Source organism: Gigantopelta aegis, chromosome 6 (assembly GCF_016097555.1).
Source record: "Gigantopelta aegis isolate Gae_Host chromosome 6, Gae_host_genome, whole genome shotgun sequence".
Taxonomy (NCBI): Eukaryota; Metazoa; Mollusca; class Gastropoda; order Neomphalida; family Peltospiridae; genus Gigantopelta; species Gigantopelta aegis.
Window position 1 is genome coordinate 96,403,844 of NC_054704.1, and position 63,823 is coordinate 96,467,666.

Genomic DNA, 63,823 nt, shown 5'->3' on the forward strand with positions numbered 1-63,823 from the left:
TAATCAGTGTTACTACCAATCACAGCCAAAGCTGTTTTTAAACCGTAAATATTTCACTTTGTATGATACAGCCAATAGCCAAACGTGTTAGTAAAAACACAAAATAGTAGATAATACCGAGTTCAGGTTGAAATGGAGAATGCAGAATGTTAAACTCGGGATTTAAAAATATATAATGATAGCGAATTTCGAAAAAACAAACGGATATTTGTCATTAATTCCGGAATTCCGGATATGGGTTAGAAATTCCGGATTTTTCGGAAAATTCCGATAAGTTGGTCGACTGTTTATCTTGAACTTTAACACGGAACATTTGTCTTTGGTACAATGCAACCTGAACGAAGCTGACACACTAAGCGAGATAACTCTCTTTTCGTTACAGTCTTCAGGTTGCATAGTACCAAAAAGAGAGTTCCGTGTCAAAGTTCGACGTGCACCTCAATCTAATTAAAATTAGCTCCACTATTACATGTGGATCTAAAGACAGCCAGTTGGAGCTCATGTCCACCAATCAAAACCTTACTTGCAGAATCCTGCCAGTGATTTAAAAATAATTTGAAAACATTCCGAATTATCCTGAGGGTATACGACATGTTTCGTGTGAATTACGAATGCCTTAAAACATGTTTTATTTTATAAAATAAATAATTTGTAATGTAAAACTGAAGACTGATTTTTTTTTTTATAAATAAATAAATAATTTTTAATGTAAAATTGAAGACTGATAACCCACCCCGTACGTATTGGTATGGTTCGCTGTACTGCGGCCACTAAAATAGACTCGCCCGATATTTTTAGAATTTGTATGCTCCCAAATAACGTTATAAAAGGCGAAGTGTAATTGGTCAATATTTAAATTATTATTTACAGACGAAATGTTACCTGGACATTGGGGACTACGCAGTGTTGTTAGTTTTAAATCACTGGCAGGATTCTGCAAGTAAGGTTTTGATTGGTGGACATGAGCTCCAATTGGCTGTCAGTGTAATAGTGGAACTAATTTTACGGAGTAAAAGCAGCCGTGGGTGTGATTGGTAGTAATATGTGACATTGATTATTTGTGCAAATACTATTATCCATTGACAATAAATAAATACACTTTTATTTGTTATACAGTTGTTATGCAGTAGATACCAGAGGTTGAAACTAATGCGGGGTACCACCAACAATAGAACTGCAATTTTCAGCACAAATGACGGTTGCTATTAAAAAAATTAATTAAATCTCTTAAATGATACGTGACCCCCCCCCCCCCCCCCCCCCCCCCCCCCCCCCCCACACACACACACTTTTCTTGCAGGTAGATTAGATGTGAGGTGCCACACTTTCTATTGCTGTACCTCCTGGGTGTGTTGAAACGCTGCTTGTATCAGTTTTATTAGTAAACGTTAACATTAACAGCAATAGGAATTGATTTGGTCCATTAGAACCTTCACAATACCGTAAATTGCTATTTTATCATAAATTATGACATAATTATTGTTTCTTTACAAGTGATGATAGCTCTTTCAACCTAACATTTTATACTATTTAACTTTTATTTAATGTACTCTCACGGATACACTTCCGTATTTTACCCTTGTCTGTAAGTAGGAGGCTCCATTTGTTTGCAAACATATTTTATTGTACAAAGAACACAAAAATTGGGCACAAGTTTGACAACTTACGAGGCCCTCTTCTATATTCATACAATAATATACTTGGCGACCTATATTACATAGCTGTAAATATAAACTACATGTATACATTCAAAGAATGGTATAATATCCGCCCGGTCCCCTCCATTATTATTTTTAGTTAGGGTTTAGGGTTGGGGTTGGGGTTAGGGTTAGGGTTGGGGTTGGGGTTGGGGTTGGGGTTATGGCTGGGGTTAGGGCTAGGGTTGGGGTTAGGGTTGGAGTTAAGGTTAGGGTTAAGGGCAGGGGGGACCGGGCGGATATTTTTCCGCAGGACGTAGCCCAGTGGTAAAGCGCTCGCCTGATGCGTGGTCGGTCTAGGATCGATCACTGTCGGTTGGCCCATTGGGCTATTTCTCGTCCCAGCCACGACTGGTATATCAAAGGTCATGGTATGTGCTACCCTGTCTGTGAAATTGTGCATATAACAGACCCCTTGCTACAAATGGAAAGACTACGTGTCAGAATGACCAAATGTTTGACATCCAATAACTGATGATTAATAAATCAATGTGCTCTAGTGGTGTCGTTAAACAAAATAAACTTTAACTTTAGTGTCATGTTACCTATCTCATTTTGTCTGATACCATATCTAGGCTAACAGTAAATAATGTGATTAGTGTATAAAATAAACATTTCTTCCTTTTTTCAATGTGAGGTATCTACCAATTAAATGTTTAAATTAGATTTTTAACCCCCACCCCATCTTTAAAAAACCAAATTGGATGAAAATCTAGCATTTAATTTATTATGGCCTTACATACAAAGGCAGGAGCAGCATGTCGCTCAGTAGGTAGAGTGCTCGCCTGAGGTGCTTGGGTCGAAGGATCAAACCCTTAGTGGTCCCATTCTCTGATTGTTGTTATCACCAACTCAACCAGTGCTCTGCGCCTCGTATATCAAAGGCTGTGTTATGGTCTGTCCTGTCTATGGGAAAGTGCATGGAACGTGTAGCGGGTATCCTCTGAATTGCAGACTATGTGTCAGAATTGATTAATGTTTGACATCCAATAGACCAATTTTTCAGAAATCGGTGTGCTCTAGCCATATCAGTCCATAAACAAAACACACTTTAAACTTTACTTACAAAGGTTATTATTTTTATTAATTATTTAAAATTATATTTATACTTACTTTCTTACATTATTGTGATGAGTTACCAGATTGAATAATTTTTACAAGGGGTGTTTTTTGTTTTTGTTTTTTAAGTTTATTAACCCCAGAAACAAGTTTGGTAGTGTCAGTGTTGCAAGGGGTGGGGGTTTACATGAAACTACTTAAATGGAAGTTGTATATTAGCAGTAAATGTCAAGACCCCCTCGACCCCCACCCTGAATCTGCACCTGGTTATGTAATTATTATTTTTGTTTCAGAGAATGAAAACCCGACATGTTTGTGTGGTTGGTGCTGGAGTTGTTGGCCTTTCCTCTGCTGTATGTATCCAGGAGCAGCTGCCCGATGTCCACGTCACTCTGGTGGCAGACAAATTCTCCCCCCATACCACGTCAGATGGGTCAGGTGGGTTTTGGTGTCCTCATGACCTGGGAAATACACCTGAGGCACTGATACGGTGAGACATTTATTTATTACCCATATGATTAAAAATAGCTTGGTACATATCAAGGTGATACATCCCATTAGAACCCTAAGTAGGACATAACACTTGGACGTCACATGATGACGTCATCGATTGGCACACTACAACCTTACAGGAATGTCATCCAAACAAGTTGAGTGATATAAATTAAGATCGATTATGGGTAATAAATAGGATATTAAACTCGCTACCATTTCGTATCATGTTTATGTCCCTTATGAAATGATTTTCACTGTCGCTCACTAAAGCTAGTGACTACTGAAAATTATTTCACTCAGGACATAAACATGATACGAAATGGAAGCTCGTTTAATATCTTATATATACAAAATATGCCTGTTGATTTAAAACACTGATCTTTTGTTTTCCACATAATATCCTGATGTGTAGGAATTTATGCAATGGGGGTCTTGACTGTGGCAAGAGAATGTTTGGGGTAGGGGTTGGTGGAGAGTCAAGACATACTGCCCTAGAAAATAAATAAAAAGAAAAGAAAATTTGATTGTGCATGATGAGTTTTGGTCCCCGAACTGTCCCCACCCCCTGCACACACATGAGGCCCCCGAACTGTCCCCACCCCTTGCACACACATGGAAACCTAAAACTGTCTTTTACATTAATATTAAGGTGATGCCACACGATATGAGGCCCCCGAACTGTCCCCACCCCCTGCACACACATGGGAACCTAAAACTGTATTTTACATTAATATTAAGGAGATGCCACACGATATGAGGTCCCCGAACTGTCCCCACCCCCTGCACACACATGGGAACCTAAAACTGTATTTTACATTAATATTAAGGAGATGCCACATGATATGAGGTCCCCGAACTGTCCCCACCCCCTGCACACACATGGGAACCTAAAACTGTATTTTACATTAATATTATGGAGATGCCACATGATATGAGGCCCTCGAATTGTCCCCACCCCTTGCACACACGTTGGAACCTAAAACTGTATTTTACATTAACGTTAAGGTTAAGCCACATGATATGAGGCCCCCGAATTGTCCCCACCCCGTGCACACACGTTGGAACCTAAAACTGTATTTTACATTAACATTAAGGTTATGCCACACGATATGAGGCCCCTGAACTGTCCCCACCCCCTGCACACACGTTGGAACCTAAAACTGTCTTTTACATTAATATTAAGGAGATGCCACACTATATGAGGCCCCCGAATTGTCCCCACCCCTTGCACACACATTGGAACCTAAAACTGTATTTTACATTAATGTTAAGGTTATGCCACACGATATGAGGCCCCCGAACTGTCCCCACCCCCTGCACACACGCCGGAACCTAAAACTGTATTTTACATTAACGTTAAGGTGATGCCACACGATATGAGGCCCCCGAATTGTCCCCACCTCCTGCACACACGCCGGAACCTCAAACTGTATTTTACATTAACGTTAAGGTGATGCCACATGATATGAGGACCCCGAACTGTCCCCACCCCCTGCACACACGCCGGAACCTAAAACTGTATTTTACATTAACGTTAAGGTGATGCCACATGATATGAGTGCCTAATATGAGACTAGCCGATTTCATAGCCACTGATGAAATCGTAATGTTGTCTTGTCACAATCTGCTATTCTTATGCTGTTAAGTACGGTAAGGCCAAATTTATGAAGCCTGTTTTTCTTAAACACAGGTATTTAAATATTGTAAATGTATGTAATTAGATGTATGCACAGTGAAACCCGCTTAATTGCATACCCTAATTGCCCAAGAAAAATATGTTAATATCCAGGCTATGCTAAAAACCGGGATGTAATAAATTCAAGGGAAGTAACTCTTGTAAACAAACCCGACCATTTTATCACAAATTTACAAGTACATATGCATATACATGTAATACAAAAAAACAGTCTTTGAAAATTTGACTCATTTTGTTGATAACCCATAAAAAATCACACCAGATAAAAAAAAATTCTTTATAATATTTGTTCTGCTATTTCTATTGACCAGCTTTTAAGTATTGTGTGTGTGTATACCTAATGCTGGTGTCCACTGCAGGAAATGGGGCAAGGAGACACTTGATTACATCCTGTCACTAATCAAGTCTTCTGACGCTGCAGTTGTCCAAGCACAGATGTTATCTGGCTACATGATGTCATCTTCTGTCCAGGAGGTATAGCGTTTAAAGATTAAAGTCACTGACACTAGAGTTTCTTAGATTCGTACCTTTCCTCTTGCACATAAAAGGCCTCAGAGCTTTTTTAATACCGATTTGTCTGGCCTCGGTTCATCTCTCCATCTGTCCATCTGTCTGTCCATCAACTTTTTCTTTGAAGTCTATCTTCTCCTACAGTTTTGATTGAATTATTCTCATACTTTAGTACAATGATCTTCACGTTAATAGGTATTTGAGGAATTTTGAAATATACAAGTTTTTAGTTTTTTTAAAGATCGCTTGCTGCTAATGGAAAACTGAAGCAGGTTTCCTCTGAGACTATATGTCAAAATGACCAAATGTTATAAATTCAGTAACTGATGATTAGTAAATCAGTGTGCTCTTGTGGTGTGGTTAAACAAGGGCATCTTGCAGGAAAGAATTCAGAACATACTGACAATTGTATTGTCCATGACCAAGGTTTCACAGAAGGTATGACACAGAGAGGAGCTATCACTTAACATTGCTCCCCATTACTCTCCTGAGTCTAGTTCGAATTCTTAGCTCTCCGTAAGTTAACATGTAAATTAAAAAAGAAAACAACTGCAAAAGGATTACATATCAATTATGCTGAAAATCTATTGGCAGACATCTACGGATTCACCTCCAAGGGATCCTACATCACTTGAAAAGTAATGTGTAACAAGGCCAGTCTGTCCTAGTTAGTCAAAGGGCCAGTGCACTATGACTGGTATATCAAAGGCCATGGTATGTGCTATCCTGTCCCTTGCTACTAATGGAAAAATGTAGCGGGTTTCAGCTCAAAACACTTAGGCGAGTTAAAAATTGCACTCATCAAACTGCTAAGGCCAGTGAAAACCAAGCATTTATTAATTTATAAAGTAAAATTGGTACATGTAAATGCAGGAATGGAGTTACAGTTATAGTTTATTAAAGTTTCAGGAGTAATACTAAAGAAATATAATTATGGCATGTATACACTGATGCAGACCATTTAATTTTTTAATTACAATATGTACTATTCAGATAATTTGATGCACATAATTATATATATACCTTTTCAGTGTTAGATGGTTTGATGAACGTGCAGCTAAACATATATATAGGAATCAACTTGTCTTGAATTTCATTATTATGTACAACGAATGTGATTAGGATAGATGGAATGAGGAAAAAACACTGGTTCCCAGGAGATGGTGGTTCATGAACTACGACCCAAGCATCTCAGGTGTGCACTACTGATTCATATTATTAAAAATAACTTGTGAAACGTGGGCCTACAATTACTTCAATTTGGGACATTGATATTCACGTGGCATTTTTAATTCAACAATTATGCAACCAGTCCTCCCTCCCTCAACATTTTGTAACACGTCATTTGACCTACAGCTGCAAGTTACGAATGGCTCTGATGGCGTTATGTCATTGATCTAGAACGGCCCAATATTGTTTATAACAAAATATACAAATTCTAAAAAAATCTGTCATGTCAAAGGATTTTTTTCCAAACGCAGGATGCCATAATACATACATATAATAAAACCCCCATAATTTTAGACACCATCATCAATGCGTAATAAGTTGTCAAGTAGACCAGCGTGTGTGCAGAATTCCAAGAGTAAAAATAATCTGACCCTGATAGCTCTGGTTGGTCAATATGCCACAGAGTACTGTGCATCAAATCATGTTCCATTCTGTGACTTTCTAACGAAACGAAACAAAAATTAAATAATCGGAAATGACCATTGATTACTGTTACTATAGTGTGTACATGTATACATATCTAAATAACATGCATATTCATTAACCTCTGGCTGAAATACAAATATTTAAATGAAGTTTTATTTGATTTTTTTTTTAAAGATAAAAAAAGAGAAAAATAATAGACATACAAAAAATACCTAGGCTTATTCCTACATACCTATTATCATTTCTTTTCCTTCTTGTTATTATTCCGTCTAAATTTCAATTCTTTTTTTTCTTCTATTTTTAAAAACAAAGTATAAATTACACTATTGCCATTTCCGGGACCTCATGTAAGATTTGTAGGTTACTAGTAACAGTTATGAACTAATCGAGACAATTTTACCGACTTTGCTGATTGCTGTAACGAGTTCATTTGTGTAGGCTACAGAAGCCACTATTTAATTCAATCCCATTTCTCTTTTTGTCATAACTATATGAACAGTATAAATGAGTTATCCTTATCAGATGTTGTGACCTATTACCTTACAGAAGTGGACTGTTTCTAATTAATAATAAATTAAATAGGCAAAGAAGTTTTGATCGGATTGGTACGTCTTCGAAGATGTCTATTAAACCTGTGTTTTCCAATTTGTATAGCAAAGATAAGTACCAGTCATATATTAAAATCTTGCATGGATGCTTCCGTTCTCGTAACATTTTTTTCTGGTATTATTAGATGGATCTTTCTATCAGCTATATAAAGTAAATAGTAGCAATCAATATACAAAATTATTTTACGTGCGCTGTTCGTTAAGTGTAACATAGGTTATTTTTCACACTCGCCAGACTGAAATTATGTACGTTCTACGAGCATGATCACACCCGCGCACCTTAAAAGGCAAGGTCTGGGGTTTCCTCTCTATGACTGTCAAAAATCACCATATGTTTGACATCTGATAACCAATGATTAATAAATCAGTGTGCTCTAGTGGTGTCATTAAACAAAAACAAAACAACACAAAACTTTAGTTAGTCACAGGACTTTTCAGTCACTTCTCCTACTGTATATATTAAAATTTGAACTGTGTCGTTTTTATATGCCCGTCTTTAATGAATCATATTATGGTATTGCGTTGTCCGTCCGCTTGTCTGTCCATTGTACATCCGTACATCCATCCCTCTATCCATCCATCAGTCCATTCATCTGTACATCCATTAGTCCATGCACCCATCCGTCCATCTGTAAACCTTTCGTTTCCAGAGCATATCTTTGTTATCATGGTTATATCCAATTCATATAGGATCATCAGACCTCACAACTTGGGATGGCAGTATGTTGCATATTGTAAGTAGATCACAGTGACCTACTTTTGGTGGGTGTATCATGTATCTCACCGGTACTCTTGTTATTGTAGGAACCAGATTATAAAGATCTCTGTTTTGGTTACCGACTGATGACCAGTGAAGAATTGAAAGATTTTCCAAATATGAAGTATGTATATAATTAATTACCCCCCCCCCCCCTCCCCCCCTCCAAAAAAATCTTGGTTTATGAATAAGTGAGTATCGAGGAGTATTTTTTAACACCAGTGTCGTACAGGAATGGTTTTTGAAAGGAAAATTATTAGTATTTTACACAATTCATTAAAATGTACATGATCATTTACATGCAGTTTTTATCTGACTTCACATAAATGAAAGTTTGGTGTCATTTTAAAGGACACCTTTTCTTTGTACATAGAGCACACATGTAGATATAGACTTGCTGAAGTGCTTCAAAGATTGTTCCCAGTCCCTGTGGTTACTGCAGAAAGTAAATCTCTGAACATGACAACAATAAATAGATATTATTATTTGCGCTTATGTGTCGTACTGATTTTACGAAACGAGTGTCAGGGTTTTTGTATTGCCCAAGCGACACGAGGTTTTTCATAAAATCAGTATGACAGACATGCTAATGTAATAATTTATTTATTATCCATTTTATTATAATGATTGTTATATTTTTATAAATAAAAAGGGCTGTCTCAAAATGTTTCAACCACAACTAGAAGGAGATGATGAAATGACGTCATATTTCACATGCACAGTCTGAGCTGGGACTTAATTGGGAAGCGATTGCTTCTGTAAATTACTTCATTACACTTGTTATTACACATGTGCTTCAAATGATTTGTATTAACTATAGGTTACATTGAACCAGGTGGATATATAATAATTAGAGAATAACTAACGAGCTATGAGGAACTATGAATTATCTGTCCCAAGTGAATGAATGTTGTAAACCCGAGCCTTTGGCGAGGGTTTTACAACATTCATTCACGAGGGACAGATAATTTGTAACTCCTTGTAGCGAGTTGGTTATTCTCGTTATTACCCATTGTCAATTTTAACCGATTTTTAATGTAAAAATTCCTCTGCAGTCTACAACAAATCCATTAGCCATTACGTCATATAATCTTGCACGCATTACATGACATAATGTAAGTGACGTCATATCATAACGGCGTTCCTTTCACAGCCAAATGCTTACAGTACAAAATAATACAAGTGTATTTGCATTTGAAAATAACTATTTTTATATATTACTAAAGCCTCTGCTTATGAAAATATACCATTTCATGTTTACGAAACAAATGAGTCCATTTGTTTTTGTAAATCTTTGTAGATCGTATAATTTAAGTGCAATCTAACCAACCAAACACCGTGATTTTTAAGTTAGCCAATCAGTGGCTGCAGAAGCAATCTGCACACTGTGCAGAGATCCAAAAAATATTACCCCGTATATTTGAGCCCATATGGGTAATAATTATAATTACTGATCAGCAGAAAGACCTTTTGACAAAGCGGTTCTAATTTACTACAGAGAGCATAGCACTTGGAGTAGTAGCCTAATAGTATAATGGGCAGAAAAATGCTGGGTCTGTTACCATCTGTCTTCTGTCTTTCTGTATGTCCCACATATAGTTTTCTGGACTTTGTTTCCTGCACTGTTTCAATATATTGAGCTGAAATTTTGTGTATAACTTTATTATGTACTGTTACAGATCAAGTTTGACAGAGTTAAGGCCATTTAACTTAGGATATACTAAAATCTGTTGGGCCCAGTATAAGGGATATGTATTGTTTTTGTAGAACTCTCCGATATTCTTGTCAAGACACTTAGCCTAGAGTTTGGGATGGGGTGATAGACCCCATAATTATAGGTTTGTGGCTGATGGATCTGCAGCATAGTTTATTCAGTGTATAGATGGTTTAAATAATGTTCTGTTTTTAAGTGGTGGGTATATGTTTAAATATAAGGCAGGACGTAGACCAGTATTAAAGTGCTCTCCTGATGCATGGTCGGTCTAGATTCAATCCCCATCGGTGGGCCCATTGGGATATTTCTCATTTCAGCCAAAGGCTATGGTATATGCTATCTTATCTGTGGGATAGTGCATATAAAAGATCCCTTGCTACTAATGGAAAAATATATTGGGTTTCCTCTCTAAGACTATGTCAGAATTACCAAATGTTGGACATTCAGCTGCTGCTGATTAATGAATTGATGTGCTCTAGTGGTGTTGTTAACTACAAAACTACATGTATTATGGTTACTGGAATGGCTGTTTCTTTCTCCCATTTCTATTAGCAAAAGCAGAGTTTCTTGCTTATATATTTTTATCATATATTAAATATTACTGAAACTGATAATTTGTTTTCATTTCAGGTGGGGTTACTTTTACACAACAGTTCAGATTGATGTTAAGCCCTATATGCAGTGGCTAATGAGACGGTAATACACAGCATCATATTACATGGTGTAGTAATAATTACATAACATTATACTGTATAGAATATCTGGATATTAGAAGTAGTATGTAGATGAATCTTGACCCTTTTTGTCTTTATATTTTGCCACAGAATATGCAGCATACACAATACAATAGTTTCATCTTTATAAAAAAAGGATACAAGAATATATAATATTTTATAAACAAAAGATACAAGAATGTATCTTATAACTTACCCATGATATCCATGTCATAAACCCATGTGATAATTTAATGTATTAACCTGGCTAATAATTGTATGCAAATTTGCAAGGTCTCTAGGTAATGTGTTGCTGTGGATGGGTCATTTGCTTACAAGCCAACAAGACAACATTTTCAAACATTTAGTTAAAATGCATGATGTCAAACTAATTTGTGCTAATTGTGATGACATCATATTACTATCGATGGCAGTGACTTATTGTGATTTACTAAAAATTTAATTAAAATGTTATTTTAGAAGTGTTATAGTATAAATAGAATTCGTTACTCGTGGTTTTTAATATGTAAAATATCAACCTCGTCTAGTTAATCTGCATTTGTCTCGGCAGAGCCTCCACAAATACCGATTAACATAGACTTGGTTGATATTTTACATATTAAAAAAATACTCATGACGAATCCTCTATATATAATATTTTATAAAAAAAAGTCTTCTGCTTAACATATCAGATCTGCATCAGCTGATAGCTACATGTAGCTGGTGAATTAAAATATCCATGCAGAATTTTAGTAGAAGGAGGTCTAGACTGTGGTGACCAAAATTTGTAGGGGGGGAGTTGAGACATGGTCCCCTAAAAATATATATAGATAAAAATTAAAATTTGCTTGAGCAAGGAAGGGCTTTAACCTCCGAAACCCTCCCTTGCATTTCCTGTATGGAACACTGATATCTCTGTATCTATCTTTAATGATTTTGACTGCACCAGTAGTATAGGGGCCTGTATGGTGCCATGATTGACCTACTTTCCCGTGATCACGTGACCTTGGTAGGAGACAATGGGCTTGGTATAGACCATGAACTTGGTATATACAATGGCTTTTGTGTAGGAAACAATGGCCTTTGTATAGGGGGGTGCAGGTGTATGGCCTTGGTAGGAAACAATGGTCAAGGAAACAATGACACAATGGGCTTGGTATAGACAATGGGCTTTTGTGTAGGAAACAATGGCCTTTGTATAGGGGGGTGCAGGTATCTGACCTTGGTAGGAGACAATGGGCTTGGTATAGACAATGGCTTTTGTGTAGGAAACAATGGCTTTTGTGTAGGCAACAATGACACAATGGTATTTGTGTATGAGACAATGGCACAATGGCCTTTGTGTAGGAAACAATGGTCTTTGTGTATGAGACAATGGCCTGGGTACAGGTGTGCGTCCTTGGACTGAGCTGGGGGTGCCTCCCTCGGGTATAAAAAGGGTACTTTTGGTTTCATTGTCATTCGTTCGCCGAAAAGTCTGCAGATCTAGGTTCATGTTTGTTGAAAGAAAATAGGCTCGTATTTGGATATAAAAAGGGGTGTGTTGTTAGTAGCGTCATTTGCTTGCCGAAAGTTCTGTGAAGGAGATCTATTTCTGCTTTTGGAGTTTGAAGATATTCTGAAAGAAGACGATGGCATCGGGATATTCGAGCAGTGTTAGTAGCAGCAGCAGTAGCGACGAGGACGACGTCATGGTCTGCAAATGTTCAGAAAGACATACAATCAAATGTAAAAGAGTGACTACCAAACAAGATGAGAAGAAGAAGAGTATTCATTATACGGATCAAACGGATGCTACACGTGAAATTGGGGTTGGAACTGAAGATGGCGAACTCGTGGATGAACCCACAGATCAGATGGATGCTGCCTGTGAAACAGATGCTGCCTGTGAGGAAGACTGCTATTCGAGACGTTACTTGTTCTGTCATCGTCCCGAAATGAGACATTTCTATGCCCGGATGCTGACGTATGCTCGGTGGCCCATACAATTACGTCAAAAACCAAAAGAACTTGCCAAGGCCGGTTTCTACTACACGGGAGACCACGATGCCATCACCTGTTACTATTGCGGACTTCGCATCTACCGATGGAAGAAGACAGACGACCCAGTGATGGAACATTACAGACTCTCTCCAAGATGTCCCTATGTGAACAACATGTTCAGACATTAAATATTTCAGACACTTGTGTGCTATGTTTTCATGTTGTATGTTGTGAATAAAACCGTGAATAACATGTTTTGCTTTCTTAGTTATGTCCTGCGTCCATGAGTGTGTCTCTGGACGTGTCCCTATGGTAGTGACACTGGTAAAGGGTAATATGTTGGTAACGATGTTTTTTGGGGAGCTCGCACGACGAGATTCGTGTTTGGGAGAAGGGGCACTGGTCATACGTATCACACACATTCAAACATTCCTGTACCATATCTTTATGCGTCATAAGGTATATAAGTAAAATAGTTTTGGAAAACTCGTCATTTGAGGTAAAACCTTCAGAGGAGCAACATGTCAGACAAGTTATATGTACCCGACGTGGATAAGTGGACCCGTTTCTATAAACTGCAGGCAGAAGGTAAACTTCAACCTCATTTTCCAGTGCAACGTGGTGGGAAAAGTCAGATGATGTACAGTGTAGATCGATGTCTAGAACTGTATGACCCTACATGGAAAAAAGAAAAAGAGGAACAGAAGAAGCCCACGGCACCCAAAGTCGTCATGGTCTCCCCAACGCAGCAGGTGGTAGAGCAAGCCAAGGCCGAGCAGAAACGGAAACGTCAAGAGAGTGGCGTGGAACAGAAACGACGAGAGCAGACTGGGCAAAAACGGCACAAGCATTTTTGAGAAGACTATAAAAGGGGGCATGGCAGTTTCAACATCGTCAGTTCACGTCGAACACTTCAATAGTCAACATCATGAATCAGAATTGGTTTATTCCGGAACATGTCATGAACAAAAGATCGTGTCCCGTATGTCCAAAGACTTTTTCAAAACCATCAAATATGCTACGTCATTGGAAGACCTTCCATTCAGCTCAACTCCAGGCTCCTATGGCTCCTATAGCTCCTGCTCCGGCCCCTATAGCTCCTATGGCTCCTGCTCCTCTGGCTCCTATAGCTCTGGCTCCTATATCTCCTGCTCATCTGGCTCCTATAGCTCCGGCTCCTAGGGCTCCTATAGCTCCTGCTCCTCTGGCTCCTATAGCTCCTGCTCCTAGGGCTCCTATAGCTCCTGCTCCTCTGGCTCCTATAGCTCCTCTGGCTCCTGTAGCTCTGGCTCCTATAGCTCCAGCTCCTGCTCCTAGGGCTCCTATAGCTCCTAGGGCTCCTATAGCTCTGGCTCCTATAGCTCCGGCTCCTAGGGCTCTTCTGGCTCCTCTAGCTCATATAGCTCCTGCTCCTCTGGCTCCTATAGCTCCTGCTCCTATAGCTCATAGGGCTCCTATAGCTCCTGCTCCAGATTGTTACATCCGTTCACCATGATCGTGTCGGGACCCACGTCGTGTGGAAAAACGTTTTTGTTGTACAAACTGCTAAGGGATGGTAAAATCCACCCGCCTCCTCAGCGCATTATCTGGCTCTACAAACGATGGCAACCTCTCTATGATACGATCAAAATGGTTGCTCGAGTAAAATTTGTTCAAGGTATACCTGCGAATTTGGAAAAGGATTGTTATTTGGATCCAGGAGTCAGAAATCTTATCGTGTTGGACGACCTGATGTCTACAGCTGGAAAAGACCCTCGCATCACCGATCTGTTCACGGAAGGAAGTCACCACAGAAACCTCTCTGTGATTGCCATCAACCAGAACCTCTATAACAGCAAGGACCCGACACAAAGAAGAAACTGTCATTACCTGGCACTGTTCAACAACCCCATCGACAAGCAGCAAGTCCTAACCTTGGCACGGCAGATGTATCCTGGAAATACTCGTCATTTCATGCAGCGGTTTGAGGAAGCTACCCACAGGCTCTACGGACATCTCTTGGTGGACTTGAAACCGACCACGCCCGAACATTGGCGCCTTCGACCTAATGGTTTAGAGACGGGGCCGTCCGAATGGTATAAAAGCACGAGCGTAACGGCGAAGAGTTTCAACCACCGTCGGAGAAAGAGCTCTACGTGCAAATCATGCAAAGAAACGCATTCAAGAGAAAACTACCAGGCATACCCGCCTACGAAAGTGACGACGACGAAGAAGAAGATGAGGTAGAGCCCTATCTGAAAAAGGTCAAGAGGATGCAGTCTTGCGATACGTGCGGTCTGGTCTTTAAAGATGGGAGTGACTTGCAGTGACTCGTGAAAACGTGCGAGGAGGGAAATGAAGAGCCGTCGTCCGATCTGGAAAACGAAGGCGTACGTCTGATGATCGAGCGTGAATTCGACATCAATCGTGACTATTTCGAAAGCAAGAGGAAACGCTACGAAGAAAAAAACATGTCCCAAGATGCCATCAAAAGAAACATGAAGACACTGCAATGGAAGTTATTTAAAGACACGTACTCTCGCTTTCTGACGTATATGCATTACTTTGACAAAGGCCCCAACACGAGAAAAATTCTACAGTTTGTGAATCCAGACAGAGATCTCAGACCTCAGATTCGTTCTAAATTAAATCAGTATCGTTCATGGATTGGCGAATATTTGGACGAACAAGACGACGACGATACCGACGATGAGGAGGACGACGAAGATGAAGAGAAATGAACACTCATATTATTCACATGTCGCCCTTAAGGCCTCTCGATGTAACCCAATGTGTGTCCATTGCATGTGTAGTTGTCTATAGTGATTTTACTTTAGAAATAAAAAAATTAAAAACCAAACCATTGCGTTTTTGTGTGTTTTTTTACTCTATGACTAGATTTGTGATTGGATATGTCTACCCCGCTACTTTATAGTAGCAAGAGTTGTATGTACAGGACAGCACATACCACGGCCTTTGATATACCAGACATAATGCACTGGTTGGCTATAGCCTATTTGGCCATCGACGGGGATCGATCCTAGATCGATCACTGTATTTACCCATTTGGTAATTAAAAAGCCCTGTACGAAGGCTAGTACTCTAGAGAAATTTTCTGTTTAAAAATGCAGCTATTTCCCTTTAGTTAACACGTATTACTTGTTAAACCCATGGCGGCACGCGTGTCGCCGACTTACACTAATGGATTAATCACGTGTGACCTCTCTCTCTCTCTCTCTCTCTCTCTCTCTCTCTCTCTCTCTCTCTCTCTCTCTCTCTCTCTCTCTCTCTCTCTCTCTCTCTCTTTCTAGCTGTCTCTTTCTCCGTCTATCTGTCTCTCTGTCTCTCTCTCTCTCTCAACCATTGCGTTTGTTTTTTGTGTATTCTACTCTATAACTAGATTTGTGATTGAATATTTCTGCCGCTACTTTATAGTAGCAAGAGTTGTGTGTACAGGACAGCACATACCACAGCCTTTGATATACCAGACATAATACACTGGTTGTCTATAAAGGCTTGTACTCTTGGGAAATACTCGTGTTTAAAATGTAGTTAAAAGAGCATAGGTTAGGTTGGAGCGTCGAGTTGCAGTCACACGTTCTTTCTTCATAGGAATGGGCTGTAGTGTTTCACACACACACGCACGCACGCACATGCACACGCACGCACACACGCACAAAACGTTTGTGTTTAATTATGAAATACTGGCCCCATAAGGAGTATGAGATTGTGTATATAAAAGATCCCTTGCTACTCATGGAAAAAATGTAGTGGGTTTCCTCTCTAAAACTGTCAAAATTATGTTTTTTCATCCAATAACCGATGATTCATAAATCAATGTCCTCTAGTGATGTCGCTAAACACAAACAAACTTTGACGGTCAGTGTGCATACCATAACAAATTTATTCTGCTACTTAAGACGGGCACGCGTCGGTATGTCTTTTGCAGTTCACCTGGTTTCATAAACACTCGGACAGGCCTAATAAAATGCCTTTGTATGAGGGCTGATGAAGAGGTCTGATAAAGTACTCCTCTATTATAAAGCGAATGAATGGCTCAATGATCCTCCGAGTACAAAAGAAAACGTCGACAATGTGCTAAAGAAATACAAATGAATGAAAATCATCACACACGCATTTTGTCTGGCGACATGAAAGCCTCACTTTAAACCAAACAGTCAGCAAACAGTTACAGTCCTTCCCCACGAGACATATTTTAACGGCTATTATTTTGGGTGTCTAGAATAAAACACTGTGAAAAAACATCCACGTGTATGTCCACTGTCGATACAAAAAAAACAAAACACAATAGACGTTATACAATGAAGCCAAAACCAACGTCAGACTTACACCTGGCCTGTACATATTGTTATTATTAATTGTTGTTGTTTCTTTGCTTTTATTTGTTTGCTGACACCAGTTTGTTTGGTAATATGCAATACATTGAATTGAATACACCATGATCGCACACCTGCACAGAGGCCATTGTATCTTACCATGATCGCACACCTACACAGAGGCCATTGTCTCTTACCATGATCGCATACCTTTCCAAAGCCATTGTTTTCTACCGAGACCATACACCTGCACCCACCTATACAAAGGCCATTGTTTCCTACACAAAGGCCATTGTTTCCTACCAAGGTCAGACACCTGCACCCCCCTATACAAAGGCCATTGTTTCCTACACAAAAGACCATTGCCTATACCAAGCCCATTGTCTCCTACCAAGGTCAGACACCTGCACCCCCCTATACAAAGGCCATTGTTTCCTACACAAAAGCCCATTGTCTCCTACCAAGGTCACGTGATCACGGGAAAGTAGGTCAATCATGGCACCATACAGGCCCCTATACTACTTGCACCTTCTTTGGCTTGTGTGTTCCATATTTCTATTGCAGTATGATGCACTTTAATCTGCCTCATTTAATTGTTATTCATTATTTCAGATTTAAAGAGCGCGGAGGGCGTGTTGAAGTTCAGACTGTATCATCCATAGATCAGGTGTGTGTGCATGTATATACCATTTCTTTTGTACTTAACCTGACCTCAAACAGTGGAATATTCACCTTGGAATATTAGTCTTAACCTGGCCTCAAACAATGGCATATTCACCTTGGGATATTAGTCTTAACCTGACCTCAAACAATGGCATATTCACCTTGGGATATTAGTCTTAACCTGACCTCAAACAATGGCATTTTCACCTTGGGATATTAGTCTTAACCTGACCTCAAACAATGGCATATTCATGTTGGGATATTAGTCTGGTCCGAACATCTCAACAACTAAAATCTCCCAATCAGTCTTCTGCTCCTTGTTCTGGGTCACGTGACTAGCACTTCTCCCTCGCTGGTTTTGTTTGGATGTTGTTTTTTTTACTCCAGTCAAATCTAAGACATCATTTTTTTCTGTTGGTTTAGTCTAGAGTTTTGGAGCTTTTCAGTCATCTTCAAAGACAGAGTTGTAGGGCAGATGATCTACTAAAAGAAGATATGCACATGTTATCTAACTTGATTTTAAATGGGTAAAAATCAACAAAGTTATTATTTTCTGATTTATGGCAACACACCTATAATGTAGTTGCATAAATATAGGTGCAAGAAACGCTGAAGATAATAATTTACCTTCCCCCTCCAAAGTAATATAAAGTGTCCCCTATCTTCCAATGACTATGATAACAAAATATTAATAACTGGTGGGATATGATGACTGTGTAAATGGTTGAATAAAGTACATTTAAATCAGTTAAGGTAAATGTATATACCAGTATTTTCAGACAATAATTTTTCGATCATTTAGTAAGTAATGTTCTGCACAGTGACTGTATAAGATTGTACCACAATGTTGTCTTCTGTCAGTTTTTATTAGGTGATTTAGGTGACTAAAGTGTTTGAATGTTGAGTGAAATGTGAACTAGGGAAATGCAGCATAGTGACAGAGTGCTCACGTTAGGCCTTGTGGTTATGGTAACAAAATCGGTTCTCCATCCTGCACAGGGCATGCAGTATTTGTTTTTCTCATTCCTAACAGCCTTTCTTTGATTGAGCTGTATTAGACAGAATGTGTTGAAGCTACATAATAAAGACCCTTTGCTAATTGTGGGAGCAGAACATAGCGCAGTGTCTCTGTGAGTTACTTTCAGACAGGGCACCTTCACCAGTCATAAAGAAACATACTCCATGCTGTTGGTAATAGGGTGGAACATAGCGCAGTGTCTCTGTGAGTTACTTTCAGATAGGGCACCTTCACCAGTCATAAAGAAACATACTCCATGCTGTTGGTAATAGGGTGGAACATAGCGCAGTGTCTCTGTGAGTTACTTTCAGACAGGGCACCTTCACCAGTCATAAAGAAACATACTCCATGCTGTTGGTAGTGGGGTGGAACATAGCGCGATGTCTCTGTGAGTTACTTTCAGACAGGGCACCTTCACCAGTCATAAAGAAACATACTCCATGCTGTTGGTAATATGGTGGAACATAGCGCAGTGTCTCTGTGAGTTACTTTCAGACAGGGCACCTTCACCAGTCATAAAGAAACATACTCCATGCTGTTGGTAATAGGGTGGAACATAACGCAGTGTCTCTGTGAGTTACTTTCAGACAGGGCACCTTCACCAGTCATAAAGAAACATACTCCATGCTGTTGGTAATATGGTGGAACATAGCGCAGTGTCTCTGTGAGTTACTTTCAGACAGGGCACCTTCACCAGTCATAAAGAAACATACTCCATGCTGTTGGTAATATGGTGGAACATAGCGCAGTGTCTCTGTGAGTTACTTTCAGACAGGGCACCTTCACCAGTCATAAAGAAACATACTCCATGCTGTTGGTAGTAGGGTGGAACATAGCGCAATGTCTCTGTGAGTTACTTTCAGACAGGGCACCTCACCAGTTATAAAGAAACATACTCCATGCTGTTGGTAATATGGTGGAACACAGCGCAGTGTCTCTGTGAGTTACTTTCAGACAGGGCACCTTCACCAGTCATAAAGAAACATACTCCATGCTGTTGGTAGTGGGGTGGAACATAGCGCAGTGTCTCTGTGAGTTACTTTCAGACAGGGCACCTTCACCAGTCATAAAGAAACATACTCCATGCTGTTGGTAGTGGGGTGGAACATAGCACGGTGTCTCTGTGAGTTACTTTCAGACAGGGCACCTTCACCAGTCATAAAGAAACATACTCAATGCTGTTGGTAGTGGGGTGGAACATACATGTAGCCCAGTGTCTCTGTGAGTTACTTTCAGACAGGGCACCTTCACCAGTCATAAAGAAACATACTCCATGCTGTTGGTAGTGGGGTGGAACATACATGTAGCCCAGTGTCTCTGTGAGTTACTTTCAGACAGGGCACCTTCACCAGTCATAAAGAAACATACTCCATGCTGTTGGTAGTGGGGTGGAACATACATGTAGCCCAGTGTCTCTGTGAGTTACTTTCAGATAGGGCACCTTCACCAGTCATAAAGAAACATACTCCATGCTGTTGGTAGTGGGGTGGAACATAGCGCAGTGTCTCTGTGAGTTACTTTCAGACAGGGCACCTTCACCAGTCATAAAGAAACATACTCCATGCTGTTGGTAATAGGGTGGAACATAGCGCAGTGTCTCTGTGAGTTACTTTCAGACAGGGCACCTTCACCAGTCATAAAGAAACATACTCCATGCTGTTGGTAGTGGGAGTTACTTTCAGATAGGGCAACAGTCATAAAGGAACATACTCCATGCTGTTGGTAGCATAGTGTCTCTGTGAGTTACTTTCAGATAGGGCACCTTCACCAGTCATAAAGGAACATACTCCATGCTGTTGGTAGTGGGGTGGAACATAGCGCAGTGTCTCTGTGAGTTACTTTCAGATAGGGCACCTTCACCAGTCATAAAGAAACATACTCCAAGCTGTTGGTAGTGGGGTGGAACATAGCGCAGTGTCTCTGTGAGTTACTTTCAGACAGGGCACCTTCACCAGTCATAAAGAAACATACTCCATGCTGTTGGTAGTGGGGTGGAACATACATGTAGCCCAGTGTCTCTGTGAGTTACTTTCAGATAGGGCACCTTCACCAGTCATAAAGAAACATACTCCATGCTGTTGGTAGTGGGGTGGAACATACATGTAGCCCAGTGTCTCTGTGAGTTACTTTCAGACAGGGCACCTTCACCAGTCATAAAGAAACATACTCCATGCTGTTGGTAGTGGGGTGGAACATACATGTAGCCCAGTGTCTCTGTGAGTTACTTTCAGACAGGGCACCTTCACCAGTCATAAAGAAACATACTCCATGCTGTTGGTAGTGGGGTGGAACATACATGTAGCCCAGTGTCTCTGTGAGTTACTTTCAGACAGGGCACCTTCACCAGTCATAAAGAAACATACTCCATGCTGTTGGTAGTGGGGTGGAACATACATGTAGCCCAGTGTCTCTGTGAGTTACTTTCAGACAGGGCACCTTCACCAGTCATAAAGAAACATACTCCATGCTGTTGGTAATAGGGTGGAACATAGCGCAGTGTCTCTGTGAGTTACTTTCAGACAGGGCACCTTCACCAGTCATAAAGAAACATACTCCATGCTGTTGGTAATATGGTGGAACATAGCGCAGTGTCTCTGTGAGTTACTTTCAGATAGGGCACCTTCACCAGTCATAAAGGAACATACTCCATGCTGTTGGTAGTGGGGTGGAACATAGCGCAGTGTCTCTGTGAGTTACTTTCAGATAGGGCACCTTCACCAGTCATAAAGGAACATACTCCATGCTGTTGGTAGTGGGGTGGAACATAGCGCAGTGTCTCTGTGAGTTACTTTCAGATAGGGCACCTTCACCAGTCATAAAGAAACATACTCCAAGCTGTTGGTAGTGGGGTGGAACATAGCGCAGTGTCTCTGTGAGTTACTTTCAGACAGGGCACCTTCACCAGTCATAAAGAAACATACTCCATGCTGTTGGTAGTGGGGTGGAACATACATGTAGCCCAGTGTCTCTGTGAGTTACTTTCAGATAGGGCACCTTCACCAGTCATAAAGAAACATACTCCATGCTGTTGGTAGTGGGGTGGAACATACATGTAGCCCAGTGTCTCTGTGAGTTACTTTCAGACAGGGCACCTTCACCAGTCATAAAGAAACATACTCCATGCTGTTGGTAGTGGGGTGGAACATACATGTAGCCCAGTGTCTCTGTGAGTTACTTTCAGACAGGGCACCTTCACCAGTCATAAAGAAACATACTCCATGCTGTTGGTAGTGGGGTGGAACATACATGTAGCCCAGTGTCTCTGTGAGTTACTTTCAGACAGGGCACCTTCACCAGTCATAAAGAAACATACTCCATGCTGTTGGTAGTGGGGTGGAACATACATGTAGCCCAGTGTCTCTGTGAGTTACTTTCAGACAGGGCACCTTCACCAGTCATAAAGAAACATACTCCATGCTGTTGGTAGTAGGGTGGAACATAGCGCAATGTCTCTGTGAGTTACTTTCAGACAGGGCACCTTCACCAGTCATAAAGAAACATACTCCATGCTGTTGGTAATATGGTGGAACATAGCGCAGTGTCTCTGTGAGTTACTTTCAGACAGGGCACCTTCACCAGTCATAAAGAAACATACTCCATGCTGTTGGTAATATGGTGGAACATAGCGCAGTGTCTCTGTGAGTTACTTTCAGACAGGGCACCTTCACCAGTCATAAAGAAACATACTCCATGCTGTTGGTAGTAGGGTGGAACATAGCGTAATGTCTCTGTGAGTTACTTTCAGACAGGGCACCTTCACCAGTCATAAAGAAACATACTCCATGCTGTTGGTAATATGGTGGAACACAGCGCAGTGTCTCTGTGAGTTACTTTCAGACAGGGCACCTTCACCAGTCATAAAGAAACATACTCCATGCTGTTGGTAGTGGGGTGGAACACAGCGCAGTGTCTCTGTGAGTTACTTTCAGATAGGGCACCTTCACCAGTCATAAAGAAACATACTCCATGCTGTTGGTAGTGGGGTGGAACATAGCGCAGTGTCTCTGTGAGTTACTTTCAGACAGGGCACCTTCACCAGTCATAAAGAAACATACTCCATGCTGTTGGTAGTGGGGTGGAACATAGCGCAGTGTCTCTGTGAGTTACTTTCAGACAGGGCACCTTCACCAGTCATAAAGAAACATACTCCATGCTGTTGGTTTATCCTCCAGAGGACACAGATCCATATTTTGTTTCACAATTTCTCCAGATAACATAATATAAAGTATCTGCGTGTGATAGTATTAATCATGCAAGGTTTGGGGTTTGTAAATCATAGCAACAAAACCATTAAAATATCTAAAGTTATATTTACACAAAACCATATATGTACATAGAAGGTGAATATGGAGGTTAATAAAGGACATTTAGAATTTAATTTTGATATTTACAAGTAGGGCTTTGCAGATTATAGAAATTGATTATTTTGATGTAGTCATAATTTTTTTATTCCTAGAAAAAAAGCTATTACTTGAATTTTCTTGGTATTATAATACAAGATGTAAAGTTGAATTGTTTTGAAATATAGTTCTTGTTTTCAGCTGTCGAAGCACTGTGATGTTATAGTGAACTGCTGTGGATTGCGGGGTGGCATTCTGGGCTGTGATAAAGAGGTGTATCCAATCCGAGGACAGGTGATGCGGGTATGTTACGAGATGACAGGTGATGCGGGTATGTTACGAGATGACAGGTGATCCGGGTATGTTACGAGATGACAGGTGATGCGGGTATGTTACGAGATGACAGGTGATGCGGGTATGTTACGAGATGACAGGTGATGCGGGTATGTTACGAGATGACAGGTGATGCGGGTAAGTTACGAGATGACAGGTGATGAGGGTATGTTATGAGATGATAGGTGATGTGGGTATGTTACGAGATGACAGGTGATGCGGGTGTGTTACGAGATGACAGGTGATGCGGGTATGTTACGAGATGACAGGTGATGCGAGTATGTTACGAGATGACAGGTGATGCGGGTATGGGTATGTTACGAGATGACAGGTGATGCGGGTATGTTACGAGATGACAGATGATGCGGGTTTGTTACGAGATGACAGGTAATCTGGGTATGTTACGAGATGACAGTTGATGCGGGTTTGTTACGAGATGACAGGTAATCTGGGTATGTTACGAGAGGACAGGTGATGCGGGTATGTTACGAGATGACAGGTGATGCGGGTATGTTAAGAGATGACAGGTAATGAGGGTATGTTACGAGATGACAGGTGATGAGGGTATGTTACGAGATGACAGGTGATGAGGGTATGTTATGAGATGACAGGTGATCCGGATATGTTACGAGATGACTGGTGATGCGGGTATGTTACGAGATGACAGGTGATGCGGGTATGTTACGAGATGACAGGTGATGCGGGTATGTTATGAGATGACAGGTGATGCGGGTATGTTACGAGATGACAGGTGATGCGGGTATGTTAAGAGATGACAGGTGATGCGGGTATATTAAGAGATGACAGGTGATGAGGGTATGTTACGAGATGACAGGTGATGAGGGTATGTTACGAGATGACAGGTGATCCGGGTATGTTACGAGATGACAGGTGATGCGGGTATGTTACGAGATGACAGGTGATGCGCGTATGTTACGAGATGACAGGTGATGCGGGTATGTTAAGAGATGACAGGTGATGAGGGTATGTTACGAGATGACAGGTGATGAGGGTATGTTACGAGATGACAGGTGATGCGGGTATGTTATGAGATCACACTAACATACATGTAGTAGTCAAAGGCCATAGTATGTACTGTCCTGTTTGTGGGATAGTGCATATAAAAGATCCCTTGCTACTAATGGAAAAATGTAGCAGGTTACCTCTCTAAGACTATATGTCAGAATTACTAAATGTTTGACATCCAATAGCCGGTGGTTAATAAATCAATGTGCTCTAGTGGTGTCGTTAAACAAAACAAACTTTAACCTTACTTTTTACATGTAGAAGTGGATAATGGAATACTATTGGTTGAGAGAATACTTCATGAGAGGCCAGTGTTGGACAAGCTGCCAGGCCAGTGCAGCATGTCTGAAACCTGGTTGGATCATAGGCATGACAATAGGTTATAATAACATAGATGGAAGATGACAGCAACTTGGGATGGAGCTGTATAATATTAATCTGATGTTCAACTGAGAGGCCAATGCATTATCTTCAGAGCTGGGGGGGGGGACATCATCATCATCATCATTATCAGCAGCACTATCAACACCACTATCACCATCTTTGTCATCGTCATCACATCATCATCATCATCATCATCATCATTCTAATCATTATTAGCAGCACTATCAACACCACTACCACCATCTTTGTCATCATCATCACCGTCATCATCATCCTGATCATTCTAATCATTATTAGCAGCACTATCAACACCACTACCACCATCTTTGTCATCATCATCACCCTGATCATTCTAATCATTATTAGCAGCACTATCAACACCACTACCACCATCTTTGTCATCATCATCACCGTCATCATCATCCTGATCATTCTAATCATTATTAGCAGCACTATCAACACCACTACCACCATCTTTGTCATCATCAGAAGCAGCAGTACAAGCACCATCATCATCCTGATCATCATCAGCAGCACTATCAAGAACACCACTACCACTATGTTCATCATCACCATCACCGTCATCATCACCATCATCTTCACCATCATCTTCATCAACATTCATCATCATCACAGAGGCTAGTGTCAGAGAGAGAAGGTTAATAGCACTCACTGCCTTTAGATATTTATTTGAAATTTGTTCTCTGCATTTTTATTTCACATGCCAGATTTGTCTAATTATTCTGGAGTGTTGTTAACCAATCATTTGTTCGTTCATTTGTTTGTTCATACACACCGGCAGACAGCCACCCACAAAACCACAAAACTCATTTATTCATTAAATATGAGGGGGGAGGTGGAGAGGGGAGGACATAGCTCAGTAATGCGCTGTTGGTCTAGGATCGATCCCTGTCAGTGGGCCCATTACAGGGTTTCTGCCAGAATGTAAAATGGGTATAGTGCCATACCCAAATTTTTTGATGATTTTTTTCTTTTTAAGTTAACCTTTTGACAAAATTAATTAGTCTTATCATTACTGTATTATTTTCTTAACCCTAACCCTAAACTGAACCCATTTTCTTTCTGGGGGACGCCCCCCCATACCTCCTGTTGACTGTGGTTGCATTCAATTCCATAGAGCCATACCCAAAAATATCTTTCTGGCAGAAACACTGCATTGGGCTATTTCTCATTCCAGTCAATGCTCCACAACTGGGGTAACAAAGGCCATGGTATGTACTATCTTGTCTATGGGATGCTGTATATAAAAGATCCATTGCTCCCAGTTGCCCCTTTCGTGGTGGCAGTGGGTTTCCTTTCGTACCATATAACCATAATTAAAATGTGTTCTCTGTGTCTGCCTGTAAAGATGGAATATAGCATATTGTTAGAGCTTTCGACTGATGCTGTAAGCTATAGATGAACATTGCACATTTTTTCCACATAACCCAATAACTGGCACATCAAGGGTTGTGATATGTGCTGCCCTATTTATGAGAAGGTGCATAAAAGAGTTCAGTGGAAATAGTCCATGTCGTGGGAGTGAGAGTGAGTTTTTTTTAAATCTCTGATGTCTGTGAGAAAACCTACCAAAGTATAAAAAATAACATTTAGAATTTTTATGATCCTTCACACCTGTATGATGTTATATGTGTACAGGTCAAAGGCTTTCTACCATTTAAAATAAATAATTATATTTTCTTTACGTCTATATCCTGTACGTCCACCCCAGACTATAGCACTACTTTTCTGCAACTAGCCGGATTATACGGGAAATAACATTTAAATATTTTGAAGAAAACACACATGGAAGATACAGAAATTAATAAAATTATGACACAAATACAACTTAGCAGTACATTGTGTTATACGGTAAATAATAAAAAATGCTATGACAAAATATACATACATGTTTGCATGGAAAGAAAGAAAGAAAGAAATGTTTTATTTAACGACGCACATATGGTTAAAGACCAGTCAGATAATGAGAGAGGAAACCCGCTGTTGCCACTTTATGGGCTACTCTTTTTGATTAGCAGCAAGGGATCTTTTCTATGCATCATCCCACAGACAGGGAAGTACATACCAGTCGTGGTGCACTCGTTGGCCAAAGAAATGTTGCTATTATGGAAAATGTCTCTTAAAAAATATACAAAACATTGTTTTCAGTTGATAAAGATTAAACAGACTGTATAAATGTCTGACATGTTCCCGTTAGGTGCCATTGAGAATGAATTTTACAACAGCTTTTAAAAGTGTCACTGCTGATTGCCGTCATGAATTGTAGGGCTGTATGTTGAGACCCAAATAGCTGTAGTTTAAAACATACACTGAGTTGTTATTAAACAACAAACGTTCTTGTCTTTTCATTCTTTTGGAACATAAAAAAGCAACATTTTGAGAAATATAGACATTTTCGTGTCTAACTTCTAACGACAAAACCTACTGTAGTGTTAAAAAATTCAAATTACCATCTGTTCCATTTTCTGCATGAGCTAAACACATTTATGTATGTGTAATGTCTTAAATGTTTTTGTTCTTCCCAGGTGGTGGCACCATGGATAAAACACTTTTATATTTGTCTGGATGAAGGAAGTGAAACCTATTTCATTCCTGGGTCAGTATGATGTCCAGCGCAGTGAAACCCTTTGAAACAGGGCACCCATGAGCCAAGTAAAAATATCACTTTTAAGGAGTATCTGATTTTAAGAAGTTCTGTTCTGTACTGATATTTGAAAAGGGCCTGTGAAAAATGTCCTGTTTTGAAGGGTTTTGCTGTATTTATTATAGTCACTGACTATTGGAGAGTGATGTGATTCTAAATCGGGAATTGATATAATTGAGAATCGAGAAGTGATGCGATTGTCATTAGTTTGTGATGTCACTGAGATTAAAATATTTCACATATATCTTTTTGGTTATTATTGTAGTACGACAAACATTGTTATTGGTGGAACAGAGCAAGTAAACCGGTGGGATGAGGAAGTGGATGAAAATGATCACCAGAGAATCTGGAAACGTGCCGTTCGCTGCATACCCAGTATCCAAGTAACTCTTTTCTTACCTAGAGGAAATTTTTGTTTGTTTAGCGACATCTTACCAGTGTTTAATCAATATATATATGGCTCACTTTTGTATATATCCATTGAGTAACTCTTGTATGCTTATTGGGATGAATTATTTCCCTTGTCTATTAATCCTGAGGCACGTAGATGGTGACATGGTTAAGCCATCGGACATATGGCTGGTAGGTACAGGGTTCACAGCCCGGTATCGGCTCCCACCCAGAGTGAGTGTTTAACGACTCGGTGGGTAGGTGTAAGACCAACACACCCTCTTCTCTCTCACTAACAACTAACAATTAACCCTCTGTCCTGGACAGCCCAAATAGCTGAGGTGTGTGGCCAGGACAGCGTGCTTGAACCTTAATTGGATATAAGCACGGAAATTAGTTGAAATGGAAATGGAAATTAGATAATGTGATAAGATAGGAGATGATGGTTCCAGTCCTATTGTCTGTGAGTGCTATTGCCTCCTGAACATGCCAGTTTAATTATAGCATCATCTGACTTTTTGTTTTCATCTTTTTGTTATTGTTGACTCTAAATATATGGAACTAACCAATTGAAGAGTTTAGGTGCAAAACGTGATATATCCAATTTTCATTTTCAGTAAAAGTGATTGTTTTAATTGGCGTATATCGCGTTTTGATAAGAAAAACAGGATTTACCGAATACAAGTTCATAAGGATCACTCGCGTTTTGCGGAAAATCAGCGGGCCTACGATTAGCCCTTACTGACATACAATAATCGCTTTAACTAAAAACAAGAAAGAAAATGGTTTATATTGCGTTTTGCGCCTGAACTCTTCAATTGGTCTTGTATATATGCAGAAATCAACTTCGAATACCATACATGGACAATTTCAAGCAAATGAATTACTGGGACAATTTACATTTTGAAAAATCAGTCCATTTATTAAGGAGGACTGAACAAAATGTAAATAATTTCCATGAATGCTGCAGTTATATCTGTTATGTAACATACAATGTATAATATGTAGTGTATAATGGATGTACAGTAAAACCTATGTTAAGCAGCCTCCACAGGAGTTTCAAAAAGTGGCCCTTTAAGTCAGGTGGCTCCTTAATACAGGTACGTTTGTACTATATTAGATGATTTGGGAGAATAAAAATGTATGCTAGTTCTTAACACAGGTGGTTGTATAGTACAGGTGGCCATGGGAGCAGGTTCCACTGTATTTGTAAAATGTATTGAAATGCCTTAATATACCCGGTAGGCTGTTTTGCCTTTTGGACAGTCCCGATATTGATTATCTAACATCCTGTATTTGATGAGAAAGAATCCTGTTTAAACCAACATCAGTGTAAACCAGATTTCTGTGTAAACCAACACCATCTCAAAGTCCCATCCAGTGATAATATCTTGGTAACACCTGTCTAATCCCACACTGTGTATACTGACATATTTCATATGGTCCCCTTGCATTCATTTTAGACAGAGTCCACTGTACATGTGTGTGACTGATATCAATAATACTGTCAGCATTAAAGTATTTTTTAAAGTAATCTCGTAATATGAGATTATCTTGTTGTTTGTTCATTTAGTGATATCTAATCCATAGAGAATACTAAACGAATTCCTGTGTGAGACTGTTTATATTACAACGACTATGTTTTTAATCGCACATCATGAGCTAAAGCAAGTGGTGTACGATTAAAAACACACACGGTGTAATGTAAACGGTCTAGTGTAGTATTGTATTTTATTTATTACACATCACATCAATGAACAAACATCGCATGTAATTACTTCCAAAATAACTAAACAAGACATGAAAATGCACAGATTAAAGACCGGGAATATTATGTCGCTTACCAAATGGCGTCATTTAGCAAAATTAAGTCATGTTGTGGGCATTTACGAACCAGTTTGTTGCCTCCATGTATAAGCCAACTCTCTTCTTTTGGAAAGTATTTCTAGACTTGAAAAGTCAGCTAATACACGGCAATATACAGTAGCTATTTTTCAATAAAACTTTGCATTCCTATGCCACACATCTAAAGACTAAACAAAATTATTAAAATAAATATTTTGTTAAATTATGCTGCTAACATTAATTATTAGAATTGACAGCAAGTATTTTTCTGATTAAAAAATATGAATTGAAAGAACCATGGGCACACTTTTTTCATGAAGATCTATGAAAACTGATACTGTGTGACACAGTTGATCACCTGATCAGAGGTCATGACCTCTCTAAAAAGCATATTCCACATTGAGAGAGATGACTTATATCACATGGGGTATCTCTTCACCTGCAGTGTAATAAAAGTTGTTTTGTTTCAGCATGCAAAAATCGTCACCAGGTGGGTTGGTCTGAGACCTGCACGATCCACAGTTCGTCTGGAAGCAGAGCGAAAGAATAATTCTGTCTGGGTATGTTTAAACCAGCAGGCCCACTTGCAGAGAATTTTTAGTTGCTTTTAGCCCTGTGGGGCTGTTTAAATTTCTAAATGTCCCATATGTAAAACAATATTAAAACTTGATATTAATATAATTACTATCTTTCTGCTGTTAAATGATTGACTCAAATCTGATTAGATTATGTAAAAACTGAATATTATTTTTCAATAAACTACAGAATGTAATGCCATAATTACAAAAAATGGGACACCATTACGTAAAACAGATCATGGAAAGGACCAAAGAAACTGATTTTGTGAATTTTAAATTAAATATTGTTTGTAATTATAAGAATTGTTTTAGTGAATTTATCAATGAATAACAGACACAAATTTAATATAAAATCACTTTGCTATGCTCTGCTGTTTTATACAATTTGTGACTTTTTTTATGATGATAAAAAATAGTAAACAATTCTTATATAATATGTAACATTCATTGCATATTCTTTGATAAGTAACATATCTTGATAAAGAGAAATAAGAGAACACTTGGTATTATAGATTACCGTAAATTTAATTTATTATCAGCATAGTAATACAGTCAAAGATTTAAGTTGGTATTGATCAGGGCTTCTAGATTATGGTAGCCCCACTCCCATGGCTAGTGACATTCAATGTTGGGCTAGTAAATAACTACTATTGCCATGCCTGATGGCTAGTGAATTTTTTTGGTCAAAAGTTGCAGTTAAGTCTATTTTATAAATATACTCTTCAAAAAAAGTAGGGGAACTCTAATAAGAATTTACAATTGTCAAAATTGTAAGGTATATTAGCTGTGGGGAATGGTTATATGATAATAGTGAATTAATTGGGCAAACATAACAACTGGTTGTTCAGTATTACAGTAGGTTTTATGATCAAGATCTTTATCTTGAAGGACGATTGGGGTTAGAAGTGAAATTTGAAAGTTGACGTTTTTCATCAGTAAATCACAAATTCAAACAATAAAAATGACTAAAAACAAAACAATAACAACTGTATGATCAACAGAATGAAAAAGATTGACAGAAATAATGTTCCACAGTGATTAATTGACCTTCCTGTAAATTGTCAAAATCGAGAATGACACCCCACACATGTGTACGGGGCAACTGCATGATGCACATGCAAACTATGGAATGTGTTTCGGTGTTTTGATAAACAGACCTGAACGTTCTTTACTAGGATGTCTGTGGTCAAAACGTATGTTTGGTCTAATAGCTAATATTAACATTAATATTTCAGATTCCCCTACTTTTTTTGAAAAGTATATGAATATCCTGCCCCAACCCCATTGTTAGTGTTTTTTAAGCTCTATCTCCCTCTTTAGGTGACATATCTGATTATTACTATTATTTAATAAACTTTTATAAACTTAAAGAAAAGTAGGTTAGTGAATTTTTAATCGTGGCTAGTAAATGTATAAAATCACTGATGCAATGGCTAGTGGATTTTATAAAGATTCTAAAAGCCTTGATCGAATGTCAGTAGTGTGGGACTGAATGCCGGTAACACCGATAACTTCCTGACACTATGGATGATGTTTTATTTGGAGTCATGCTTTGATGTTACTATTCACGTGATCCCTTATTTCTTTCCATCAGTATAGATTTTTTTGTTTCAGATTGTGCACAACTATGGCCATGGTGGATCTGGTGTCACTCTACACTGGGGATGTGCCCAACACGCAGCCAGTCTAGTTGGTGACTGCCTGAGAAAACTGGAATCCACTTCCAGACTTTAGACAGACAGTCTCACAGTTGCAGTAACATCACAGTTTAAATTTGGATGATGTCTGCTCATTGACAAATTACTGGCTGCTATTTCGGTGGTGGAGATTTTCTATGCACTTCATATTTTTCGCCAAGGATTCCTGAGAAAATCACTGTTTTAATTACCCTGAGTGGCAGCACATTACAATTTCGATATGTTCAAGTTAATTTTTTCACCCAACACGGAACCATTTGCCCTTATAACACTTCCGGTTAATTGCACAGACTACAGGCTATATATCGGTTATTTGCACATATAAATAACGATTTTTTGGTGCTAAATATGAGAATGTCTATCAAACTTTGGCAAAAAAACTCAAATAAATCACCGATTAATCTGTTTTGTTTGAGCTCACTGGTGTGGTAAGCCGACTGTAAGTGTAATCGCTGTTTACAGAGTCGACGTGTGACATGCAAATGAGATGGTGTGCACGTTACTACTGGCGAATCACAATACCCGATACAAGATATAATTAAGTTGAATAAACCTAAGACCTAATGTTTTTGTTTGCAATATATTGCTGTTAATTCTCAATAAACAAGTAACTCTCCGACTTTATTTTTAGAAGTACCGCCTGTGCGCTTGTACGCATGCGCACTCAACTATAGGCCCTATTCGATTGACAAATTTGTTCTGTATCAATTATTACGTTATGTTGAGAAGCCTTGTTAATAATTAAAAGATTACAGATCAATCGTCCTAGGCGGTTATGTTTTTAATAAATGTGACCGAGAAAGGGTTGTTGTTCACTTATTCATTAGATGTGTACGCTAATCTGTTAAACGCAAAAGAAACGATTTATCACTTGCTTCCCGGGAAAATGTAGCGGAAAAAAAAAAAGACTGGTGGGGGATTCAAAAAAACAAACATATCATTTATGGATCGTCCCTAAGTTTCTGCTATATTGTTAGACACCAATCAGTACCTCACCATGAAGGTCAGTCATTGTGTTAGACCGGTCATGCATGCAATGCAGACTGCTGGAACTGATAACGACTCACTAGCCGATTAACTTTAATTGCTTAACTATAGCAAAGTCATTATTTGTTTAATACCAAAGCTTGCCGTACTTTTGGGATGGAAAGAACACCATACCAAAATGCATACAAGTTCACGTAATTCTATTCGGTCAATCAACAGCCCGGTAATTCCGGAAACTGACGTCATTTGGTAAAACGTGCACCGATGAAACGTGAACTTTTTGATGGTTCTGTTGTTTCAAGTTTATCTCATTAATACATGGCTAAATACACTTTGTTTACACTAGTGGATGTCAGTGGGTTTTTTTTTAATGCACAAAGTTGTTTTTAGATTTGAGGGAAACGACGCCCAACGGATTTGATTCTCATGGGCAGATAAAACAAAAAAACGCCATGCTAATTATATATATCGATAGATATATTTTTTTACATTTATTAACAACATAAAATAGTTCCGGTATGAAGTACTGCATTATGCTAGACTGTCTCCCAGCCACTTTGTAGTTGGATGGCTTTACAAAGTGAAAGTTTCTATAATTGCACAAAATCGATTGCATTTTGACTGTATATGCAAAGATTATGTGTGGTATATAGGTTAAATGGTAATTATTTATCAACAAATAAATAAAAAAACTTGCATATTTCATTATTGTTTTTTGTTTAGCAATAAACAGAATATTTATTCTCATAATTATAACGAATTAAAAAAAAAAATTGATTGACAAAATATTTATTCTCATATACCCAAAGTAAAATAATGTTTTCAATAAACAGAGTATTTTGTTTCAATACCCAAAACATGATTTATCAGTAAATAATTATCATACTCAGGATAAAAGCTTTTTAAATAAAAAACAGAATATTTATTCTCATGCATACCCAGAACATTTTCATTTACCAATATTTATCCTACTCAAACAAAAGCTTTCTGGTGGAGGTTAAGGGAAAATGCTAATTTCTTGTTTTTATTTTAAAAGGATATTAAATATCATTCTTTGAACCAAAAGTCTCAGTCTTTCCATTGTTCAATAAACAAAATACATGTAATAATCTTCCATTAATTCCTAAATAAATTTTTTGTCTGGTGGAGATACAAAGTAGATACTGTCTTCCATTTTCCAATCAACAGAATGTTAAATTCCTAACAAAACCTTTTTGATTAAGTTTCAAAGAAGTTCCCATTTTCCATATTCCTGTAAACCCAGTATTCCCTATTCTTTCCTTTGTTTGATAAACATTCTTTCATGTAATTTCAAACCCTAAGCAAGACTTTATTTCTATTCCTAAGAGCAAGTCATTAAATTCATAGAATCATCTTTTTTTTTTAAAGGTCTGTTCATTAAACTTCTTTCATTAATTTCAACCAAAGCAAGACTTTTTGTAATGAGGTTCATAATGCTGTTTTCCAAGAGTTTCATCTAGATTAAACCTTTTGTAATTTCTTTTGTAATTCCCACTGTTATGTTTGATTCAACCATGATGGCAATAATGGCATTTTGTATCTTTTGGGGATGGAGGCAAATGCATACATTCAAATTCTATTCGGTCAATCAACAGCCCGGTAATTCCGGAAACTGACCATTTTGTAAACACGTGCACCGATGAACAAACTTTTGATGGTTCTGTTGTTTCAATTTATCTCATTAACTACATGGCTAATACACTTTGTTTACACTAGTGTGGTCAGTGGGTTTTTTTTTTAATGCACAAAGTTTGTGTTTTTAGAAAACGACGCCAGTTTGTGTTTTTAGAAAACGACGCCCAGTGACGGACGTTTTTAGAAAATGATTTCTGGTCTGGCAGATTAAAACAAAAACGCCATGCTAATTATATATATCGATAGATATATTTTTTTACATTTATATATATCTAACTGCATGTGACATGTGTTAACTGTAATAGTTCCGGTATGAAGTACTGCATTATGCTAGACTGTCTCCCATGCCACTTTGTAGTTGGATGGCTGTTACAAAGTGAAAGTCGGTACTCTATCGGTTAATCGACTAACCCGGTTAATTGCACAAAATCGAGCAGCACCGAGGGTATGCAAATAAGCGGGTTTGACTGTATATGCAAAGATTATGTGTGGTATATAGGTTAAATGGTAATTATTTATCACAAATAAATATAAAAACTTGCAACTTTAAGAATTTACCTTTATGATTATTGTTTTTTGTTTAGCAATAAACAGAATATTTATTCTCATAATTATAACGAATTAAAAAAAAAATTGATTGACAAAATATTTATTCTCATATACCCAAAGTAAATAATGTTTTCAATAAACAGAGTATTTGTTTCAATACCCAAAACATGATTTATCAGTAAATAATTATCATACTCAGGATAAAAGCTTTTTAAATAAACAGAATATTTATTCTCATGCATACCCAGAACATTTTCATTTACCAATATTTATCCTACTCAAACAAAAGCTTTCTGGTGGAGGTTAAGGGAAAATGCTAATTTCTTGTTTTTATTTTAAAAGGATATTAAATATCATTCTTTGAACCAAAAGTCTCAGTCTTTCCATTGTTCAATAAACAAAATACATGTAATAATCTTCCATTAATTCCTAAATAAATTTTTTGTCTGGTGGAGATACAAAGTAGATACTGTCTTCCATTTTCCAATCAACAGAATGTTAAATTCCTAACAAAACCTTTTTGATTAAGTTTCAAAGAAGTTCCCATTTTCCATATTCCTGTAAACCCAGTATTCTATTCCTAAACAAGCATTCTTTCATAGAATCATCTTTGTTTGACATCTGTCATTAAACATTCTTTCATTAATTTCAAACCACTAAGCAAGACTTTTGTAATGGAGGTTCATAATGCTGTTTTCCAAAGAGCAAAGTCTTTAATAGATTACGGTTGATGATCAATCCACCTTTTGTAATATCCCACTGTTATGTTTGATTCAAACCATGATGGCATCATAATGGCATCATTATGACATCATAATCGACTTGTCCAGTCATCACATTCAGTGCTTTGGTTGAAAATTCTCACTTTTGTCTGTCATGTATCGCTTTTCCATTTTCTGTCATTAAACCACCTCATATGAGTTTACTGGTGGTGGTTGGGTGTTGAAGGAATTTGCCCTGAAATTGGTCAAGATAAATGCCCTGAAAAATGCAGTTTTTGTCCAAACTGTTTAATTTCTAGTTTGGGGTTGGCAGTAGATGTTCAGACCCCCATCTCTTACACCTGAGTAACCGAGGACAGTGCAATGTCCAAATGAAATGCTAGTCACATAACCATGTTAATAATACTAATGCTCATGCAATGTCATTGCTAAAACAACCTGAATCTTGTCATGGAATTCATAAAGAAAGATGTGGGACGCTGCTCAGTGTTAGAGTGCTCGTCTGAGGAGCAATGTGTTTCAGGATCCTTCGCCCTCAATTGATTTGTTGTTTTTTCACATCCCAACCAGTGCCCCATGATTGGCCATGATATGTGCTATTCTTTCTATGGGAAAGTGTATATAAAAGATCCCTTGTTATCGTACTTTATTGGTAGGTGTATCCTGTGTTGTGGATTTCTACTATTGCTTTCGATGAAGCTAGATGTTAGTCCATGTGGTCCCACCTGGGAGGAAGTCTTGGTAAGCTATGGGAAATTACTTGAATATCATGTCGCGTACACCGGGTCAAGGGCAACAGTGACCTTGGTGTATGGCGATGTGGTAGTACAGAAAAGAAGGTGGAGGAGGAGGAAACGTGCACCAGGGGCAGCACAGGGGGGACCAAACATGGCGGCTCTACTACCAGCAGCGGTCCCTTCTGTGGCGTCGCCCCCAACCTGACCTAAGTCGACAGAACCAGCAGAGCCAGACCCACTGACCATCCTGATGGACGATTTGAACACTGCGGTGTGCGAGACGCCCTGTGATGGCCACCATCACCCTCTACTCCACCGCCTGCTTGCAACTGGCCACTTTCACCAGTCTTGCCAGTTTGCAATGTGGCGGTCCAGACAGGAGCCGTTGGAAAGAGGAAGGCCGTCACTCAGCCGAGTGACCAGCCTGACGAGGCCCGGCCTACTCCAACACCTACAACAGCAACGTCCCCCTCTTGCTCGAATGCCGTATGGGAGTTACAGATTGGGAAGATCAGGTCTGGCTTCCTGAAGTTTGTGCAGAGGGACATGACAGACCAGACGACGCTGGTGGGCAGAGTGGTTGAAGAGGAATTTAGACCTCTCCCTGATGGAAGTGCCTTTGAGCTTCATGCCATCAAGTCACCAGCCAGCAAGTCAGGACTAGTCCTAAGTAAACGCTGAGGAGATGTCTACCGCCAAGTGATCCTGATCAGCGAAATTGATAGCCAGATCATTCATTGGATTGTCATGGCTCTCTTCGGCAGCAACTACGGAAGTGTCATAACTTTTCTTCAAGGCCAGAAATAGAAGTGCTTCTTCCCCTGATTTGCTGTGTCTCCACTCATCAGCTCGCTGTAGTGAATTACGAATGCCTTAAAACATGTTTTATTTTATAAAATAAATAATTTGTAATGTAAAACTGAAGACTGATTTATTTATTTTTATTTTTATAAATAAATAAATAATTTTTAATGTAAAATTGAAGACTGATAACCCATCTCGTACGTATTGGTATGGTTCGCTGTACTGCGGCCACTAAAATAGACTTGCCCGATATTTTTAGAATTTGTATGCTCCCAAATAACGTTATAAAAGGCGAAGTGTGATTGGTCAATATTTAAATTATTATTTACAGACGAAATGTTACCTGGACATTGGAGACTACGCAGTGTTGTAATCTGATTAAAATTAGTTCTACTGGTCTAAAACTATCGGGCGAGTCTATTTTAGTGGCTGCAGTACAGCGAACCATACCAATACGTACGGGGTGGGTTATCAGTCTTCAATTTTATATTAAAAATTATTTATTTATTTATTGAAAAAAACCTAAATCAGTCTTCAGTTTTACATTAAAAATTATTTATTTGATAAAATAAAACATGTTTTAAGGCATTCGTAATTCACATGAAACATATCGTATACCCTCAGGATAATTCGGAATGTTTTCAAATTATTTTCAAATCACTGCCATGATTCTGCAAGTAAGGTTTTGATTGGTGGACATGAGCTCCAACTGGCTGCTGTTAGATCCACATGTAATAGTGGAGCCAATTTTAATTAGATTGCAGTGTACCATGACTGGTACATCAAAGGCCATGGTATGTGCTATCCTGTTGGATGATTCATATAAATGATCCCTATCTACCAATGGAGAAATGTAGTGGGTTTCCTCTCTATGACTATAAGTCAGTATTATCAAATGTTTGACATCCAGTAGCTCTAGTGGTGTCATTAAACAAACTTTAACTGTCGACCAATGTCAAAGTACCCATGTTAGACACTAAAGAGCTGAGGTGTCATCTAGCAAACAATCCTCCAGACTGTTACTTTGCCTTTAATTTTAAAAATGATTTGGAAATGGTTTATTTGAGTCAAATCTTGTGCACAAACGTTGATGTGTATTTATTTAATAAATTACAAGTTATATTAAATTTATTGCTTTTTAACTGAACAGAAATAGGTCATGTATCTTGTAACTAACTATTTGCTTACAATTTAATGATTAAAAATGTTTTTTTATTTAATTATCTATTATTTATGGAAACTTAAAATTGTCCTTAAAATACTTTCGATAATGTCTTTTGCTAAATAAACCTATATGTTGACATATAATGATATAACTGTGTTGCTTTGTTACTTAAAGGTCCACGTTTATCAAAAACGTAATTCACTATTGTTTGGTTATCTACGTATACCTTTTACAATATATATGAAGTATCAATAATATATATATATATATATTTATTTTTTTACCTGTTTTTAATATATTTGCAATAAAAAGTCACGTTTTCCCCATCACTTGCCAAAACGCCTGTCGACCCCAAGAGCTAAGTCATGTGACCTCGTGATGTGCTAACCGGCATAACATGAAAGTGTGATTCGCAGCCTTTCAGACATTTTACTGGGAAGATGGAACACATGTATTTTTAAAAAGCAAAAATTTTATTCTATTGAATTCAATTGTATGGATGGAATATTCTTCTGGAGATAGTTTCCAAAGTAAAATATGGTGAACCATTGTTTAGTGTTTGGATGTATTAAAGCAGCAGTTTTTCCAAACTTTAAACAAACTGACAATCACAGGGTTTGCATGGAAGTGGTTCTTAAACAGAACCCGTGCATCATGGAAAGGACCATCATGATGGGATAGGATCTGCAGTGACCACTTCATCCCTGGGGATTACGACAATTATTTAAGGTTGTTGATAAATATGACATCTTTTTTAAAACACAAAAACATATCTGTTCCAAGCCTGTATCCCCACCGGCACATGTTCTACGATTGCGCATAATACAGCAAACAAGAAACCACGATGAGCACGAGCTAAACTAGAGCTCAAAAGGGTGAGGAGGCGGGGAGGGTACCAGAGCAGGGGCGGCAGTGTAAAACATAGTGGTACGTCTCGAGGTTGCCAGACTCTTCTTTCAAATTCAGTGAGGACATTTTCACAGATACAACAAATATAACCCACAAAAGTGTCTCTTTGAAAAGTGTTACAGCCATGCTCCATCCCAGCAATGGCGTAGGGAGGGTGCCCACGGGAACACGCCCCCACCCCCACCCAATTTTATATACATAGTATGGGTTGATGCATTTGTTTTATATACAGTGTATTAATAATGTACCATAAGCGTGGACCTTTAAATTATTTGTGTGAATGCTGGTCAACTTGCCCCAGTCTGTCTAGTCACCTGCACTCAAATTTACTGTCACCTCAGTGCTTGGTCCACTTGTCCCATTGATTGGTCAGCTATCCTCAATAATTGGTCAGTTCGCTCCTTTCCACTTTACGGTCTTGACAAGTTTTCACGAATGAATTAATGAATTCATGGCTGTGAAAATAAGATGTTTTATGAAAATGTCATGACATTTATTTAATTTGTGGATTAGAAATAAATTATTGAAGTTGCCTATAAATTCAATCCTGCTTTGTAATGTCTATTCTAGCTGCTAATGAAAAAATGTAGCAGGTTTCCTATAAAACTGTCGGGATTATCAAATGTTTGACATCCATTAGCCAATAATTAATAAATCAAAGTGCTCTAGTGGTGTCATTAAATAAAACAAATGCTTTGATGACTGATCATATTTGGGGCAAGTTGACTACAGACTGTGGTGAGCTAACCAAAAACGGAGTGGGGGGTGGGGGGGATCAGTTTTGCAATACATTGAACTGCTACCTTTGCTTGTTATCACCAGACTAAGTGATTTAACATAACTAACAAAGAAATTAAAAAACAAAACAAGCTATGCCGCATCAAATATTTTTATTTCATCTTCATATAAATTTATCAAGAGATGGATATTTTCACTCTTGATATGGATATACGGATATTTTGATATAAACAGTAAATGTACCATGCTTGCAAGCCACTGAACGGATGAAAATAACACTTCATTGCAACAACTACAGTGCAACACCATCTAACTGTGTCAGACACTGAGCAGCTAGACTAGAGTTAATGACCGGGAGTGTACTACCAGCCCGTATCTCACACCATCATCGGTTGTGACATTATAATTAGTTGTGGTAAAAACACAAACACTTCATTCTAAAAATCAAGTACAGCAATCTCATAGTGGAAAATGTAGACAATGACATTTTTTTTTGTTGTATTTTTGACTGTTCAGACTTAAAATGGTTGTAATGTATCACAACAAATGAAGTGAAATCTTGTTGGTTATACATGTATGTGTACATGTAACAATCCTCTTAAGTATGCCATAATCTGTAAGTGAATGACATCATCTATGTATCATAAATTTAAAATAAAATTTCCACTGTTCTGTATTGAGTGATTGGTAAACATAAAATGGTGAATTAAATGTCGAACAAAATATTTAAGAACCCCCGAAAACAAAAGTAAAAGCCACATACCAAAAACAAAATTGGTTAATGGTGCAGATGATGTTTGGTGAACATGGATATCTAATATAATGTATGTGACTTATTGTGTAAGTTTTGTCTGTACAGAGATAATTATAATTAACATTTCCCACAACATATTTCTCTACTTTGAAAGAGTACTATGTATTGAGTTACCTTTTGGCCAGAGGTTCTAACCACTGGAACCGTGTTTGTCAGAAAAAAATATAGGGCATCTATTAGGACCGACACCAATTTCCACTTAATTGTTAGAATCGGAGGTCTGCAATCACAATGTCTGAACATGACGAGGTCCAAAACCCAGACCCGACTTGGGCATGTGGACTCAGCATGGTTCAAACTCTAGACTCACACTTGTACAGAATTAACCACTGATTTTATAGGGCACAACTTAGTCTAAATTCCAAACCATAATGAAGTTCATAACACAGATCTAAAATTTTATTTGCTCGACATTCTAAAATGAATGTCTGGCCAATAAAAAATGAAAGTCCCATAAAGTTGTTTTAAACACTTTCACAGTTGTTTGACATTTGGTAGAAAACAAGTTTATTAAAACTTTTTTTTTGTATGCAGAAGAAAACCCATTTAATTAAATTCGTATGAGCAAATTTACATTTTACTGCAATATTGAAAATGTGAGTGTTGAAAATAATACCAGCAACATGTGATAATGACAGTATTCGTTGATAATGGTAATTGATAGCTATCGATTGACATTTCGTTCAGTATTGATAATGCGATATTACACTGCCATGAATTGGCTACGCAATGAGCTGTATTCAAAACCAGAACTGTTAAATGAACAGGCGTGCCTTTCTATCTGCTAAACTTTCTACTTCACTGTGACAAGTTTAAAAGCAATTGCTACAGATGGTTTTTAGAAAAACAACAATAGGATTCAGATCTGATGATTGTGCTCATGTCGGAGACACAAAGCAAAATGGTGCATTACTTGTTGCAGAAGTGACTCCTATACCTTGAGTGCAATCTCCAAACGACTATTAATTTGGAACTGATAAACAAACACACATGACAAACATTTATAAATTATACCCATTTAAACTGCAAATGTACTCACAGCTAACCTTAGACCACATTTCAAGAAAATTATAGTAAAATAGGCACACAGACCTGTCACAAAGTATTTATAAAATGCTGTTGGCAAACTTAATAAAATGAAGACTACTGAAAATATCAATTCGAGCACCACATCTGGTGATGTCTAACAGGTAATAAATGAAAAGCAATGTACATGGTGATAATCAACAATAAATAAATGACATGTACAATGTGGAGTAAATAAATGAAATGTACAATATGAAGATAATACCTCAAGTAATAAAATAAATAAAAGGAATATACAACTTGTGATACCTAACGAGCACAGTCAAATCTTTCACAAACATCCGTGTTTTAATAAGTCACTTCCTGATACTTACACAGGTGGCTGCTTACTACAGGTCTGAGTGGAGGAAATAAAAAGAATACTCAAATGTGATATGTAGAAAGTGAATATCTATATATATATATATATATATATATATATTTTTTAACATACAACTGCACCAAATGTTCAACTAAAAACATTACAACATAAACATACAAAAACTAACAGTCAACCAGATATAAGTGACAATGCCACAAAAAATTAAAGCAAAGTACATGAAATTGTGTTTGCCTGCCCTATGTTGATAACCGTTATATCTACATTGCGTGAAATACATAACAATGATATTGTAATCTTTGGAACATGTATTGTGATTCTAAAAGCAATGTTTCTAGTACATGTAGTTTATTATTATTATAGACAGACAAGATACAAGATTATTATTGTGTGAATAAAAACAACATTAAAATTAACAAAAGTAATAATAAATCTGAAGGCATTCTATAAATAATTAAAACAGAAAATAACAATCCTTAAATAACACATAAATTATATATTCACATAATAATGTAAATCTTACACATAATAAATGAACACATTTGATATAAATAATAAAGTAAAATAAAATCTTTAAATTTGGTCAAAATTAAACAAATCTGTAACAAAATAATAGCCAAAAGTTAGAACCTGACAAACTTTATATTACAGGCTAAACAACAACTAACCACATAATGAAGCACAACAATGGTCTGAACACGAATGCCAGACTCTTCTGCTCTAGATATTAGATATCACATTTATGCTGCCAATGTAACAATAATATATACACCACAACCTTGTAACATTAATGTGACATGTCCAGGTGGTAAAACAAACACGGATGTAGATATAATATGCAAATACCAAGCACATGCCTCAAAAGTAACAAACACAAAGTGGGTAACAAAGTAATCAACATGATTAAGAATACATTCTTAAGATGTTTTTTTCAAGAGAAGAAGAATGTAATTTTGTTTTCAAGAGAAGAAAATGTATTGTCAATATCTATTTGCTAGATTCACTTACATGTAAATGTCAAACAACTGCAACAGAATGTAATAACATAGTAGTAAACTCAGCTGTAGTTAGGTTATGGCAAGTTTCATGGAACCTTGTAACGGTTCAATCTTTATCACAATCACACAATGTACTGTCTACAGATACATATTTCTTTACTCATAATTAAACTCACAGACCTTAGTTTTTAAACATTATGTGATAGTTTTCATCATTAGAGGCATTTTTAATAACTGAAATCGGACATAGTTTTCATCATTAGAGGCAGTTTTAATAACTGAAATCGGACATAGTTTTCATCATTAGAGGCATTTTTAATAACTGAAATCAGACATAGTTTTCATCATTAGAGGCATTTTTAATAACTGAAATCAGACATAGTTTTCATCATTAGAGGCATTTTTAATAACTGAAATCGGACATAGTTTTCATCATTAGAGGCATTTTTAATAACTGAAATCGGACATTACTTAAGTTTTTATTATTTAGATTATCCGTTTCCGAACATGTGATGAGTTTTTAGTCATGCGATGTTACTAATACATTGTACCACAAAAATATTCTTTCATATTTTTAAAAATGCACAACCTTGTAAAAAATAATAGTTATAGAGAAGAGCTCTATCTATTTGTTAAGGTTATCTTCCCATTTGAACATCACAGACTCCTTGTTTCACTCTATTGTAACTTTATCTGAACATGTTACACATTTGTAGATTAACCAAATTTTGTGTCAACTTACACAGGGTGAAACTAGGGACTGCAACTTCACGTTTTGGTAAAATATCACACAGTGAACATGTATCTTGACTGCTATTCTTCCTAAGCTCAAACCATGAAATTCACAATATAATTCTACATTGTATATCATGTTTTATATGTGTGTGTGTATATATATATTGTTCTTTGCCAATATGCCAAAAATAGCAATACTTTATGCTTCACACATTCATAAACGTACTTATGTCAACATATAATACTTATCTACATAATAATGTAAACAAGTATCATACTTTGACTTAAAAGTATATTTATTAACATGGAGCCAAGTATTAAAGATAATAAATAATTAGATAAATAAATAAAACATAAAAAACAAGACTTTTTAACAAGTAAATAACTGACCAGTAAATTCATAGCATGATTGTCTTTGTGAAAACAAGAATAATAATGATTTTTAGCCACAGCTGCATGTCTAAATCAATACCGTATGGATATCTAGAGTAAGCAACAAGCAAAAAAAGGCAAGCCAACATTGCACGTAATGTCAGTAAAAAACTTCGTCCATCCTGTCACATGTCAGGTGTTCATACTCATGACACACACATGGATACGAGAACAATTAAACAAATTAACAATCTCTATACATAATCACACTCAACATGGCTAGAAGAAAATAGATATTTTTTCTCCACTTCCAATACTTTATATATACAATTTTCACAACCATCATATTTCTTGTCTTGTTGTGCATACTAAAGTTTTTAGAATCTCAATATCGACTTAACATTTGAGTATCTTACACGCCGGTTACTAGTTATTTGATCACAACAATGTAACATGATTATGCATACACAAATTTACTAATTAAAGTACATGTATGTGCAAGCATTCAGTAATGACAAGTTTATTGCACAGATAAATGACTAGCTTTCAATACAAATTCAAACAGAAAGAATGTATATATCAAAATGTACAGTCGAACATGACATCCTCATTTTATATATGAAGAGATCCATACATAACTGCCTCTTGTCTATAAATGACACCTTATACAGCAGCCACCTTTCTTTAAAGAACACCTACCAATCACTTGTCTAGAAAGGGCTCCCTGTATAGTAGACATATAACAGCTATAGATCCAGTGCTTTAGATTGCACCAAATATAAAGTGAAATGCATTGTGCTCAAAATGTATATACCCATCATAATAATTAATGCCAAAATTAAGGATTAACTTTGTAATAAAAGTGATAATTATGAGTTACATTGTTTCAATCTGTTTTGTTGTATACTTTGTATTCCCAATAATGAGTAAAACATTTTACTTTTGTTTTCATGTAAGCACCACAATGTGGCTTATAAAATACCTAGGCTAAACATTTGACATTTTATCCAAAAATAAGGATATGACATCAGGGATATATTCAGGATATTTTGCCTAGGACCCATGTCTGATGGGATTGGACAAAATGAGTGCGAGTAAATCATACTTGGGATATATTTTCAGGCCACTAAGCCACTGTTAAATTGATTTATTAGAACAGACATAATTAAATAATTTATATATATGTGTTAAGAATTTTTAGTACAGAAATTGTGAATTTTCAGTGCCACTTTCTTTTGGGAAGGGGCCTATATTTGAACCCACAGCCTGCCTGCTTAAATCCCTGGACACAATTCTAGATAATTTTCAATACACTACACAGCAGATGGGGAAAAAGAAATTGCACAAATTATATCACTGGGAGTTAACTCTGGGTCATTTTCCCTTTTAGCAAAAAAACAATCTTGAAGCAGGATTTTCAACATTGTTTCTTAAACTTGAAATTCTAGCCTTTATTAAAATTGAAAACATACATAATGTCATCTCGTGATATTTATCTATAATTTAGCAAAACATTTGTTTTGTCTTTACTTTATTATAAAGTTAACCTTTAAGTTAAAACATGATGACGTCAAAACCATGGAAATGTTAAACTTTAATTCGATTTTTAAAACAACTGGAAATACATTTCTGAATATCCACAATTCTTCAATAGCTGTTAATAACATTACTTTGGGTTTTTTTCTCTCATCTGCATCCACTTCCACAAAATTTGATTGCACTGCACATGGGTTTAAACCTGCTGGGGTCGGGACAGATAGGTCGGTCAGCACCTACTAATTTCAGTACAATCGAATTTGATGGACAATGGACGTGTGCGGAAGCGAAAAAACAAGCAGCTGGATAAATCTGATTGTGGCCGTAACACACATTCTGAGAGTACTGCTAAAGCAATAGACATCCCCTACTGTGCCTGACAAATTTTCATATCTCCCAAGTTGAAGGACCATAATTCTGTGAAAAAAATGGGTAAAAATCTCCTAAGGACTATACATTTGTAACTGCCAAAATTGGGTAAATTGCAATGAAAATCACACTTGATCTGTAACAGTACATGATAAAGCCATAGACAAAATTTCAGTTCAATATCTCAAGGCATTGTGAAAAAACCCATCCAGAAACTATATGTGGGACAAACAGACAGACAGAAGTAAGGAAGGCGATGAGACCGGTACGGGACTAAAAGAGACCTTGCTGTGCTCAGAACAGACACAAAACCTGTTTCGCCCAAACTAATGAGATCTAATGCCCTGCTGTATATATGCTACATGAGGTATTTACACATTTTACACCAAGACATCATTCACCGCTCTATAAAGGCCATCTTCTCATAACAGCCATATTTCGTACAACCTTTAGGTGACCTGTATACACAATGAAATGTATAAATAAAAGTTATGTAATATTTTTAAATACTTTTTTTGTTTGTAAATTGACTAAATAGCAGTTTTATTAAGAGTGAGAATATTTCTATAATTATAATATCACAACCATGGTTACAACATTTACATCATACTCTGTACAAACCTACAGTGGCAACTTTTATAACAGTGTTACAAAAATATGAATATATAATCAGCTCTATACAACATGGTCTATACAAGTGTGTTATATTTTATATTACTAACTAATAAAAATAATGTTTAGTGTGTCCTTGTTGGTACTCATTACAAATGTTCTGTACAGCTAATGAATCACTGAACTGTGTGGATCGGAAACAAAACCTGCATAAACAGAGAATAACTAGATAACCGAAATTCTCTCCAAACCAGATGTTACTCATGGTCCCAGTTTAACTATAAGTACAGAAAATAATCTCTCTAAGATTGATACCGTTTAAAAACAGACTTTTTGCTTGGTCCCTTGGGTGTCTGGTTTACAGGGGTTTCACAGTATATTTGTTTTGCAATTAATGTTTAATTTTTAATGACTCAAATACAAATGTACACATGCCAGGACTACACACTTCTAAAGCTGGATTTGTTATTGTACCTTATTAAATATCTATATCTGAAATTAAATACCTGCTTTGTGCAATGTTAAAATATCGGTTGTGCCATGCGTAGGTTGAATAACCGATTCAAAATGTTAATAATAATTTTCACCCTTAGGCGATCAATCATTCAGTATCACAATCTTTCACCATACATTTCTCTTAATCCTCCCAACAATGGCTTGTTCAAAAGACTTGATCATAAATTATGTCTAAATCAATATAGCAATAACACATTACTGTTCTGTACTATAATGCACTAAACTAAGGCCTGATTCTTCTTAAAATTCAATTTGAGAGGGGTTCAACTTACTTTGCATTTTACGTTAACAAATCAGTTTTATATACCGTAATGTTGTGGCTGTCTTCTTATAGACAAGACACTGGATAAAGATTCATGGAATAGTAAACTAGTCTGGGAGTGGCAGTCCTCTTTGTGGCAATGCATCAAAAGATCTCAAGAGTGGCTGTCCTAAAGACCAGACACTAGACAGATTCATGGAATAGTAATCTAGTCTGAGAGTGGCAGTCCTCTTTGTGACAATACAGTAAAGGATCTCCTCATGAGTTGCTGTCCTCCTGTAGACGAGGCACTAGATAGATTCATGGAATCATCCACTATTTTGCCAAATACCCATTGTGCAGAGATATGGCCCTGATCATGTGTTATGGTTCTGTCGTTCACATTTATCTCCAATCAAAATCAGTTTGAAATCAATGATTTTTCCTGTGACCTTGTTTCTGACCTGATAAGACAGTTCATTATATCAACTGTGTTCAGGCTTCCGAGAATTGAAATTTAGTTAAAACCATTTACAAATGCACGTAACCCATTTGGTTTTCGCAGAACCTAATGTGAGCATGTAAATGATATCCTAAATGTAATTATGAATGAAATTCGCAATCTTCAAAGGCCTGGTATTTATTCAAACATATATATGAAGTTTTAAGCTTTTAATGGTAACAGTACATCAAACATTGTCACCAGGTGAACATTCAAAGTTCAAAGTACACCTACGTGTAACTTTGAGGTCACATGAAATAAGGCCACACCTATCTTTGGTGAGATACCTAACAGGACTGGTTGTCGTGTTTTATCTTGTAAAAGAGGGTCGGGGGGATTTGTAAATCCTCCCTGGCCACAAGGAGGCACTACCGACTTGGGTCTATATCTGAAAATGTTTGTAATGGGTCAAGGTACCATATATAATTATGTGCCAAGTTTGATGCTTTTAACCAAAAGTGCACACTTTTTTTTGTTAGCCTCCCCACTATGGCTGGTAAATTCCTGTAATTTGATATGAACTAGTATCATTGTTCAGCTACTATTATTGTGCTTGAAATATGAGCAGGGTCTTACTAAAAATACGAGGGGAACTATGGCTTATGGTAGTCAAAGATGCTTCACATGGTCTCCGAAACTAGCAGATAACCCCTCCATTTGTCTGCTTTACTTTAAGGATGAAGGTATTTAATATTACATCCATGGTGTATATGTTGATTCAAACGTTGCATGTAGCAGTTTTAGCCACAAGTTACTATTGTTGTCTATGGGAACTGATTTGGTGGTATATACCTAGGCTAATATCTGAACCACTGATGAGAAACCCGGGCTTAGTTTTACTTTGAGTTGTGGTGATAGGCTTATATATGCTAAGTACTGTACTATAATTCAGTAATACAGGTGTGTTTATCATCATCTTTGTGCAGGTCCTAACAGCTGTGTTCTATGTCACCAGTAATAAGGTTCTCACTTAATTGAATTAAAATAAGAATTAATTCATTATAATTCAATTCAAATATCCACAGTAAACAAATTTATATATGGCATCACATTCATGCTTTTTGCTTTAAAGAAACAACCTTTTCTGTTTTGTCTGTTCATTTACAGAGCAGGGGTGTGGAAATATGTTAAAATGCCAACCCGCCCCATTCCTGGGCTACAAATGTCTTTTAGGAAATTGGGATTTTTAACAGAAAATTACAGTCCCAGATTAATGTTTGCATTATTTCTCTCTGTAATGAGCTTACAGTGGTTGTCTAATTAAAAATCTGTTTCAGACCAACAGAGTATTCCAACAAGAAAAAACAACCACCCTGTAATGTTACCCCAATTATGAATAGTTTTAAAAATCTGTGACCATGTTTTAAATTTCAGTAATAGGGGGGGGGGGGGGGGGAAGAGAGAGAGAGAGAGAGAGAGAGAGAGAGAGAGAGAGAGAGAGAGAGAGAGAGAGAGAGAGAGAGAGAGGAGAGAGAGAGAGAGGAAAGGAGAGAAGGAAAGAAAGGACATATACATGTAGCATGACTATTCATTAATATGTCAAAAGACATTAAAAAAATACTTTAATATTTTAGTTACTTACAAGTCCATGTATATATATATATATATATATCCAGACATAGCAATGGGAGTTTGTTCATTTCTCGATGAATGTCATCAGGGAATGTCATATTTGATGATGTCATTTTTTGGGTAAAGTTGTCTTATTGAACGTTATTGTTTATGGACTAAAAATAATTCAAAATAAAGTACAAATGTTTTGTGTTATTATTAGCAAGCATGATTAAAATTTAATTATAAGTATTGTCTGTTGTTTCTTTTATGTTCATCTGTGGATGATTTTTTGGGGGTTCATACCCCAATAAACATAAAAGAAATAACAGACAATCCTTAAATATACATATAAAATGCAAAAATCTACTATGTTTACTATGTACAATAATTTGTTGATTGATTGTATTTTCACACCCCTGCAGTATCATTACATTCCACAGACTACTGTTTGACTGACCGACATTTAAATAAAACTAAACGAAACTAATTTTAAACAAAATATATACATTCGTTGAGAGTTGACCCATTGATACACAGAAATACACTGGCAACACAAAACTGTGGACTGATACCGACTCCACTGAATGAGAACTGTAACAGATGTACGTGTTAATTTTGATTATGTTCACAACCAAGGTATTACAGAGAATCTTGAGCTTTCTTCTATGCCATCAGCAGCGGGTTACTCCAAGAGACCGATCGACAGAAATGGAGAAGGGAATGCTAGTATTATAGCGAGATCTGCCGTAAGACTGTTCAATCACCATCCATTGCAATTCTCTCAACTCTCGGCTGCTGTTCGTCGCCTGTTGCTGATTGTGTTTCAACAGAGACTACAGTGTCCCCTGTTGATGACTTGGAGGTGGCTGGAAAGAGAAAGAAGTATTATGATTTATTAAAGTTGACACAGTATAAAATCAGACACGTATGTCACGGGAGGCAGTTGTTCCTCGAAAAATAGCAAGATCTGCTTGTTTTTAGTTCAGAAGCACACTTTTACGTTTAGATGGAGAAGACCTTATTATTGTGCTCTGATAATTGTTTTACTACCCTCCACCCCCAATGGTGTAGCCAGGATTTTATATGGTGTGTGTGTGTGTGTGTATGTGTCACCCACATTGTACTAGTCCAATCTTCGAAAACTTTAAAAAAATTGTTTTCACTAAAACCACCTTAAAATTAAATATATTATATAAAAATATTTAAAATATTCTTGTGGGCATACAAACCAGTAAGGATGAAATAGAGGAGGCTAACTTGCAAAAGGCAAATAAAGGGATTGAATTAAGGCCTGTTCAGAAAGGTGTGCAAATTCAATTGCCTGCTACACTGCGTTTCTAGACTGGTTTTTGTGCCTGTTTGATGCCACTGGCTTCATAAAACAAAAGCATGTAAAGGGAAGTAACTCCTATACTAACTAATGTTTCTTGAAAATAGGTTGTGTGCACTTGAACAGCACATGCTAACCAGGGACAGAGGATGTGTACCAAACATGGCACTGAAGAGGCTAATATTACAACTGACTATTAATTGATAATTAAGCCTTATAGGTATATGTTCACTGATTTTCTCCTCCATTCTAATGTACGTACAGTTGGTACTGTTGTCGTCCCAGATCTGCAGCAGGTACAGTAGGACCTCGATGTGTTTCTTGAAGTCGAGAGCAGCATCGGTGGAGGTGGAAGGTGAAGGACACAGGAGGACAGGACCAAAACAGATAGCCAGGTTTTCAAGAGTCATCTTGTTCTTGTCGCTGTGAGACGCTACCAACCGCAGGTGGTTCAACAGTCGAGTCATTGTATCCTGCAACAAATAAGAAACTGTGAACAGCTTTTCACTTTAACATTTTACACAACATGGTCAAAGGTTTAATGTTCACATTCAGAGCAAGCTGTTGTACCGCACATCTGTCGAGGGTTCAAGTCGACAGTTTGAGGTGTGTGTGTGTGTGTGGGGGGGGGGGGGGGGGGTCGCCCGAGCTGGCAAGTGCAAGGGAGCACCAGCAGCCTGACCAGGGTCAGTAGCAGGAGAGGGTTCCACAACAATTGATTATGGCTTTTTATAATTATCATCACATCGTTAAAAGCCACCTGACCAATTTTCAGTTATAATCAATTACTAAAACATCATTTGAAGTAGATTATAAAATTTGATTTCTAATCGCACTGTGCTTACAGGTATCTATATATACATGTGTAAGGGTATCTCAACTCATGTCTTAATTATTGTTCTTAATGGGTGAACTCTAGCAGTCAGTAGAGCACATGCCTGAGGTATTTTAGTCCTAGAATCAAACCCCTCTATAGGTGGAACCATCTCTAAATGTCTTTTTCATCATCCCCCGTCAGTGCCTTATGACTGGCATATCAAATGGTATGTGCTGTCATGTCTATGGGAAACTGCATATATAAAAGATGCCATGCTACTAATAGAAAACATCTAGGTTTCCTTTAAGACTGTATACCATAATTCTTTATTGTTTAACATCCTACAGCCACTGATTAACAAATCAATGTTGTCTGGTGGTATCACTGAACAAAAGAAACTAAAACGTTAATTATATAACACAGAGAAACCGCTGTATGTCTATAGTACCTGATTGGCTTTAGGAAGGCACTCTAAAATACTGAGCATCAGCGTAGCACTCCCTTCAGGGTCGCTCGGCAACCGCACACTGAGGGCGTCGAGCAGCATCTGATACAGCGCGTTGGTGAACAGCGGCTCCGGCAGCTCTCGCAGGTAGTCCTTTAACACACCTACAAATAATACACACACATGTAGTCCTTTAACACACCTACAAATAATACACACACATGTAGTCCTTTAACACACCTACAAATAATACACACACCATGTAGTCCTTTAACACACCTACAAATAATACACACACCATGTAGTCCTTTAACACACCTACAAATAATACACACACCATGTAGTCTTTTAACACACCTTCAAATAATACACACACATGTAGTCCTTTAACACACCTACAAATAATGCACACCCTTTAGTCCTTTAACACACCTACAAATAATACACACACCATGTAGTCCTTTAACACACCTACAAATAATACACACACATGTAGTCCTTTTACACACCTACAAATAATACACACACCATGTAGTCCTTTAACACACCTACAAATAATACACACACATGTAGTCCTTTAACACACCTACAAATAATACACACACCATGTAGTCTTTTAACACACCTACAAATAATACACACACATGTAGTCCTTTAACACACCTACAAATAACGCACACCCTTTAGTCCTTTAACACACCTACAAATAATACACACACATGTAGTCCTTTAACACACCTACAAATAATACACACATGTAGTCCTTTAACACACCTACAAATAATGCACACCCTTTAGTCCTTTAACACACCTACAATAATACATACACCATGTAGTCCTTTAACACACCTACAATAATACACACACCCTGTAGTCCTTTAACACACCTACAAATAACACACACCCTGTAGTCCTTTAACACACCTACAAATATCACACACCCTGTAATCCTTTAACACACCTACAAATACCACACACACTGTAGTCCTTTAACACACCTACAATAATACACACACCTGTAGTCCTTTAACACACCTACAAATAACACACACCCTGTAGTCCTTTAACACACATACAATAATATACACACCTGTAGTCCTTTAACACACCTACAATACATACACACTGTAGTCCTTTAACACACCTACAATAATACACACACCCTGTAGTCCTTTAACACACCTACAATAATACACACACACTGTAGTCCTTTAACACACCTACAATAATACACACACCCTGTAGTCCTTTAACACATCTACAAATAACACACCCCTTAGTCCTTTAATACACCTACAATAACACATACACCCTGTAGTCCTTTAACACACCTACAAATAATACACACACACACACACCATGTAGTCCTTTAACACACCTACAAATAATACACACACACCCTGTACTCCTTTAACACACCTACAGTAATACACACCCTGTAGTACTTTAACACACCTACAATAATACACACACTGTAGTCCTTTAATACACCTACAAATAATACACACACCCTGTAGTCCTTTAACACACCTACAGTAATACACACACCCTGTAGTCCTTTAACACACCTACAAACAATACACACACCCTGTACTCCTTTAACACACCTACAACAATACACCACGCTGTAGTCCTTTAACATGCCTACAATAATACACATACCCTGTAGTCATTTAACATACCTACAAACAACATACACACACTATAATCCTTTAATACACCTACAATAATGCACACACCTACAAACAATACACACACACACCATGTAGTACTTCAACACACCTACAAACAATACACACACATTATAGTCCTTTAACATACCTACAAATAACACACACACACACTGTACTCCTTTAACACACCTACAATGATACACATACCATGTAGTCCTTTAACACACCTACAAACAACACACACACACACACACACACACACACTGTAGTCCTTTAACACACCTACAATAATACACATACCCTGTAGTCCTTTAACACACCTACAAACAATACACACACCCTGTAGTCCTTTAACACACATACAAATACCACACACCCTGTAATCCTTCAACATACCTACAAATAATACACACACCCTGTAGTCCTTTAACACACCTACACATAATACACACACCCTGTAGTCCTTTAACACACCTACAAATACCACACACCCTGTAGTCCTTTAACACACCTACAAACAATACACACACTACATAGACCTTTAACACACCTACAAATAATACACACACCCTGTAGTCCTTCAACACACCTACAAATAATACACACACCCTGTAGTCCTTCAACACACCTACAAATAATACACACACCCTGTAGTCCTTCAACACACCTACAAATACTTCACACACCCTGTAGCCCTTTAACATACCTACAAATAATACACACACACCATGTAGTCCTTTAACACACCTACAAATAATACACATACCCTGTAGTCCTTTAACACACCTACAAGTACCACACACCCTGTAGTCCTTTAACACACCTACAAATAATATACACACCCTGTAGTCCTTTAACACACCTACAAATAATACACACACCCTGTAGTCTTTTAACATACCTACAATTAATACACACACCCTGTAGTCCTTCAACACACCTACAAATAATACACACACCATGTAGCCCTTTAACACACCTACAAATACACACACACACCTTGTAGTCCTTTAACAAACCTACAAATAATACACATGCCCTGTAGTCCTTTAACACACCTACAAATAATACACACATCCATGGGATTTGGTCCATGGGTGTGGAAATTTGAAAATGATCTGTTAAACTAAGGTTTTTTACAGCTTAAAGTTAACACCCTTAAGCACATACAGATATACTTTTATTGCCAATTTACTTTTGTTTGTTTGGGTTTTAATGACAGTTTTATTTGAAAAAATAATTTTTGTAAGCCAGGACGTGACATTTGTTTTTTGGTAATATTTCATTACTATTATGTCAAATTTAAAAATTAGGTATCAGGACATCATATCTAAAATATACTGCATATGAAAATACTACTTTCCCTTCTTTCATATCATAATTAGTATATTAAATTATTTTCAAAATATATAATGTCACGTCCTGGCTGATTTGACATATAAAAGTTAGTTTTATTTAAAAACTATTTTACAGAAATAAAAATCCTTCTGTTAACAAACATTCTGTTAGGAGAGCAGAGGTTTGGAATTTACTGCAGTGTTAAAAAAGTGATGTCCATTTTCATCACGTTCTGGCACATTTTACTTTTCACTTAATAAGTCGGTTTTTATTTACAAAAACTAAATTAGGCCTGACATGCTTATATTACTATATGTAATGAGTCTATAAATAATAAAACTGCATTTCCATTTAAAAAGGATTTTTAGAGAAGGCGATCATAAGAGTCAGAATGTCACGCCCTGGCTTATATATATGGGTCATTCCATGATAATGATTTAATTATAATTAAATCATTATCATGGAATGACCCATATATATAAGTGAGTAGAAATAAAAATCTTTATACACAAACAATCCCAGACATGTCATTTGTTAACTGTCATAATGTATCAAAGACATATTTGTATTTCAAGCTGACTTTTATCCATAATATTTACATATGTTATTCATGTGTACATGTGTACGTCAGACACCTAAATATTTAAACATTTCATCTCCACTTCTGCTAACTGGTTGTAAAATGTTACTAACTGAGATGCAATGTTAGTTTTATATGGTTGATTAAAAAAATATAAAACAATTATTGAATATGTGCATGTAACAATTGCCATGGCCTGTAGTACTGTTAGTTGTGTTACAGTGTACGTCCGACACCATGTACATCCAACACCATAAAGCATGTTTATTTTTTCCAATTTTGAAGAAAAGTATTGATATTTATGCAATACCAGTGTGATATGAGGAGACATTTTTTATAACTAGAGCCAGTTATGACCATCAGTATTAATTTTTTTATCCATATAAGTGGATTAAGAAGAATTTATCAAAGTATGCAAAAGGCAGCTTCCCGCAAAAAGATGTTTCAAAAGGTAAACATTTTAATTGCAGGTAACTATTCATCTCCTTAAAAAAATAACAAACCCAGTAATTGCATTTACTGCCAGAATTATACAAACTGGAAAATTTGTAGAGGATCACAACTAACATGATAAATGTGACGTCACATTTGAGGAAACCACTTTTACATTCAGTGGCTGCACTTTACTATTTTAAAATTCTCTAGTTAATTATACACAGATTATGTGTGGAATCAATAAATATAAAGTTACTGATCATAAATAAACAAAAAATATTATAATATGTCACTTGCACCTTGTTCAGGTCCCTAGTCATGGGGGGGGGGGGGGGGGGGCTGCCTGCAACAGCCACAGTTAATTACCCCCATCTTATATGCCTTTAGCTTTAGAATAATGATATTTTTCTGTGGTACTGTCATCTCATTGTCATACATGTAGCTATAGTGGCAATGCTTCTTGTGTCACTTATCATTTGTATGTGTACACTAGTCACAAGGTAGCCACCTTGCCCCACACCCCATGTAGTCATGGGTGTTATCTTGAATTTGTGAATGGGGTTCATCTTTGTACTGAACTAGTAAAGTTTATGGCTAATATTTAAGATTTCTTTCAAAACAAAAAACTGCTTTAAAGAAAACACATGGCCAAGAGGGGGTTCGATCATTCCCACCCCATTGAACCCCCTCCTGTGATGCACCTGGTAATTGTTTTTAATTTTCTTCAAACACAAATAATAAATCCTAGCTCAAACTGTCTTTTTGTTTTTAACATCATCTTGTTTGTTGATTATAATGACCATTTTTCAAAACTTATAAAGTTCTATTTCACACAAATAGTTCTAAAGAAAGAAATGTTTTATTTAACGACACACTCAACACATTTTATTTACGGTTATATGGCATCAGACATATGGTTAAGGACCACACAGAGTTTGAGAGGAAACCCGCTGTCACAACTACATGGGCTACTCTTTCCGATTAGCAGCAAGGGATCTTTTATTTGCGCTTCCCACAGACAGGATAGCACAAACCATGGCCTTTGTTGAACCAGTTATGGATCACTGGTCGGTGCAAGTGGTTTACACCTACCTATTGAGCCTTGCGGAACACTTACTCAGGGTTTGGAGTCGGTATCTGCATTAAAAATCCCATGCCTCGACTGGGATCCAAACCCAGTACCTACCAGCCTGAGTTTTTACATCTGATATACATCTACCCTATAGGAATAGGACACAATATTTCTAATATACCCCCACACATCACAGAGAACTAGACATAACCAAGTGTGGGTGAAAAATTGCAGTTTGTGTGCACACCATGCATATTTTCCACTGTACACTTAAAGTGACATAAGGATGGAATAAAGTTTATATATAACAATTATTAATGGAGCCCTAGTTGGTTTTTAACAATGTATAACAATAAAAAGTTGTGGAATATTTTGTATGTAAAATTTTATGTAATGCTTGGCTGAAGTGTCTGAAATGTATGTCCAACACCACAGAATTGCTGACATACATCTGGTACAGCGTGCATGTAGTCCTTTAACACACCTACAGATAACACACCTACAGATAACACACACACACACTCTCACACACACACACACACTCAAACACACACAGAGTGGTTAACACAAATACATCTGGTACAGTGTGCAGGTAGTCCTTTAACACACCTACAAGTATACACACACACAAACACACACACAGTGGTTAACACACAAATACATCTGGTACAGTGCACAGGTAGTCCTTCAACACACCTACAAATAATACACACACACACACACACACACACTCACATACACACACACACTCACACGTTAACACACATCTGGTGCAGTCCTTTAAGTTTTAACACACCTACAAATAATACAGACATATAACTACACATAAAATATCATAATATGTTTCTCACTGAGAAATTCAGGGGTCAAAATTTAAGTTTTGGGGGCACTTCAAGTGTTGCCTTTGATTTAAATTTAATAACAAAAAATAGGACACCAAGGCAGGTTTGAGAGGCACCAAAGCAACTTACTTTTGATCAAGTTTTCAAAAACAAAAATTATTTCAATCTGATGCCTTGGTATCTAGCTGGAAAAAGCATTTAAATTTATTTTAAAACTGTTTTTTGAAGATATGTAAAAAATAGAATACTAAATTCGTGTGCGTTAGATAAGTGGTATATATAACAGGTGCTCATGTAGTATTCTCTATTTAACACATTACCTGTGATGACGTGCACATCAGAAACATTTTCCGGTGACAGATCTACTGCCTGAACGTTTTTCTCAAAGGCCTCCCTGAGTAGTGCCTTTCTCCTGGCGGAGCCACAGAGCCGATAAATCCCCACAGTCTCCAGTCCCCGTCTCTCTATCTCCTCAAGACACTTGTGAACAATCAATGGAAAATTTAAACCCGATTTCTCACGTAGTATCACTTCCTCTAAATCCGACCCGAACAGAGCGTTTTTCTTAACAGAAGGCAATCGTTGGAGGGAAATGGCAGGTTCCTTATATAGAAGAGCTACGAATAAAATTCCTTTAGGTTCCATTTTTATTGCCACAAATTTCTTGTGCCCACTAAGAACATAACCCGGTAAGAGAACGGACCCGTGAAAACACAGCCTATGCTTGTAGTTGGGATCCCAGTGATACACTAAGAAGGACACCTCTTTGGAATCCTCCAGATCTACATCGAACGCCTCGTCCCAGTCGAAGTTTATAGCACCAGTGCGTATCATAGTCCTTGCCTTGTTGATGGAGTCAACAGCCACGACACAGTACAGGTCTCGGAGACTGGTCTTGGAAGATTTCAGGCCCTGGCCGGACATGACATGAATACACAAGAGGCCATCGAGGCCCGATGTCCGGTTGATCTCGACCCGCTTGCGAATGTCGGCCTTGTAGGGCTCGAACTCGCTGTACGGTATATGCAAGGGCTTCTTGGTGAACTGCAGGTCCCGGAAGCGGGCTGATGCCCGAATGCCGCCCTCCAGCAATTTGGTCCGGTCGGAGAGCGACGTGCCGGACTGTGAGGTAGATATCGGTATGCCACCGGTGATCATGCTGCCTCTGGAACTCGAGTGAACGGGGGGAGCCATGCGCTGGTCGTGGGGGGAGTCGGAGCTGTCCTCCAGCTGGTAGGTACTGCGGCTGCCCATCTGTGCCAGTTCCTGGCTGGGTTTCCGTGTGAGCCTCGTGTGGATGTTGCCGGGAGTCTGCGTTGAGGCGGCCCGCCGCGAGGGAAGGGGAGACGACCGTCCCAGTGTCATCGCGCCTCGCTGCATGAAGTCATCTTGAGATGCAGAATCGACAGGCTTTGGAAGCGACATGGTTGATGATCCTGTAAATGCAAAACAAAACCTCAATATTAGCTTTGCGTACATATATTGGTTTGAACAAGTACATGTACCCCATGTACATATGATATAAGATGCAGTATTATTCTATATTCTGATCTGAAATTGTAACTTCACAACCAGATATTTAAATACAGTATTTAGAGCATATCTGTCTAATTTATCACCAAGGGAAGGATAAAGCTTGTTCCCCCCATTCCAAACAGTGTCCCATGTATATCAAAGACCATAGTATGTGCTGTCCTGTTCATGCAAATTATTTTAGACTTGCCAATCGGGCCAGATCATATTAAGACTTTGCAATTTTTTAATGTTCCAAGCTGCCCAGGTTCTGTGGGCCTGCCCTATGCTAGTCAGCATCATAAAGATGTTGATCCCTACTCATGTACATGTATGCTGTGTCACTTAATATTTCTTGTCATTGTGCAAGTTTCCCAGTTTCTGTGGGTCTGCCCTATGCTGGTCAGCATCATAAAGATGTTGATCCTTACTCATGTACATGTATGCTGTGTCACTTAATATTTCTTGTCATTGTGCAAGTTTCCCAGTTTCTGTGGGTCTGCCCTATGCTGGTCAGCATCATAAAGATGTTGATCCTTACTCATGTACATGTATGCTGTGTCACTTAATATTTCTTGTCATTGTGCAAGTTTCCCAGTTTCTGTGGGTCTGCCCTATGCTGGTCAGCATCATAAAGATGTTGATCCTTACTCATGTACATGTATGCTGTGTCACTTAATATTTCTTGTCATTGTGCAAGTTTCCCAGTTTCTGTGGGTCTGCCCTATGCTGGTCAGCATCATAAGGATGTTGATCCCTACTCTCATGTACATGTATGCTGTGTCACTGTGTCACTGAATATTTCTTTTCATTGTGCAAAAATGTCAACATTCATCATCTACAATAATGAAGGAAGCCCAATAATCAAAGGCTATAATTAACAGACTTGCCGTCAAACCTGCTCTAGCAATCACCTGTACTGAACAGCCACCTTTATTTAGAGGCCACATTTGGAATCTCACAAATAATCTAATATAGAATTAACTGACCTGTATTAAGCAGCCACCTGATTTAGGAGGCCACATACATTTGTAGTTTCCCAAATCATCTAATGTAGAACATACATGTATAAACTAACCTACCGGTATATTATAATTAGTCACATATGTTGAAAGGCACCTTTTTGATGCTCCCTTTGATGGCAAATTAACACAGGTTTGACTGTATTTTGAAAGCTTGCATTCATGACTAAGATTGGTAAATATCAGCTGAACTACATCTTAGACAAATTGCACTGTCACTCTAGCTTACATTAAATAAACAGAAAACAAACATGATGTACAGCTGTTCGGTAAAATATAAACATGATACAACAAAACAAAACAAGTTTTATTGCTCTACTAATGCAGCTTATCAGTTCCTTAATATGCAGCATGTCAGTAGAACAAAGGACCTTAAGTCAAAGTGACATTTCTGTGAGCTAAAAATAAGTAATTGATTTCAGCTCAAGCTTAATTGAGTTGCATGAAATGACACATCATACGTGTTGCAGATGGAGACATTTGATAAGCAAATATTCAACACCATAAATACTGTAAGGCAAAGGAAAGAAAAGAAATAAAGAAATGTTTTATTTAACGATGCACTCAATACTTTTTTATATTGTGGTAATATGGCTTTGGACATATGGTTATTAAGGACCACACAGTTATTAAGAGGAAATCAAAAGCCACCATACCATAATCAACTCTTTCCAATTGGCTAGGCGGGATGTAGACCAGCTGTTAAATGCTCGCTTGATGAGTGGTCAGTCTAGGGTCAATTCCCATTGGTAGACCCATTGGGCTATTTCTTATTCCAGCCAGTGAACCAAGACTGGTATATCATAGGTCATGGTATGTGCTATCATGTCTGCAGTATGGTACATAAAAAAGATTATTTGCTACTAATGGAAAATGTATCAGATTTTCTCTCTAAGACTATATATATGTTGGAATTACCAAATGTTTGCCATCCAACAGTAAATGATTAATAAACCAATGTGCTCTAGTGGTGTCATTAAACAAAACAAACTTATAACTTTAAAATACAAATACTAAGGCAATGAGTATTTTCTTCAGTTCTCCATGGGCTGCAAGACATATATATTACATGATGCTTGTGTATCTTGTATTATTGTTTTTATGTAGCTGCTTAAGACAGGTTTAACTATAATTACATGTATATACACGTATGTATACCACAGCTGTATTATGTGCTCGACCGTTTGCAACATTCAGCTTTGCATTGTGCATGCATGTTGTCATCAATTAGTGATGAGTTCAAGCAGAATGATCGAGGCAGTGAAGTCTTCATTGATTCCTGCTACAGCTGGTGCTGGTGCCAACTATCAGGTTTTCTCAACATGCATTTTTTATTATCCGTTCCCATTGTGCTCACGGCTCAGTGCATTGATTGTGTATCTGTTCTTGGCTCTGAATATTTCATGTCTCTATACATACAGATCTACATACATATATTGTTTGGAGATTGCGCAGTTTACGTTGATGACACATATAATTCTAATGTTAAAGAGACCATCATGAGTTTGCCGCCACTGTAACCAGTGTTTATGGTTTTGAAAATCGATCATCTGCAATAAACTGCCCTCCTGAAAGTATGTAGGAGACCAATTGCTCTCAGTGTATAAATTCACAGTCATTTTGAGTAAATAAATTTATCAGCAATCTCAGCATGTGACGAGGCAAGCAGTTTTTCGCCCATGTGGAAATAAGTTTTGCGTGAGCACATGGGAGAAAAAGTAAATTTACCATAAGGACTGCTGTAGCATGTTTCTTAGACTCTCTCTCTCGATGTGGAATTTAGCTCAGTCAATACAGTGCTCACCTGAGGTAAATGGGGCACAGGATCAAACTTTCTTGGTGAACCAACATATTTTCTGATTGTTTTTTTTCCCCCATTGCAACACACGTCCCATGACTGATACATATATGTATCCTAGGGGATGTGGTATGTGCAGTCCTGTCTGTGGGGAAAATACTTCTAAAAGATTTCCTTGCTGCTAAAGGAAAACTGTGATGGGTTTCCTTTGAAGACTGCATCCGATACTGTGTGATAAATAAACCACTGACTTTGAGTGGTGTGATGACACAAAACAAATTTTAACTCTGTCTCTCTCTCTCAATCAAACTGTGTTGAAACAATGACAAGTTAGACACCAGTTAGTCATTATATACTAGTAAATATCCCTTTCCTTTCAATTATTTTGATTGAAAAACTTGAAAAGGTGAATTATGAAAATTATGGTACAGCTCAACATACAAATTGTACTTTAATATTAGACTGTATAAGAGATCTCTTTAATTAGCACTTGATTACAAGTTTGTTTTGTTTAACGACACCACTAATGGTAATTATTTTGGTAATTTTTGACATATATATATATATATATAGTTTTAGACAGAAATCCGCCACATTTTTCCATTACTAGCAAGGGATCTTTTATAGGCACAGACAGGATAGCACAAACCATGGCCTTTGGAATACCAGTCATGGTGCACTGGCTGGAATGAGAAATAGCCAAATTGGCCCACGTACGACGGAGATCTATACCACTGAGCTATATGTCTGTCTCACCCTCTTAACACTTGGTGGTAACTTTAAACTGACGTGTCAGGTGAGAGCTATACCACTGAGCTATATGTCTGTCTCACCCTCTTAACACTTGGTGGTAACTTTAAACTGACGTGTCAGGTGAGAGCTATACCACTGAGCT

At 37.6% G+C, this 63,823-nt stretch overlaps 2 protein-coding genes across 2 annotated transcripts in view; one reads left to right on the forward strand and one right to left on the reverse strand.

Annotated features, from left to right (window-relative positions):
• The first annotated feature begins 1,448 nt into the window (after positions 1-1,448).
• Positions 1,449-32,372, forward strand: LOC121375113 (D-aspartate oxidase-like). The gene is made up of 11 exons (XM_041502357.1): positions 1,449-1,585; positions 3,050-3,246; positions 5,307-5,421; positions 8,526-8,602; positions 10,823-10,888; positions 17,817-17,871; positions 23,427-23,528; positions 27,515-27,585; positions 27,899-28,016; positions 30,339-30,428; positions 32,061-32,372. The coding sequence occupies exons 2-11, from the start codon at positions 3,053-3,055 to the stop codon at positions 32,178-32,180; spliced, it is 1,008 nt and encodes a 335-aa protein (XP_041358291.1). The 5' UTR covers positions 1,449-1,585; positions 3,050-3,052; the 3' UTR covers positions 32,181-32,372.
• A 17,915-nt stretch (positions 32,373-50,287) lies between these two features.
• Positions 50,288-63,823, reverse strand: part of LOC121375776 — a 25,149-nt gene continuing 11,613 nt past the window's right edge. Inside the window, exons 2-5 of the mRNA XM_041503405.1 lie at positions 58,917-60,032; positions 52,660-52,820; positions 51,657-51,867; positions 50,288-50,930 (exon numbers count right to left, since the gene is read on the reverse strand). Coding sequence (XP_041359339.1) covers positions 50,821-50,930; positions 51,657-51,867; positions 52,660-52,820; positions 58,917-60,032 — 1,598 coding nt within the window. The 3' untranslated portion in view covers positions 50,288-50,820. The remainder of the gene's footprint in view (positions 50,931-51,656; positions 51,868-52,659; positions 52,821-58,916; positions 60,033-63,823) is intronic.

Coding starts and splice junctions, on each gene's coding strand:
- LOC121375113 (XM_041502357.1), top strand. CDS start 3,053: ATGAAAACCCGACATGTTTGTGTGGTTGGTGCTGGAGTTGTTGGCCTT. Junction 28,017..30,338: donor GCTGCATACCCAGTATCCAA/GTAACTCTTTTC, acceptor GTTTTGTTTCAG/CATGCAAAAATCGTCACCAG. Junction 30,429..32,060: donor GAAAGAATAATTCTGTCTGG/GTATGTTTAAAC, acceptor TTTTTGTTTCAG/ATTGTGCACAACTATGGCCA.